The following is a 72,089-nucleotide window of genomic DNA, read 5'->3' as shown; positions in this document are numbered from 1 at the left end:
TGAAGGAACAAGATAAAACCCCAGAAAAACAACTAAATGAAGTGGAGATAGGAAACCTTCCAGAAAAAGAATTCAGAATAATGATAGTGAAGATGATGCAGGACCTTGGAAAAGAAATGGAGGCAAAGATCGAGAAGATGCAAGAAATGATTAACAAAGACCTAGAAGAATTAAAAAACAAACAAACAGAGATGAACAATACAATAACTGAAATGAAGAATACACTAGAAGGAAGCAATAGCAGAATAACTGAGGCAGAAGAACGGTAAGTGACCTGGAAGACAGAATGGTGGAATTCACTGCTGCAGAACAGAATAAAGAAAAAAGAATGAAAAGAAATGCAGACAGCCTAAGAGACCTCTGGGACAACATTAAACGCAATAACATTTGCATTATAGGGGTCCCAGAAGGAGAAGAGAGAGAGGAAGGACCAGAGAGAATATTTGAAGAGATTATAGTTGAAAACTTCCCTCACATGGGAAAGGAAATAGCCACCAAGTCCAGGAAGCGCAGCAAGTCCCATACAGGATAAACCCAAGGAGGAACACGCTGAGACACATAGTAATCAAACTGGCAAAAATTAAAGACAAAGAAAAATTATTGAAAGCACAAAGGGAAGAATGACAAATAACATACAAGGGAACTCCCATAAGGTTAACAGCTGATTTCTCAGCAGTAACTCTACAAGCCAGAAGGGAGTGGCATGATATACTTAAAGTGATGAAAGGGAAGAACCTACAATCAAGATTACTCTAGCTGGCAAGGATCTCATTCAGATTCGATGGAGAAATCAAAAGCTTTACAGACAAGCAAAAGCTAAGAGAATTCAGCACCACCAAACCAGCTCTACAACAAATGCTAAAGGAACTTCTCTAAGTGGGAAACAAACACAAGAGAAGAAAAGGACCTACAAAAACAAACCCAAAACAATTAAGAAAATGGTCATAGGAACATACATATCGATAATTACCTTAAACGTGAATGGATTAAATGCCCCAACCAAAAGACATAGACTGGCTGAATGGATACAAAAACAAGACCCATATATATGCTGTCTACAAGAGACCCACTTTAGACCTAGGGACACATCCAGACTGAAACTGAGGGGATGGAAAAAGATATTCCATGCAAATGGAAATCAAAAGAAAGCTGGAGTAGCTATACTCATATCAGATAAAATAGACTTTAAAATAAAGAATGTTACAAGAGACAAGGAAGGACACTACATAATGATCAAGGGATCAATCCAAAAAGAAGATATAACAATTATAAATATATATGCACCCAACATAGGAGCACCTCAATACATAAGGCAACTGCTAACAGCTCTAAAAGAGGAAATTGACAGTAACACAATAATAGTGGGGGACTTTAACACCTCACTTACACCAATGGACAGATCATCCAAAATGAAAATAAATAAGGAAACAGAAGCTTTAAATGACACAATAGACCAGATAGATTTACTTGATATTTATAGGACATTTCATCCAAAAAGAGCAGATTACACTGAAATTGAAACTGTGATTAAAAATCTTCCAACAAACAAAAGTCCAGGACCAGATGGCTTCACAGGAGAATTCTATCAAACATTTAGAGAAGTGCTAACACCCATCCTTCTAAAACTCTTCCAAAAAATTGCAAAGGAAGAAACACTCCCAAACTCATTCTATGAGGCCACCATCACCCTGATACCAAAACCAGACAAAGATATTACAAAAAAAGAAAATTACGGACCAATATCACTGATGAATATAGATGCAAAAATCCTCAACAAAATACTAGCAAACAGAATCCAACAACACATTAAAAGGATCGTACACCATGATCAAGTGGGATTTATCACAGGGATGCAAGGGTTCTTCAATATACGCAAATCAATCAAAGTGATACACCGTATTAACAAATTGAAGAATAAAAACCATATGATCATCTCAATAGATGCAGAAAAAGCTTTTGACAAAATTCAACACCCATTTATGATAAAAACTCTCCAGAAATTGGGCATAGAGGCAACCTACCTCAACATAATAAAGGCCATATATGACAAACCCACAGCAAACATCATTCTCAATGGTGAAAAACTGAAAGCATTTCCTCTAAGATCAGGAACAAGACAAGGATGTCCACTTTCACCACTATGATTCAACATAGTTTTGGAAGTCCTAGCCACGGCATTCAGAGAAGAAAAAGAAATAAAAGGAATACAAATTGGAAAAGAAGAAGTGAAACTGTCACTGTTTGCAGATGACATGATACTATACATAGAGAATCCTGAAGATGCCACCAGAAAACTACTAGAGCTAATCAATGAATTTGGTAACGTTGCAGGGTACAAAATTAATGCACAGAAATCTCTTGCATTCCTGTACACTAATGATGAAAAATCTGAAAGAGAAATTAAGGAAACACTCCCATTTACCATTGCAACAAAAAGAAAAAAATACCTAGGAATAAACCTACCTAGGGAGACAAAAGACCTGCTTGCAGAAAACTATAAGACACTGATGAAATAAATTAAAGATGATGCTAACAGATAGAGAGCTATACCATGTTCTTGGATTGGAAGACTCAACATTGTGAAAATGACTATACTACCCAAAGCAATCTACAGATTCAATGCAATCCCTATCAAATTACCAATGGCAGTTTTCATAGAACTAGAACAAAATATCTTAAATTTGTATGGAGACACAAAAGATCCCGAATAGCCAAACCAGTCTTGAGGGAAAAACACGGAGCTGGAGGAATCAGACTCCCTGACTTCAGACTATACTACAAAGCTACAGTAATCAAGACAATATGGTACTGGCACAAAAACAGAAACATAGGGGCTTCCCTGGTGGCGCAGTGGTTGAGAATCTGCCTGCCAATGCAGGGGACACGGGTTCGAGCCCTGGTCTGGGAGGATCCCACATGCCGTGGAGCAACTGGGCCCGTGGGCCACAACTGCTGAGCCTGCACGTCTGGAGCCTGTGCTCCGCAACAGGAGGGGCCGCGTTAGTGAGAGGCCCGCGCACCACAATGAAGAGTGGCTCCCACACCACGATGAAGAGTGGCCCCCACTTGCCGCAACTAGAGAAAGCCCTCGCACGAAACGAAGACCTAACACAGCTAAAAATAAATAAATAAATAAATAAAAAGAGTAGCTATTAAAAAAATAAATAAATAAAATAAAACAGAAACATAGATCAATGGAACAACATAGAAAGCCCAGAGATAAACCCATGTACCTATGATCAACTAATGTATGACAAAGTAGGAAAGGATATACAATGGAGAAAAGACAGTCTCTTCAATAAGTGGTGCTGGGAAAACTGGAGAGCTACATGTAAAAGAATGAAATTAGAACACTCCCTAACACCATACACAAAAATAAACTCAAAATGGATTAGAGACCTAAATGTAAGGCTGGATACTATAAAACTCTTAGAGGAAAACATAGGGAACATTCTTTGACATAAATCACAGCAAGATCTTTTTTGACCCACCTCTTACAGTAATGGAAATAAAAACAAAAATAAACAAATGGGACCTAATGAAACGTCAAAGCTTTTGCACAGCAAAGGAAACCATAAACAAGAGGAAAAGACAACCCTCAGAGTGGGAGAAAATATTTGCAAATGAATCAACAGACAAAGATTTAATCTCCAAAATATATAAACAGCTCATGCAGCTCAATATTAAAAAAACAAACAACCCAATGCAAAAATGGGCAGAAGAGCTAAATAGACATTTCTCCCAAGAAGACATACAGATGGCCAAGAAGCACATGAAAAGCTGCTCAACATCACTAATTATTAGAGAAATGCAGATCAAAACTACAATGAGGTATCACCTCACACCAGTTAGAATGGGCATCATCAGAAAATCTACAAACAACAAATAGTGGAGAGGGTGTGGAGAAAAGGGAACCCTCTTGCACTGTTGGTGGGAATGTAAATTGATACAGCCACTATGGAGAACAGTATGGAGGTTCCTTAAAAAACTAAAAGTAGAATTACCATATGACCCAGCAATCCCACTACTGGGCATATACCCAGAGAGAACCATAATTCAAAAAGACACATGCACCCCAATGTTCATTGCAGCCCTATTTACAATAGCCAGGTCATGGAAGCAACCTAAATGCCCATCGACAGACGAATGGATAAAGAAGATGTGGTACATATATACAATGGAATATTACTCAGCCATAAAAAGGGACGAAATTGGGTCATTTGTTGAGACGTGGATGGATCTAGAGACTGTCATACAGGTGAAGTAAGTCAGAAAGAGAAAAACAAATATCGTATATTAACGCATATATTTGGACTTAGAAAAATGGTGCAGATGAACCGGTTTGCAGGGCAGAATTTGAGACACAGATGTAGAGAAGAAACGTATGGACATAAATCGGGGAAAGCGGCTGGGGGTGGTGGTGGTGGTGGGATGAATTGGGAGATTGGGATTGACATGTATACACTGATGTGTATAAAATTGATGACTAATAAGAACCTGCTGTATAAAAAAATAAATAAAATAAAATTCAAAAAAAATACATATGATTAAGTAAAAAGAAATTAAACATATGATTAAATTAATAATACACAAAACAGAAATATTACAATTAAACAAATAATAATAATTTGAAAAAAGCAAATGAAGTGAATAGACATCCAGAAATTTACTCAAATAAAAAAGTAAGAAAAAATATGGAAACTCTCAAGAGAAAAAAAAATCACCACAGATGTGAATAGGTTTGAAAGTGTAAGAGAATATTATCTCAATTGATTTTAAAGTGGAAAAGTGTAGGCTATTTATTAAATATGGCCTAAAGTTGATTTTCTGTGTACTTGTTTTTGTTATTCTTGCTGTTGTTATCGAAAAATATATTAATTAAAATGTCCATTAACATTTTGAAAATAAATGTTACATTGGGACACATTTTACAGATAACAGAATTATACAAATATCATTAACAAAATGGAATGATATTCACATGAGGGAAGAAAATTATTAAGCAGAAATAAAAGCCTTCAGAACATATATAAATTTAGATTAAAAGTTGAAATATGGCAAATATGTCTTTGTATAGAGGCCACTTGTGTAAATAATTGTGAAAGTATGGTGTATTTAAAAATAATTTACACTTATTATTTACAGTGTGTACGTAATTTGTAGAAAATAATTTTATTTACTTCTTGTAACCACCCAAGAGGTAGGTGGCATTATAATCCCAGTTTTAAAATGATGGACACAGGTTCAGACCAGTTAAATGGATGATAAAAGATCACAACCAAGTGGCCTGCCTCTAAGCCTGGTTTTACTTAAGGTGCTACATTGGTTGGTGGAAATACGGTTGGTTATCAGTGATAGAAAACAATGTTAGAGCTCTATTTTGTGTCAATCATTTTTTTTCCAGACAGAATAAAATGTTTAATTGAAGGAAAAAATTCGAAAAGTTGTACAAAGTAAAAAAACAATTTTTAAAAATTTGGGCTCTGGTAAGCTTTCTTAAGTAAGACAAGACACCCAGATCCATGAAGTAAAAGAAAATAGTATATGACAAAACAATAATTTGATATTTTGAATGTCAAAGGCTGTACTGAATACTATCAAAAGTAAAAGACTCGGAAAACTATTTTCAAGTAAAAAGTAAAATGGCAAATACCCTCCTTATATATAGATTTTCTATATATTTAAAAGAAACCTTTCAGTAGAAACATTAATAAAAAGTGTGAACAAGTAAGTCAAAAAAGTGTGAATGTAACTTAGCACTAAACACTTTAAAATTTGCTCAGCCTTATTACTACTCAGAGAAATGAAAATAAGTCCAGTTGGATACCATCTTTCTCATCAATTTAAACAAATTTCAAAAGAAAAATTAAAACCACTACTGTGAGCACATAAGCACTTTCATACATTGCTGATGGGAACAAGCACCTTAGGGAAAGGGAAGTAGCAGTAGCCGGTGATTTTCAAAATACACACATCCTTTGCCATACACTCCTATTTTTTTTTATTCTATCATATATTTAGAAGCATTCAGATATAAGTACCTGCACAGGAATGATTATTGCACCATTACATATATTGGCAAAAATCTGAAACAAATACTTCCATTAATATGAAAATAGCTATATAATTAATGGTATATTACAGAATTTTGTGCAACTATTAAAATGAGTATTTATGCATTTTGCCTAGGTGATGCCCATGGCAAACTGTTAAATGAAAAGTGAAGTTAGACTGTACTTAAAAAAGTACAAACGTATCTAATGTACAAATGTACATATATACACATACTTTCCACATCCTCAAAGGTTTTCTATATCTAATTTCTGGCTTATCTTAATCATATAGGCAATTAAGCTTCCAATTAACTGGTCAAATATATGAAGGTAGATATGGGGCTGTGGAAGAGGAATGCAAAGCAGAAGAGGTAGGAAAGCAATCTAGGATAAATAATGTTAACTGATTCAATGTCAGGTCATTCTAACAGAGAAAAAGATCAGATAACTCAGTCAGAGCATAAGAATTCTGATAATCTGAATTTTCTGGTTAATTAAGGCTAGTGTGAGATTCCTTTTTGGCTGTGACTGAGAGTTAAAAGTCACTGAGGAATGTATGCATTTCTCTTATTGTCTTATAAAGTATAATGGAAAGCCATCAGTATTTGGTTGGTTCCTTAAGATCTTATAGTGCTACTGCTTATGTTTATAAACATCATTTTCCTACAAGATGTTACCTCTATAGATATGAGTGTGAAAAAATTTGGATTAAATACAATTTAACCCAATGGTATAACTAAGGATATCTTGGGTCTTGAATTTTTAGTAGAGTCCAGACAGTTAAAATCTCAGAGTTGGGTGGTTGTCAATGTAGTTACATATCACAAGAGTAGAGCTTTAAAGAAATTAAAATATTTAGGCCTTGATCTCCTTCTTCTGAACCAGATAAAACTTAGATGTGTATAATTCTGGTAATGTATATTTATAATGTATGTTTTTCAAAAGTCTTCAGTGAGTCAGATATACTTCCTTTGTGAAGTAAAGCTCATCTCTTCAAGAACTTCCAATTTATAGGAAATTAGGTCCCAGAGGTGCTGAAAGTGAGGCAAGGACTGTTTTCTGACTCTCAATCCATTTAGTCATTTCAATAATTTATTCTTGGTATTTTGCTTTCATTGAAGGTTTGGGTACCTAGGCTTTGAGATTTATGAATGAGTACATTGGTGCTATTTTCTAAATCAGTGGTGCTTTCATTATGTGGCATCTACACTTCCAGGCAAACATAAACATTCCCCTTCTGCTTCAACTCTAACCATTACACTCACTGTTAGCTGTTTTTTCTCTATCTTTCTCTGCCCCTCCCATCTGAGACCTCACACAAAATAATGCATAATCGCTTCCTCAATTCTCACCTTCACATACCCCACTTTCTCTGGCTAGCTCCTGCTTCAGATCTCCAATTAAGTGTTACTTCCTGGAGGAGGCCTTCCCAGTTTCCTGGGTTAACTTAGGTCTCATGCCTTCCCATAGTAATTTCACCATCCCCTTATCATATTATACGTCAATGATGTAGAAGCTTATAAATCTGGATGCCTATTCACAGTGACTTATGGGTTATTTTGTTGTTTACTAGTTGTCTCTGCTCCTATATCAATCAACCAAGTAATAAAAATCAGTAAAATATTTCCAAGTACATTTCAGTATTATGCGGATATTCTAGCAAGTTTTCTCACATTAACAGAATAAGTAAATTGATGTGTATTAACTGACGACTAGGTATATTAGTATTAATTGATGACTAGGTATATTAGATGACTAACTGTGGTTCCTAGGGATAGAGCACAGTCAAAAACCAAGGCAGAAAATTTACCTCTATTATGTGCCCCCTGATCAGCACAGCACAGACCTAATCTAACTTGCTAGGCTTCTGCAGAAATACTGCCCCATACATTCTTTGGGTCCCTACTCATTTGGACTATTTTAAATTTTTGGTACCTAAGCACACCTTTCACTTTTCTCCTACCTAACTTGTACTCATCCAGATCTGGTCTGGGATGACTGGGGTGTCTGTCTTCCTCACTCACACCCTTTCCACGTCCCACTCCCCGTTCCCTACCTCTGTCTATCAGTACCTTTGTTTGTTAATGTCAAGGACAGCACCTGGCCCTTATTCATCTGTATATATCTCAGTGCCCAATAGGATTATTGAAATGTAGGAAATTAACCCCTTTAAGTTATATTTCATATAGGTAGCATTCATTTTTTTTTCCTGATTGCTTGCAATTTGCTAAATCAACAAAGTATTTTGTGGCTCTCTTTTCCTTCCTATGTTTTAAATTTGAATTTTCCTGAGGGCAGGAGAAATATCTTACTTATTTCTCCATTCTCCTGCATAACCTAGCCCAGTGCCTTGCAGGTAGCAGCACTTCACTTGGTACTTAAATGCAACTATTTGGATAAGGAAAGATCATATTCCTTGGCAAATAATCCTCTCTTGAATATGTAAGAAATTAGTTCAGTTCATTAAAAGTGTGAGAAAAATAGGAATTCTATTTTGAAAACCATTGCATTCTCCCAGAGTACTAATGCCTACTGGGGCCTGTGGAGTTAATGCTTCCAAAAAGGAATCCATTTCCTGGTTACTCAGCAGAGATGCAAGGAAAAAATATGTGTGCAATGACAGACAAGCGAAAAAATCCAAAGTAAGTAAGTATAATTCAATTTGAACAGTTATTTGTTTCACACGCACATACACACACGAAGAATTGCCATGAGGTTCTTTAAAAGTATAGATAATTTATTTGCATCTTGGCAAATACATTTTAGCTGCTGAGAAAAAAAATACCCCTACTATAGACAATATATGTTTTTGAAAAAGAGGTAAGAATTGTAATGATAACCGAGTGATGTTGAGAAAATGAATACATAATGCACCCAGAAATATTAAAGATGAAGCAAACAAAGCTCCCAGTTGAAGAAGTATGACTTGTTGGCTGTGTCTACATGAAACCAGAAATACCTGTTTGTATATGAAAAAAAAATCAACTAATTAAGTACATTGTTCTCAGGATGCTATAAAACTGGTTTAGTTTTGGTTGAAATGACCTTACTGACATCACGTAAACACAGACTAAATGTCATAAAAACGAATATGAACTAAATTTCTTTCAAGTTAGAAAATACGTGTGAAGGCATACAGTGTCAGATGATAATGATTAGGCTTCACCAATCAACAAAGTTACATCATAATCATTAGGCAATCAGGGATACATTTAAAATGAACAGATTATGGCAAATGCAAAGCACACTAACTGATAGTAAGGATGAACCATTTCACAGAAAGACTGTTACTTAAGGAAAATTTTTAAAAATTATCATGAAGTATTGATTTAAATAAAAATATATGAACAAAATAGTTATTTGATTGCTCTATAAGACTTGAAATTTTTAAAGTTATAACCCATGTACTATTCCTCTGCATAATGGTCAATTATTTAGGGCCTGACAGTGACCCAAATGGATTTTCCAATATTCTACTTCCATATCTTCTCTGGTAGTAGTGCTCTAAATTGTCTATCTCTGATGGTCTGAAATCATGTTTACTACTTAATTTTGTAAAGATTAGCAAATAATACCTACAAAATAGTTAGGACTGATTATGTCCTAGTGGATGACCAAAAATTGACAAGTAGAACTCCGAAGTAAATATTACGTATAGATGTTTCTAAATTCTCTCAATTTATAATTTCATAAAAGCAGCCACAGAGTCTACTGTCATTGCCTCTTCTACTGTATAAGTTGGTTGGTAAAAAAAAAAAAAAAAAAAAAAATCCTGGTTACTGACTTTTCAAAAATACTTTTTCTAAGATATAATAAACTATTTTTCTGTTGCTCACCAAAGTGCTAGAGAGTAGGTATAAAATAAAGTCAATGCTCAGATGCAATAACCTGAGGTCAAGATTTAGATCTGTCTTTTATCAGCTTCATTGACTTTGGGAAAATTAGTAACTTCTTTACATTCAATTTGGGTTTTTTTTAATGTGACTAATAATTATTACTTGCAGTGATATTGTAATTAAGATAAGTATAATTATCTAGAATTATACATTATCTAGAGTTGTTCCTGACACATGACAGGTGATTAAAAATGGATTTTTTCAATAGTATTAATAGATATTTTTTCAAGAAGTGTTGAATGAGTTTTGTCCCATATGACAACCACTGGTAGAGCTACCTGGGACCTTGCATTTGAAACAATGCTGATACAACATCTGACTCAGAGATTTGTATGGATTCATGAAGGGGTGTGCAACATGCATGCAACATATATTTTATTTTTCTTGAAAAAGTTGTTTGACTTGCTCAAGGTGCTACAGCACCACCTTCTCTTGGCTTTGGTTTTTGTAGACATTCTAGATGGAATAATATTTTTGTTGAGACAGACACTATATTAATATAACTAGAAATGATGGACATATAAGAGACAATTGATATTGTACATTTGAAGACAGGTGAGTATATGTGACCATCAGTCAGACCTAAAATAAAACAATGCATCTGCTATAGATGGAGTTATTTAGAGCAAGTGATATTGCTATAAATCTTGGTAAAAGAAAGGTATTTTTATAATTATTTATTTCTACAGTTATCTATTTCAAGAAATATTTGAAGCAATATTTTGATTTAAGTCAAGGAAATTGGCCAGACCCTGAAATGAGTTTACTTACTGGTAGTTGTACTCAGATGTGGATAAAAGTAAAATAAATAACATGTTTTTCTTTTACCTTTAGTTTTACAATTGGACTAGTTCATTCTTAATATGTAACTTCCTTAGCAGCTGTATGCTAATTTAGAATTTTTTCAACCAAGCATACATTTGATTCATAAAGATGAACTATGTAGTTATATCTTGAATATTCCCTGGAATGTCACATCTCTAGAGGCCTCCAGGATCATACACATAAGCTAAAGCCTCAATAGATTGACTTTTAGGATTTAGAAAAGAGATCTTCTCATTATTCTTGAGGAATCTTTAGTTGTTCCTATACTTGAGAAATAAACCAAAATATTTAAAAAGCTATTCCTGTTTTTCTTACCAGGGTATCACTCTCTCACATATTGTGCTTAATTGTAAATATGTGACACACATAAACTTAACCAGAATATGTAGTATTGTGCACCTAAGCTCCAATATTAGGTATCCAAACTTACTACCACTGTTTATAAATAAGTGTAAACTTCCAGCTCTCACTCTGGGGCAACAACTTGCAACAGTATGGACAGGTTTCTCTAACTCTAAAGGATTAGCATGGCCTCTATTAAATTGGAAGTGATAGAATTGTGACTATCATGATGGTTTAGAATCTCAGAGATCTCCATTAACAAAACAAATTTACTTTCATACACCAGCTTTTTAATGTGGGACTTTCACCAGGTGCACAGTGGTGGCAAGGACATTGATGCAAGCTGTGAGAGGACTGGAAAATGGAGAGATGTCTCAAAACAGATAGGGCTTTCACCAAGGACAAAGCATAATCCTGCTGATTGCTGGGAGGAGGAAAGAAGGGCAGAGATAAAATTGTAATATGTGTCAGGTCTTCACAGAGTGCACTGCAGAAGACTATTATAGAATGTACTTTCTGAGAAACAGAAAGATGAGGATAGGCTGGAAAGCAAAGGAAATTCCCCAGAAAGTCAAATTGGCTGTGAGGTAAAGGTGGGAGAGAGAGACAGAGAGACAGAGAGAGACAGACAGAGAGAAAGGGACAGAGAGAGAGAGACATAGAAATATCTTTGAGGTTTCAGAAAACTGCTAATTAGGTTGGAAAGCATAAATATTTCTGAAAATATCACCAGTGCTCACAACCCAAGACCTGATAAAGGAAAAGTCCTAATACCACCTTTAAAGTATTTGAACCAGAGATTCAAACTGAATCTACTGAATGGCACAATAAATCCAAGACTGAGCTCAACCACAGATAAAAGTGACTCAATTGCTATTATTAGCAGCCTGACAGAGCAAGAGGCATGCTTTTTTCTAGGGGAAAATTTCACCCACTTTACTTTATACTCCTTTTTAAATGTAAAGATGAATTTTGGCAAATATGTATCTTTTGAGATACACAAAGAAGTAGGAAAAAACGACCCATAATCAAAAGCAAAAATAGCCAATAAAGTCTGATCCATAGATGGCCCACATGTTAGAATTATCAGGAAAAAAAGAGTATAAAATAACTATGATAAGTATATTGAAATATCTAGTTAACTAATAAATGAACAGATGGATAATTTCAACAGAGAAGAATAAACAATAGAAAAGACTTCAATAGAAATATCAGAATAAAAAAATATAATCTCAGAAATTGAGTTCACTTGATGAACTAAACTTCATACTGGACCCAGAAGAAGAAAAGATGTGAACTTTGAAGACAGATTAATACAAATAATCTAAACTAAAACATACATACATACAAAAAAATCATCTAAATCACATGTTCTTATATATGTGTAATGAGGATCCAAGAAAAGGAGAGTAATGCAGAAGAAATATTTAAAGATATAATGGCGGAAAAGTTTCCATAATTAAAAAAAAAAAATTAATCCAAAAACTTGAATAACGCAATGCAAGATAAATACAAAGAAGGTCTCACAGGCACATCATAGTCAAAATACTGAAAATCAGAAAAGAACGAAAAAAATTTAAAAGCAGTTAGAGAAGAAAGGGACATTAGACACCCTATCATCATTGTCATCATCATGATGATGATCATCAGCATAAGGAGAAGAAGAGAAAAAGAAGAGGAAGGAGGGGGAGGAGGAGGGAGGAGGAGAATTAGAAGAAAATAAAAGGAAGAATTAAAACTGATTTTTCATCAGAAATAATGAAGACCAGAAGACAATGGAATGATTATCTTTAAAGTCATGAAAGAAAAAATAATTCAATCCAGAAGTGTGTATCCAGCAAAAATACTTCTCAAAATTAAGACAAAATACAATTATATTTTAAAAGACAAAGGCAGGACTTCCCTTGTGGAGCAGTGGTTAAGACTCCATGCTCTCAATGCAGGGGGCCCAGGTTCGATTCCTGGTCAGGGAACTAGATCCCACATGCATGCTGAAACTAAGAGTTTGCATGCCACAACTAAGGAGACCATGTGCCAAAACTAAGAAGCTGGAGAGCTGCAAGTAAGGAGCCCGCCTGCTGCAACTAAGACCCAGTGCAACCAAATAAATAAATAAATATTTAAAAAAAAAAGACAAAGGTTAAATGTTTTTCTCTCTAGGAAACCTTCATTATAAGAAATGCTAAAGAGATAAAGAGAGTCCCTTTGGAGGAATGAAGAGTACCAAAGAAGATAAATATGTGTGGCAGTATAAAATAACTTGAAAAATCTGCTTTATTTCTTTAAAGACTACTGGCAATTTAAAGTGGATATAATAACATTTTATAAGGTTATTTGCAGAAGTAAAATATATGACAATAAATGGAATAGTATGATTGAATATTTCTTACATTATGAAGTAATAAAATACTATTTGAAGTTAGACTGTGATAAGCTAAAGATGTATATGGTAATCTTAAGGACAACAATAAAATAACACAAAGAGACATATTTAAAAGGTCAATACATGAGATAAGAAAAAAACACCTTGATTAATCCAAAAGAAGGCAGGAAATGAGAAAATGAACAACCAAAAACTATGAACAAATAGGAAACAAATAGCAAGATGCAATACTTAAACTCAATAATACCAATAATTACATTAAATAGAGAGATCAAGAATGTTAACCAGGTAAAAAAGCAACACCCACTATATACTATTTATAGGAAACGTTCTTTAAATATAAAGATACATGCTGGATTAAGTACAAGCATGGAAAATATCTACCATAAAAATGGTAAGAATAAGAAGCAGGTGAGGCTATGTTTATATCAGAGAAAGTAGTCTTCAAGAAAAGGAGTATTGTTGGAGAATGAGAAGGAATATTTCATTAAAAAAGGTCAATTTCTCAGGTGGCATTATAATCCTAAATGTGTATGCACCTAATAAGAGACTGTAAAAATACATGTTGGAAAATTTAACAGAATAAAGGGAGGAACAGATAAATTGACAATCCTAGTGGCAGATTATAACACACCTCTTGATTAAGTAGACAAAATCAAGTACATACATAAAAGATTTGAACCACAATATCAAACAACTTGCTCTAAAAAAAATTCATAGAACCCTACAACCTGACAACTATAGAATATACATTCATTTCAAGTACACATGGAACATTTACCAAGATGAACAAGCTGGACCATTAAAGAAGTCTTAGCAAATTTCAAAGGCTTGAAATCAGGCAGAGTATGTTTTCTAATAACCCCATAATAATTAGGAATTACTAAGAATGTTATCTAGAAAATACCAAAATATTTGAAAATTAATAAACATACTTCATTTGTCATGAACTAAGAAAAAATCACAAGGAAAATTAGACAATGTTTTGCACTGAATGAAGATTAAAATACAAAGTATGAAAATATGTTGGATGATGTTAAAGTAGATGTCAGTCAGGTTGAGCTAGTATAACAAAGTACCATAGACTAGACTGCTTACAAACAGCAAACATTTGTTCCTCACAGTTCTGGAAGTGGACAAACCCAAGATCAAGGCTTTGTCTTTTTGCTGTGTCTTGCAGGATCTCTCTGGGGTCTTTTCTGTAAGAATATTAACCCATTTATGAGGGCTCCACGCTCATGACCTAATCACTTCCCCAAAGCCCTGCCTCTTATTACCATCACACTGAGGATATTTAGGGTTTCAACAGGTGAATTTTGAAACATTCAGTCTGTAACAGTAGTTTTACAGGGAGAACTATAATTTTAAAAGTCTATGTAAGAAAAGAAGAAATCTTTTAAATAAAAAATTCTAAGCTGCTACCTTAAGAAGCTACAGGGAAAAAAATTACATTAATTCCAAAGTAAATAGAAGGAAAAAATAAGTATAAATGTAGAAATCAGTAAAATGGAAAATAGATAAAAAATAGATTAAAAGGTCAAAAAAGTAAAATAAAATGGAAAATATTAAGATTGTTATAGTCTTGTGAGATAAATCAAATAATAAAAAGAAAAAGCACAAATAGCAATATCAAGAATAAAAAAGATGACATTATTACAGATTTCACAGATGTTAGAAGAAAAAAGATATAAAGGACAACCTATTGCAATATATTGAATACCAAGGAGAAATAGAAAAGTTTCTTGTTAAAGAAACTGGATTTTTAATAAAATTTTACTACTGAAAAAAATAACCCCTCTGGTCCCAGGTGGTGTGGGCAGTCAATTAATCCTATCAAAGATTAAAGAGAGGAAATAACATAGATTTTACACAAATTCTTTCAAGATCTGAAGGAGAAAGAAAAAACATTTTCTGATTCATTTTAAGAGCCACAATGATGCTAATACCAAAACCAGATAATGACATTATAAGAACAAAACAGCAGCAAATAGATCAATATCCCTCATGAACACTGCTACAAAAATTCTGCATAAAACTTAGTAAATTAAGTCCATCAATATATAAGAAGGATGATACAAGTATACTTTCCCAGGATAGAAAGGTTGGTTTAACATTCAGAAACCAATCATGTAAATCATCTCTTTATAGAATAAAGAGGGAAAATATATGATTAATCAATAAATGCAGAAAAAGGGATAAAATTCAGCACCCATTCATTTCAATGGTCTTTTAACAAACTATGAATAGACAGTATCTTCTTATATTTTATAAAAAAGCACCTATGAAAAAATATCTATAGATAATATCATACTTAATGTTGAACCATTGTATGCATTCCCTCTAAGATCACAAATAGGGCAAGAACAGACTCCAGAAATAAAAATCACATATATACAGTCAATTGATTTTTGACAAAGTGGTCAATACAATTCAATGAGAAAAGCAGTCTTTTCAACAAATGCTATGGGAACAATTGGATATCCATGTGGAGTAAAGTGAACTTTGACTTCTATTTCACTTGATATGCAAAATTTAATATGAGATGAATAATAGATGAATCATAGCTAAAGTCATAATATTTCTATAAGAAAATGTAGCACAGAGAATTTTTACAACTGTAGCTTAAATGAAGATTTCTTATATAGGGCAAGAAAACCCACTATCCTTAATAGAAGACACAAATAACTTAAAATTCATCAAAATTGAATATATCTCTTCATAAGAAAGCACAATGACAAAAATAAACAGGCAGCCCACAGACTGGGAGAAAATCCTCTATTCTCAGTACATATATCTGACAAAGGCTTTGCATCCAGAATATATAAAAACCTGTACAAATTAAAAATAGAAAAGCAAATAATCCAACTACAATAGGAAAAATATTTGAGCAGATACTTCCCAAATAAATATATAAAAATGACCAATAAACACATGAAAAGACACTGCACATCATTATTCACCAGACAGATGTCAATTCACTAGGAGATAACTGTTCACACCCACACAAATGCTTAAAATAAAGGATCCATATAGTACCAAGTATTGATGAGGATGTGGAGCAACTGGAACTTTCATACTTTGAAGGGAGTGTAAAACGGTGCAGTTGCTCTGGATAAACATATGGTAGTATGTTATGAAGTTAAGGATAAACCAACTCTATAATCTAGCATTTCACTCCTTTATATTTACTCTTCAAAATGAAATGTCCATAAAAAAGCTTGTAAATGTATGCTCATATAAACCTTATTCACAATAATCTCAAACTGGAAACATACCAAATGGCCATCAGTGAGAGTATGGTTTAACAAATTGTAGCAAGGAGTGTATGTATTTTCTAATTGAAAATCTGAAGATTTTAGTCTTTACTTCTATACAAATGAATGCTAAAATGTGCCTTCAGCATCAGGCCTTAAAATACATGATTTACTTTTTTTCAGTCATTCAACAATATATTTATTTGTTATTTACTACAGGATAGACATTAGTCTTATTACTATATTTGGAAACATATAAATAAGATTCTTACTCACATGGAGATAATATTAACTGAGGAAGTAGCATTCATAAAAACCACAGTAATTTTACATTAATTAAAGGTGTTGTAAATAAAACAAAAAAGAAGAAATATGAGGAAGTATGATGATGAGAATGGATATGTGGCAAGAGCAGGAATTAATTACCTACATAGGATAGAGGAGGTGAACTCTATAAAGACTGAAATATTTGCCCTGATACCTGGTACAAAGATCTCCTAAAAAACAGGAAGTGAAAATATTCTATTAATTTAAGAGATAATTTGATCATCAGGGATATCATTGGGGATTACAGTTGACTTTTTTTTCCCAAAATAAACCTTAATATTGTCATTATATAATCTTTTCAATAATAAGGTACTAATTAAATCCAGTCTAAAGAGCACGCAGCAAATACATTTTGCCCAGTTTCAATTCTGTATTTTGAGATTATTAGGTAATAAACTTGTAATCAAGTAGGTATCCTAAAAGAATTTGAAAGAATTGGAGATGTATCTATATAGATGTATATTTGATAAATAGCAAATTTTACATATTTAAATAGACAAACTAAAATACTTTCCAAGAGAATCTGAAATAATTTAGTCTTAAGCAGGCTAGGTAGTGTCATGTAAACTTGTTTATAGTATTCATTTTCCCAGAAAAAGAAGTTTCTAGAATTCTAACAACATGATAAAGAAGAAAACCTGTCACAACCCTCCAAAAGAGCAAAGATTTAAATTACTATACATTTTATCTATGACAAGATCGTTCTAGAGAAAAACACCAACCCATAGACACAGAACTACTAGTTAAGATTGAAATGACTTCTAAGACTTCCAGATTTTAAAAATCTAGACTAAATAACTCTAATGCCTCCATAAGTGTAAATATTTAGTCCTGAACATCTATCTCTCTGGGATCATTTTGGCATACCCTTTGGTTAATTAATTCAGATGGTTCATACTTATACATGGAATTGGGCTACAGAAGACACAGTTCCTTCTGGTCACACTTCGTTTAATTTCACCAGTGAGCAGCAACTGTACACCTCATTGTTAGCTCAGACACAAAACATTTTCTTTCCATTCTCTCCTTGTTATTTCCTCACATATTCTGAATTTAGAAACTTCAGTATACCAAGTCCATTTCTGAGGCTTTAGGCAGCAGGCTATTACTGAAAAGCCTGTAGAAATCAAAGAATAGCCAATTGCCTTTTTATGCCCGTTTGATTCTGATGCATGTCTTTATTCCTATTCTTAAAAGCCAACCTAAAGATCTCCATGCAAAGTTCCTCTGTAAACATGAGCGACTCCTGAGGCTTTTTTGTTGGTGCTTTGCAAATCAATGTAGTGCTTCTGAGTCAAGGAAATCCCTGAATGTAACTATTTTATAAACTTGTAAATTGTAGAAGGAGGGCTTAGAATCCCTTTCTCCTGCTCTGAAATCATGTTGTGGGTTGTATGTGTTATGAAGCATTGAAGTTATGAGATATCAAACCTCCAGTGACTTTTTCATCTTTTAATCAGATTGCTTAGTAATTATAGGTGTTATTTTCAGATTTACTTATCTTTTTATTGCAATCTTGCACTTCAGGAATAACATCATTTTTATCCTATTTTAGTAAAATTTTATAAAACTAAATTAAATACTGCCATTTACACTAGTGGAGTCATTCAGAATTACACTTGTTTATTCACTTTTATCAGAAAACCTCTAATAAATTTACTGTCTCAAAGATCAATATGCTTCCAGTAGGGCTCCAACCAAATTATTTATCCATTCTGTTGGTGAGTTAATAAAGAATATGAATGAAAAAAAGAGCTTTGTGGTCTCAGGCAGACTAGAAAAAACTAAATTAAATTCCCAAAGGATCTGTGGAGAGCAAAGAATATTTTCCCAAGGTGTATTGCGAATGTGACATGATCTGATCCTCCATCCCACATTCCATTCCCTTGACTCTTGTGAAGAAAAACCACATATAGCACTATGCTTTCTGAAGATCAGAATAAAAACGATAAAAACAACAAAAAAAGTCAGCCAAAGCATGCAGAAAAAAATAAGTCATCTAAATTTAAATTTTAAAAGAATGACAGGTAGCATGAACACATAGTCCAATGCAAAACACAGAAAAAAGTACTAATAAAGATGCTAATCATGTAAATACATCCATTTCCCGTTATTTTTCATGTAATTTGTTCAAAGTAGTGTTTTTGGTCTCATTTCTTAATGTGCCTTTTCTAAATTTCCAGTTTTCTTAACTTCAAGTTATATATGCTTCCCTTGACTTATTTTCCATGGTCCCTCAACATGCACACATGCATGCAGAAACACGCACATGGAGTCTTCTCTGGATAGGCCGTTGTCTTCACCCTCTCCAAAAGGTTTGTACTCTAGCTACATTCTTTTGCACTGTCTTCTAATTCTCCAAATACTATTGTTCCTTGGAGACTTCACTAAGGTTCTCATACAGTATAAAACTCTCCAACTCTCTAATTTTTTAAGAATCTTTTGTTAGTATTTTCTAAAGTTGTCAGGCTGCTTGAAACCTACTGTCAAGAAGAGGTGACTGAGAAGATGAAATTGGGTGAGTAGTCCCAGGAACACTGGTGAAGCCAGAACTGGGAGTCAGAAAGCCAAAATAGATTAAAGACAAACAAGTGTCTAAACCAGCCACAGAAGTATGGGAAAAAACCCCACAAAGGACCCCAGCAAAGTGCAGCTGCACTGCTTGTTGCTGGTGCTTCTTGCTGTTGTTTTCAGTTTCCATGTTCAGATGTTTCAGCCCCCCAGAACGTGAAAAGGTGCTGAAAAACTCATGTTATATTACTCTGACCTTCATTAGTCTTTTTCCCCTTAACACTCTTAGAAATCATTGCATGGTTAGAATAGAAAATTGTGTATGTCTTAGATAATATAATTACCTATTAAAAATATTATATCTGTATAAGACCTTAGAGATAATATAGTGCAAGACTTTTCAACTTTTTCTTTTCTTTTGTTTTGGACTCCTTTGGAAGTCTGGTGAACCCTGTGGACCATTTTTGAAAATATTTTTTTTACATGCATAAAGCATAATACATGGGATTACAAAGAAAACAACAGTATTGAAATACAACTGTTAAAGTATTTTGAATACACCTAATTTGTGATATAGTAATATATGTTTTATGCATTAACATACCATATAAAGAAAATGGAATAACATTATCTCAAAATATTTTCAGGTATCTGCAATATCTATAATATGATATGAAAATATCTGTGACTGATTCTGAAGCAGGAGATAGATGGGCCCCAGGCTGAGCAGGCAGAGTTTGTCCTCTGTGGACAGATACTCCAAAATAGCAGGAGGGAGGAGGAACTAAGCCCTGCCTAGATAAGAGACCACATATTTCTCATTCTCGAGGTCAAGAAGACCTTCCCAACTACACATGTGCAGAAAGGTTCCTTGGAGGTCAAAGGGAGGGGACATCACCTCATAGTAAGTGATGTCAACCTACCCACAGGCCTCTTCGATGGAATCCATCTTGGCTAAGAGATGAGCACACACACGTGAGATAAACCTGAGATAAACCAAATACGGACTCAAAACCAGGCAAAGCAAGATGACTGGCCAAAGGAAACCTGGAAGAAATGCCCCAATAAGTGATTCAAACTACCACAAGGGAGTGACTCTCCCTCTGAGTCCACCGTGTGTCTATCCACACGTACTCTTCTTCCTCCTAATAAACACTTTACTTGTTTCACTACTTTCCATCTCTGTGTGGAAATGCCACTGGTCCTTGGTGGTCTAGTGGCTAGGATTCAGCACTCTCACTACCAAGGCCTGACTTCAGTCTCTGGCTGGGAACCGAAATCCTGCTTTAAGCCACTGCAGGGTGAGGCCATCCGAGATCAATTCCTCATCGTGTCAGATTCAGAGGTGCCACTAATAATTCTATGATTATCTGTCTACACTGGTAATGGAAGGACATACAAGATTTCTATTAGGAGCTGGTGAATAAGAAGATTTTTTTTCTCCCATTCAAACTCACAGGCCCTCTGAATTCTATTCACAGACCCCCCTGAGAGTTGGTGGATCCCAGATTTAGCAACCCAATCTAGAGAAAGTTTTCTTTTATGTGTGAAGAAATGAAGGAGGGGGAACAGCAGCTTGCCCAACATCATATATATTAGTGCAAAGCATTGGAATTAACAGAAATCACATCTACTCCCACCAACGCCAGGGTTCTTAATACCACACTCTGCTAATTCATAAGCTTTCATTTTAAGATCGTCACAAATGTTAGTGTGTGAACTGGAGGCAAATCTTCATAAATCCTCAGAAAGTATCCTGTAAATGGAAGATTTATTACATTGTGCTCACCTCTGTCTTGTAAATAACTACCTTACATCAGAATGATCTGTATATCAATCTATCACCTCCAATAGCCAGTAAAGTCTTGTAGAAAAGTCACCGTGAGATATTTATCTCATTATCCCTGGATGTTTGTATAAGACTTTGTGTGTTTATTAGAGCTGAATATAATTTACTAACTTGTTTATTTATTAAGCCACTGTCCTTCATAGTTTGCTTTTGTTTGCTGGGGCATTTTCTTGTTTCCTCACTGAACTGAAAGCTCCTGGTGACGGACAACAGTGCTTAGCACAATGCCATGTATACTTAATAAAGATTTCTACAGAGAAAAATATTTTTGAGAAGGGCTGATAATATAATTGTTCAGATAAATGAAAATCTATATTTTAAATGTTTCTCAAAATACTATAGAAAAATAAATTAATATGAAAATTTCTATTAATGATCAGCTTTACATATTTTATATGTTTAATGCATAATTAAAATATAATATTTTAAAACTCTTATATTGAATGTATTGGTTTGGAAAAGTCAATACTTTTAATTATTCTCCAAACAGATAACCTAGACAAAGAGCATTTGCCAGTCTCACCCTTGCCAGAGAATCTACGACTGTGTTTCAAAGGATGGTATTCCAGAAATAAAAGTACATTGCATCTTGGGATATTTAAGAAATAAATTTAATTTGAATTTTCCACCAACCATATTTTCTCACTTCTGCTATATTTGGATGTCATCTAATTTCACAGAAGTTTATTTTCATTACAATCTTAGGGGAATTAGCTTCTTCGCAAGTATGATTACCTATTCTGTTGTGGTGAGTGGTTTTATATGTTACTATCCTGTTGTTAGCCATGTGAGCTGATTCCCTCAGATCCTGCTCTTATTATCTCAAGCCAGGTTGAGATCCAAAAATAATGCACAAAGATAACAATACCTGCACCATTAACATGGATAACATGTTCTAATCCTACTAAAAACTTTGCTTAACAATTTTTAATACATTTTCTAAGTAATTTTTTTAAATTTAATTTCCATTTGAGACATGACAGTAATTGGAGTTTATAAATGATCAGATAGTCTTCGCCTGTTTTTCTGTCTTGCTGGTTGTCTTTTAAAAAGAAGATTTCATTATCTCATTATACTAATTAATTTATTTAACATCCAAGTCCATGGATTTTACTATATTTGATGGTGGAAGTCATATTTTATTAAAATTCTTATTTATATTATTTTTAGTTGAATTTAAAATTGGCAAATTTCAAATGTAATACCAACTTTTGAAAGCAAAGGGTCATGAGATACTGATATGAGGGTATTTGATGTAATTTTGAATTGTTCTAATGACTTAACAGTTAGGATGATACTTTTAAATTTTCACTGTGTTACAGAATTTTTTTAGTTGGTGGAGAATAGGAACTATTACTATTCCACTATTAGTTTTATCTCCTTCCTCCCTTTTCTTTTTCTTTCTTTCTCTCGCTCTCTTTCATTCTTTCATTATTTCCTTCTCCTTCTATCAAACATTCACAACATAGTAATAATAATAATGATAATAAATTCACATAATTATTTTCAAATGTTACCTCATTACATTCATATAGTAATTTTGTATAGTAAGTATTCTTTTTATCTTTTTTTAAAAGAAATATTCCAGAGGATAATTACCTTTCCTTATTCACTCATCACCGATTCTTTTACATTAATGAAAAGCTTGGTCACTTAAAACTAAATTGCTTGAGTTTCAAATGTTATTTGATCTTTAAATAAAGCAACTAGTCATTAGGATAATAAATATTTTAAATGTATACTATGACAATAATCTCATCATAATTCACATCCTGATATTTTGTTAATTACTGTAGAAGGCAGAGTGACACCATTATGCTATTATGATACCCATACGTTGCAGGAGAAGTGAAACTGGGGTAATTCAATGAACAGTGATTGGATTTGCCTACATAATTTCCCTATACACATTAGGCAAGAAACATGCCGTCAAGTTAAAATTGAATTGCATAATGTCACAAACTCTTATATGCTAGAACCACCCCTTTCCCTATCTTATTATCCTGCGGTTAGCCATCTGAGTTGACTCCCTCAAATCCTTTTTTTTTTTTTAATCTTTCCCTCAATAGTTTTAAAAGGAAAATGATCTCTCAGTCAGACTCAGAAGTGGAGGGGAATTACTAATCTACTGCAAATTAAAAAGCTGAAAAAAATCTAATTTGTTTGTTACATAAATATTATTTTCAACCTTTTACCCCAACCTCGCTTTTGAACAAAAGTTCACACCTTCCTTTAATGCTCTTTAAAATTCAAAATGTGCTACTTATTGGTAAAGAGAAATCAAGGCATTGATGATTTTAGAATATTTGTTTTCAAAATACATGTATATCTAATGCAATACTAAATCAGAAGGTCAAGCGGCGCATCTTACTACAAGACTAAAAATTACTATCATAGGTAGATACCTAAATTGACTTCAAACAAACTTACTTTACATTGAATTTGAACATTACATTTCATTACAATATTTATTTATTCAACAAGTGTTTACGGATAATTGACTATGTGCTCTACAATTTCCTAGGTGCTAGGGGTACAACAATCAACAACACAGACAACTCTATCCAGGTTACTCAGAGCTTATATTCGAATGAGTAAAATACATATCAGAAAATGAAAAGTGCTGAAGAAAAATTAAGCAGAGTACTGAGTAAAGTGATGTTAATTAGCAGGGTACAATTTTAAATAAGGTGGTCAAGGATTATTGTGAAAGTGACTTTTGAGCAGAAACTTAGCAAGGTGAGTGAGCACTTGAGGAACTGCCTACTAAGCACAGGAAACAGCAAGGGAAATGGCCTTGAGGCAAAAGCACGCTCACTTAGGACGGCGTGGCTGGAGCAGAGTGTGCATGGTGGAAATAGTAAAAAAATGAGTCCAAACAACTGTAAGGTGAGAAAGTGACCTTGTGGAGTATCATAAGGACTGATTTTTCTCTAAGATGATGTCAACTACAAATTGGCACTTGCCATTGGCACTTGCCATCTACCTCTACAAGGACTAAATCATGAGCTACTGCAGCTGCTGACTTTCAACACCCCCTGAAAGGAGTTCAGGGTGGAGAGCAGAAAAGAGGCACTCCGTGCTCTGGGAAAAACTGGCAGAACAGGTCTTCAGATAGTTAGATATTTTCAGGAGACTATTTTATGAGACCAATTCTTATATCTTCTCATATTTACAAAAGCACTAAAATCCTTCATGGTGACATTTGTGCCTCATGACTAGCAGTAACCTTCACGAGACTAGCAGAAACCTGCAAAAAATATGTGCTTGATTGCATGTACTCCCCCTTCACCAAAATCACATATGTACTGACCTTCCCCCCTACCTCTTTGGAGCGGTTTCTCAGCGCTCTCTGAGATGCTGTCTCCTGGGTTATAGTCCTCATTTTGCTCCAAATAAAACTTAACTCACAACTCTCACACTGTGCATTTTTTTAAGTTGGAAGTGGGAAGCGTATGTGGTATGTATGGAGGAAAGAAAGTGAACAGACAGAAGCAGGGAGACTAGTTAAGCGGCTGTTCCAATAATACACAAGAAATATAAAAGTGGTTTTTCCTAAGGTGGTAGTAGTTGAGGTGCTGTGAAGCAGATTTTGGGTAGACTTTGAACATGAACAGGATTTACCTATAGATTGCCTATTGACTATGAATTGGATGTGGGGTACGCAAAAAAGGGTATGGAACAACTGGAGAAATGAAGTTGCCATTTGTTAGGAAGACTATGGGAGTAGCAGGATTTCGGGGGAGTATTAAGAATTTGGTCTAGGGCAAGCGAAGTTTGAGATGACAATTAGGTATCAAATAGAGATGTCAGTTAGAAAGGTGGATAACTGTGTCTGGAATTCAAATAACAGGTCCATGCTGGACATATAAGTTTGGAAGTCATCTGCATACAGTCATGAGACTAGATGAAATCACTATGCAAAGGAATGTAGACAGAGAAGAGAGGAGGATCATGAGCTGAACTTTGAAGACTCTAAGCCTTTAGAGTTTGAAGAAGTGAGGCAAAACAAGGAAAGGGGGTTAAAAAGGAGTGGTAAGGAAGGAACCAGGACTGCGGTGACCTGGAAGCTGAGAGAAGACATTTCAAGCAGAATGAACAGCTGTGTTTGTTAGGTCAGATAACAGGACCGGTTTGCCAAGTTATAGGACTACGGGTTTTACCGATGTGGAGATGAGCAGTTTGATAGAGTGTTAGGTATGAGTTTATCAGGAGGCGAGATTTTGGAGATAAAAATATAAATAACTATAAAGGAATATTGCTGTTAAAGGAAACAAGGAATGGAATGGTAGTGGAAAAAGGATGTGTAGTCAAGAGAATTTATTAAGATACCACAGCAAATTTATATGCTTACAGGAGTAGTCCAATAAAGAAGGTAACAATTATGATGAAGGACGGAGATAAGAGAATCACCTGAATGATGTCCTTGAGTAGGCAAGAAGGGGAAGGATGCTCAGGTGGAAGAATGACCTTAGATAGGAGAACATACAGTTCATGCAAAGTATATATTATATTATACTGGTGACTAATGCTTGTTTAAAACCAACTTCATGAACATTTAAGTTTTCATATTCCAAAGAACTAGGTCTCATAAAAATCATATAGAAATGTGTATTTTTATTTTCCCTATTTTATAGATATGAAAAACCATAGGTAAAATGAAGCCACTACAGTCACAAAATATGCTGCAAAAGTTGAATTCAAATCTTCTAACACTTCTTGGGGATTTTAATTAGAAATGGACTGAGATCAGCCCACAATCCAGATCATATAGAGCCCTCTGATCACTCTAGGGGTGATATTGTTTCCAAATTTAGGTGTACATCACAATCACTTCGAAGATTTCATCTTGCTTTATTTTAGAAAAGAATCTCTTTTCTAAACTTTTGGATATTCTCATTCAGTGGATTTGGGGAGGAAATGGATCATCTATGCTTTAAAGTAAAGCATCACAGTTGTTTCCAGTGTGGCTTCACTGCAGAGTCAGACCTATAGACTGTATCAAATGGTTTTCTACATATAGATGTCCTCTGCAAGCTGGATATATTTTCCACCATGAAGAAAGATGAAATTATGAAAAGTTAGAATGTAGTTTTTATGATAAAAGACCTCTGGCAGATTCTCTCTGCTGGATATATTTTCCACCATGAAGAAAGATAAATTATGAAAAGTTAGAATGTAGTTTTTATGATAAAAGACCTTAGGCAGATTCTCCCTGCTAATTAATAATGTTAGATACATGAATTTGCTTTTTATAAAGATTGGGGGAATTAATTTGGTGTTAAAGAGAGAGTAGTAAGACCTAATTCAAATGTTCGTTTTTAGTTCTGTCTGGTACTCCCTAAATGGTGAGGAAGTATATCAAGGGCTGAATCAGGGGTTGCAAGGAAGCCTGGTCCCAATTTTAACCATAATTATCTTGCTTTCAAGAGTCCTGTTTAATATTTCACTTTAAAGAATTTTTATATTTTATTAAAACATTTTAAAATGGGTGAAATTATATGGTATGTGAATTATATTTCATTAAAGCTATTTTTTTTTAAAAAATGATTTCTTAAAAAGACTGAATTAGACAGATGGTATTCATCCAGGATTCAAGACCCCAAATACTCAGATGCTCAGCTTTCTAATATCACTACTGTCTCCCTCCAGAACAGTTTTGTCAAACAACACTAATTAATAAAAAGATGCTCACCAATTAGTCTCATATTCATTGACACAATGCTCTAGACAAGTAGTACCAACCTATGGAGACTCCATCAAAATAAATCTATTTTGACACTTTTGTCCTAGGGTAACTGGAGGGACTTAACGTGTACAGAGATGAAACTAAGCAGAAGCAATCCTTATTACTAACTTGAGCCTAACCCCTAAAGTCTTCAGACTCTTCTGATAAGCTGGACTAGATACGAGTAACTTTAAGAATTATTTGCATAGAGTAGACAGATATAATTCTTAGAACAATATTAAACTTCTTTGGCCCTTTCTGCCACTAAAACCACACTTATTCTGGGTATTTCAATTTTACAACTCTGACTGATAAGTTAGTAACAGATTTAATTAAAAATTTAAAGAAACATTTTGTGTTAGCATAGGTTCTCTGATAAGCAGAAACCAAGATGGAATTAAATACCAATAAATTTATTATGGAAAATACCTTGTGAAGAATAAAAGGGGGAAGGAGCCAGGAGAGGCTGAGAGAGCCATCAGACCACCTTATAAGTCTGACCCAGAGTGAAAGAGAAAGAGAAGGAAGGAGAGAAGTTTTCATGCAAGCATCTTAGATTACAGTGCAGTTCTAAGAAAATTTTGGCAAGGCCACTTTGCCATATTTGAGCCAAAGTCTCCCAGTAAAGAAGACCAACTCCCCCAGGAGCAGACCTGCATTAGCATCTCTACCTGGCTCACTCTTTGTCTGAGAGCAGCCATGGGGAATGTGGCCTCTATACAAACATTGCAATAGGTTTGAGAGGTTCCTGATGGAGCCCTCGATCAATTACCCTTTTTGCAATTGGAGATCTGAGAGGCACACTCTCATGACCACCACACATTTATATTCTAAAGATGTATACTTGCATGTCTGAGTTCGTGTTATTTACTAATCCATTGTTGCTGACTTCAGGTTAAAACTTTGCTATCAATAACTGTAGAGGCTGGAGATTACCCCAAATTCAATTTCAAGAACTGGACCAGAGAACCCGATATTCCCTTTTTTTCATACTATCACTTAAACACATTTTAATGTCTAAGTTTTCTGTTTCTTCCTGTCATTTCTAGAGTCAAAACCATAGGGGAAATAGAATTTACTCCTGTTTCTATGTAAAAGGAAGGCACTTTTCCCAAAAGGCACCATTAAGAAAGACTGAGAAGGTGCCAGTCCTGAGGCTGTGTGACCTGAGCTGTTCTTCACACAGTACTGATTCCTCTCATTCCTCAACCTCACCAGCTAATGGAATATGCTCCTCCAAAGGGCAAGACTGATTCATGGAATGACTTCATAGACAAATGTACAAGGAGTAAAGCAGTTCTCTTAGGGTGATGAAATGAAATCTTTATGCTCTGTCTGTGAAGGGACTGGTGTTTACTCCCAGTTATCTCTGCGCTTTGACTTCAGTTTAAGATTACCAGCTGTCTGCCTTCCTATGGAAGAGATTTGATTATATTGAAAAGGGATGAGAAATATTCCTGAAGTTACATTCCTCTGCTCTAACCACAAACCTGGGCTGGTTCTGGAGACATAAAGATAAATATGCATGATCTCAATTGTCAGGCTCACAAACTCTTTAGTGATTTAGAGAATTTGTATTCTGGAAGGTAGATAAGTGTAATGTTAGAAATCTTGAGATTTTTGTTTTAGTCTTAGTTCTCTGTGACTGAGAAAATCATTCAGACACTTTGAATCAGAGGTTTCTTATCTGAGCTGGCTGTACTAGCAGACCAATGCAAATGATACTTCCAGGAATTGTACAATACAACAGCCCTACATCGTAGTTACTCTCCCACCTTTCAGATTCTATTATTTTAATCAGTAACATAGAAAAATCTCAGAGAGGAATTTCTATGACAGTGTTCAGCTGAGTATCGGTGTGCATGTGTGTGCTTATGTACACACACATATATATATACATATATATGTTATACATATATATTATAGTGGGATTATTTTAGGAGTGAAGAAATAACCTCAAATTATAGTGGAAGGACTTTTTGAAATGGTTTGTGGGAATGGAAATGAAGCAGGGAGTTTTAGAACCAGGAGACATCTTAGTTCAGATTTTTTTAAAAAAAATCTGTTTTGGGTCTACCTGCACCATAATTAGCTGTGATGTTTATTTTAAAGACAGATTCCTGAGCTTCAGTACAGACCTTCTAATAAAGACTCCTTTGATATGGAACCCAAGAATCTTAATTTTTAACAAAGCCTCTGGATGGCTTTTTTACACATGAACGTTTGAGGATGGTTCATCTAATCCAAATCTTCTTTTTTATAGATGAAGAAACTGAGGCTCAGAAGCAATAATATACATTTATGGAGTCAAATGGATCAAAATGATCCAAATAGCTAGTATTTGAATTCCAATTGAAATAGTCATATCATTCAGTCATTCATTTATTCATTCCTTTAACAAAAATTTATTATTTACTCAGGTACAATGCTAAGTATTTATATTATCTAATAGTTAAAACTCTCTGTATTATAATAGCTTAGAAGTTATAATTGTAGGCAGATTTAGCAGAGGATCCCTGGAAGAAGAGAACTAGGTAGGCACAGCTTTCTTGACATAAGAGAAGCCATTTTAGGCTTAAGTTATCTTGTGATTTAAGCCTGGCCACAGTGTTAGACCTTGCAGAAGAAGAGGCCTCAGTGGCTAATGATTTTAAAGAAACAAAAAAGTGAGAACAAAACAGATATTACCAGCCCAGGGAAATTGTTTAACCATATCAGAGACAAACTGCTGTAAAGACCCCCAATTCTGTTTCAAAGGTAAAGATTAGCCTGAAGCACATTCTTGAGCTGTTTAGAATCCAAACCTCCTTGAGCACTCAACCACCAGACTAACTAGAGCCTAAGGAATGATGCTGTTGACCTTTGCTGACCCTTGTGACTTCAATCAACTAGAGCCTGAACTCTGTCAACCTTTGCCCCAATTCCATGCTGCATTCTCCTTTGCTCAAGCCGTTTCATGAATATTCACACACCCTTAGCTTAAAATTTCCCCAATTTCAGAGAGACACTGCCTTGGGGAATATTCCTGGAGTGCTGTGATGGAGACTGCAACGGGGGTGGTAAAAGAATTTACAGGGCCAGAAGTGAGAGTAGAAAGCGAGATTTACTGAGTACACTGCAAGGGAGCAGTGGCCTAGACCAGGAGGGGGGGTCTGTGCTGGGGGAGAGAAACCGGGCTTCTTTTATGGTCCCTTCTGGTCACCCTTGGGTTAATCTTCCACCCATATGGTGGTTAGGTCTACGTGTGTCCTAGCTCTACCTTCTTGGAATGCCAACTGCTTGTGACTGCTGGTAATTTCCATTGGGGGCAGGATGTTATCGTTTTATCTTGAAAGGACCTCCCCAGCCTAAGATGGCTGTTCTATTGTTAAGCTCCACATTCCCTTTACTTGTTGCACTTAATAAAATCCTTCCTTCTCCCACTTGGTTGTGTCTTTTGGCTTGACATCCACCAAGAGGTGAACCCAGTTTTTGGGTAACATAATTACTTCTCAGGAGACTGAGGCTAAGTTCTTTAAATAGTTTGCCTATGTTCTGACCCCTAGAAAGCTGATGGTTTTAGGTTTAAATCTTATGTCCCGTCTGGAGGGTAAGCACCCTCATGAGAGCTCTCCAAGGGTTTATATGGTCTCAATATATCTTCTCTGGTGCTTTCTTCTAATGTGGACAACACTGAGCATATGGTCTTTGGGTATCTACCCTGTACCTTCTTCACCCTGTGAATATTTCTGCCTTTGATATAATTTACCTTCTCCTCTCTACACAGCTTCCCCAGTCTGATTTCTGGATGATTGAAATTGCTCCCCCCACAAAACAAAAAACAAACAAACAAAAAACTTATGCTCCTTAACCCCAACTTGTGTTTCCTCCAGAGGCAGAAATGGACTAAAATGTTGTGTGTGCCTGTGGTATAGCAAGAAGTTTTTCATATGTTATATCATTTAATCTTTTCCTCATTGAAGTAGATAGTATATATTTCTCACCTATACAAAATGAGAAACTGAGACTCAGAAGTTTAAAGGAACAGGACCAAGATCACAAAAGCCTAGGCATTAGACTTACAGCTTTCAACAAGTAATTTAATATGTTTTTAGACCCAAAGACTATGACTAGCTACTTGAAACTTCTGTAGGTTTAAGTATGAAGATCTAAACTTCTGAAAGAGTGTCAACTCAGACCCTCAGCTTCTGACTCCTGAATTGCATGTGTAACTAGCAATGCTGGAGTCCAACCCACTGTGCTGGAAGTTGCCTCCAGCCTGTCAGCAGAGTTATCAATGGCTATGTGTTTCAATCAAGCAGTGAAATGAAGAGTAAATGAATGTGGTTATTTTCCCATATTTCAGTCTGCTGCCTAGGAATACTGTCAGCTGGGACCATGCATTATGCTAATGTTATTACAGCATTGTCTTCTTTGCATTCCAACGGGGACTGCTTTTGTTCTCACAAACTGTACCTCACTGAAATCTGGAAGTACCTGGTCTACATATTCACTGTCACTCTTGGCTTCCTCAGGGACCATTTCAAAGTACTAGAGGATGGTAAGCAAATCAGTTATTTGATTTCAATGAACCAAGGTCAACATAACATGTTTTCTTCAACTTTGCTATCACTTTTATTTCTGCAGCGTTTGCTTGGGCCTGTGATTCATTCTGTCATCTAAGAGCATATTCAATGACCTGGAGCCACTTATCTTTCCTGGCAGGGTTCTTTCAAGTTGTTTTCTTGCCACAGCCTGGCCAGCAAACTATGACGGAGTAACCAATGAAAATTCCTCAAATTCTGCTGTTTGCAAACTATACAAATGTCCTTTCCTTCCAGCAAATTGAGCAGTAGCATTTGACAAAGTGGATGTAAACATTTTTGCGGTTAGTATGGGAAAAGGAGGAAAAAAGTTCTTGGTCACCCACTTCCATATCAAGTAACCCTAAGGCAATGCATTCATTAGTCAAATATCTTATAGAACAAAGAATTTACTAAACAAATATTTTAGGTATCTTTTTACTTATTTTTGAAATCTGTTCTTTAAGAACTAGGAAACTTAGAAGAATCTTTCAAGATCTGCAATCACCATTGTCCCCCAAAGTCATCTGCTTTCAAATGCAAATTTCTTTTGGCCAAAATGGCAGATCACATGGGTTCACATGGTGGGTAGATAAGACTGGATTGAATCAGGTTGATGTTGTAAAGTGTTAGAAGCAATCTCAATCTAAAGAGTAAGTACAAGTATGATCCTGAAGGAGAACCAAAGTCAAATGAAAGGATAGGTATCAGGTTCAAGAGGTGAATGTGGGGGTGGAGTCACAATGGCAGAGTACAAAATGTGGAGTTTGTGTCTCTTCATAATTAGGGCAACTGCTAGGCTCTGGTGGGGGTCCTCGGACTCCTAAGGGGAGAGGAGTCCCCATGTGACCAGGTGGAACATGGGAGGGAAGAAAAGTGGAGGAGGAACGGAATCAGTGCCCCTGATGGGGGGGCTGGGGAAGGGGAGAGGTTCCCATGCTCAGAGGGGCCCACCCATGGCGAGGAAATCAGCAGGTATGGAGAGGGACTTTCAGGGGATTGGGGGATCAGAGGGGACCGCAGACAGCAACTCCCCTGCCTGCTCAGGCCCTGGTAGGCCTACTGGGGTCCTGGGCCTTAACCGCCACCCCCTAGGGACCCCTCACAGTGAAGGGATCAGCAGGAACAGAGAGGGGCCTTAGGGGATCAGGGAATTGGAGAGGAATGCAGCCAGCGTCTCCCCTACCTGCTCAGGCCCCAGGGAGCCTGCTGAGTTGCTGGGCCTGAACCCCAAACTGTAGGGTCCCCTCACAATCAGGTGGGTCTTAGGCCTGAGCCCCGCCCCAGCCAGGACCTCCTCCAGCTGCATAGGTCCTGGAAGACCTGAGTACTGCCCCCCACAAGGCCTCTGCGGGCCATGCAGGTCCTGGCCATGAATCTCACCTCCACCAAAGCCTCCTCTGGCTGCACAGGTCCAGGCGGGCCAAGCGCTGCCCCCCTCCAAGGCCTCCTCTGGCCATGCCGGCCCCTGTGGGTGTGGCTGTAGAGGCCTGTGCCCCAGCTGGCCTGTCCGGGCATGTGTGAGAGGAACAGACACTGGTGAGAGGAAAAGAGGGGCTGACACAGAGGGTCCAGAGACCTACCAAGAGGTCTTGGAGGCCTACTGGGGAAGTGGGGGTAAGCTATAGCTCACTGTGGGGGCAAGGACACAGACAGAGGTGGCACCAGGGAATTTTTAATTTTATTTTTATTCTTATTTTTTTATTATTTTTTTCTTTATTTAATTTTAATTTTAATTTAATTTTTTTTTTTGCTGTTGTGGTTCTGTTTTTGTTTTGTTGTTGTTGTTTCATTTTTATAGTTATTGTCTCTAATATATTTTTTTATTGTCACATTGTGTGGCTTGCAGGGTCTTGGTTCCCAGGCCAGGGATCAGACGTGAGCTCCTGTGGTGGGAACACTGAGTCCAGGCCGCTGGACTAACAGAGAACTTCAGGTGCCAGGGAATATTAATCTGTGTGAGGTCTCCTGGAGGTCCTCATTTTGGCACCAACACCTGGATCCATCGATCTGCCTGCAAACTCCAGTGCTGGATGCCTCAGGCCAAGCAACCAGCAAGACAGGAACACAGCCCCAAACATCAAAAAAAAAAAAAAAAAAAAAAATGAGCTAGAAAAAAATATGTTACAGATGAAGGAGCAAGGTAAAAACCTGCAAGATGAAATGAATGAAGAGGACATACACAACCTACCTGAAAAAGAATTCAGAGTAATGATAGTAAAGATGATCCAAAATCTCGAAAATAGAATGGACACAAGGACATAGAAGAACTTAAGAACAAACAAAACAGTGATGAACAACACAATAACTGAAATTAAAAATACACTACAAGGAATCAATAGCAGAATAAATGAGACAGAAGAATGAATAAGTGAGCTGGAAGACAGAATGGTGGAAGTAATTGCCACAGAGCAGAATAAACAAAAAAGAATGAAAAGAAATGAGGACAGTCTCAGAGACCTCTGGGACAACATTAAATGCACCAACATTCAAATTATAGGTGTCCAAGAAGAAGAAGAGAAAGAGAAAGTGTCTGAGAAAATATTTGAAGAGAATATAGTCGAAAACTTCCCTAACATGGGAAAGGAAATAGCCACCCAAGTCCAGGAAGTGCAGAGAGCCCCATACAGGATAAACCCAAGGAGAAACACGCCAAGACATATATTAATCACACTAACAAAAATTAAATTCAAAGAAAAAATACTAAAAGCATCGAGGGAAAAGCAAAAAATACCATACAAGGGAATCCTCATAAGGTTATCAGCTGATTATTCAGCAGAACCTCTGCAGGCCAGAAGGGAGTGGCAAGATATATTTAAAATAATGAAAGGGAAAAACCTACAACCAAGATTACTCTACCCAGCAAGGATCTCATTCAGATTCAAGGGAGAAAACAAAAGCTTTACAGACAAGTGAAAGCTAAGAGAATTCAGTACCACCAAACCAGCTTTACAACAAATGCTAAAGGAACTACTCTAGGCAGGAAACACAAGAGAAGAAAAAGACCTACAAAAACAAACCCAAAACAATAAAGAAAATGGTATTAGGGACATACGTATCGATAATTATCTTAAATGTAAACAAATTAAATGCTCCAACCAAAAGACATAGACTGGTTGAATGGATACAAAAACAAGACCTGTATATATGCTGTCTACAAGAGACCCACTTCAGACCTAGGGACACATACAGACTGAAAGTGAGGGGATGGAAAAAGATACTCCATGCAAATGGAAATCAAAAGAAAGCTGGAGTAGCAGTACTCATATCAGATAAAATAGACTTTAAAATAAACACTGTTACAAGAGACAAGGAAGGACACTACATAATCATCAAGGGATCAATCCAAGAAGAAGACATAAAAATTGTAAATATTTTTGCACCCAACATTGGGGCACCTCAATACATAAGGCAAATGCTAAGAACCATAAAAAGGGAAATTGACAGTAACACCATAATAGTGGGGGACTTAACACCCCACTTACTCCAATGGACAGATCACCCAGATAGAAATAAATAAGGAAACACTAGCTTTAAATGACACAATAGACCAGATAGACTTAATTGATATTTATAGGACATTCCATCTGAAAGCAGCAGAATACAGTTTCTTCTCAAGTGCACATGGAACATCCTCCAGGATAGATCACATCTTGGGTCACAAATCACACCTCGATAAATTTAAGAAAATTGAAATCGTATCGAGCATCTTTTCTGACCAAAACACTATGAGATTAGAAGTCAATTACAGGAAAAAAACTATAAAAAACACATACACACGGAGGCTAAACAATACACTGTTAAATAAGCAAGAGATCACTGAAGAAATCAAAGAGGAAATCAAAAAATATATAGAAACAAATAACAAAGAAAACACGATAAGCCAGAACTTATGGGATGCAGCAAAAGAAGTCCTAAGAGGTAGGTTTATAGCAATTCAATCCCACTTCAAGAAACAAGAAAAATCTCAAATAAACAACCTAAACCTACACCTAAAGAAACTAGAGAAAGAAGAACAAACAAAACCCAAAGTTAGTAGAAGAAAAGAAATCATAGAAATCAGAGCAGAAATAAATGAAATAGAAATGAAGAAAAAAATAGCAAAAATCAATGAAAATAAAAGGTGGTTTTTTGAGAAGATAAACAAAATTAATAAACCTTTAGCCAGAGTCATCAAGAAAAAAAGGGAGAAGATTCAAATCAATAAAATTAAAAATCAGAAAGGAGAAATTACAACTGACACTGCAGAAATACAGAGGATCATAAGAGACTACTAGAAGCAGCTATATGACAATAAAATGGACAACCTGAAAGAAATGGACAAATTCTTAGAAAGGTACAATCTCCCAAGACTGAACCAGGAAGAAATAGAGAATATAAACAGACCAATCACAAGCAATGAAATTGAAACTGCAATTAAAAATCTTCCAACAAACAAAAGTCCAGGACCAGATGGCTTCACAGGCGAATTCTATCAAACATTTAGAGAAGAGCTAACACCCATCCTTCTCAAACTCTTCCAAAACCTTGCAGAGGCAGGAACACTCCCAAGCTCATTCTACGAGGCCACCATCACCCTGATACCAAAACCAAACAAATATATCACAAAAATAGAAAATTACAGGCTAATATCACTGATGAACATACATGCAAAAATCCTCAACAAAATGCTGGCAAACAGAATCTAACAACACATTAACAGGATCATACATATGATCAAGTGAGATTTATCACAGGGATGAAAGGCTTCTTCAATATACAAAAATCAATGTGATATACCATATTAACAAATTAAAGAATAAAAACCATGTGATCATCTCAATAGATGCAGAGAAAGCTTCTGACAAAATTCAACACCAACTTATGATAAAAACTCTCCAGAAAAGTGGGCATAGAGGGAACCTACCTCAACATAATAAAGGTCATATACGACAAACCCACAGCAAACATCATTCTCAATGGTGAAAAACTGAAAGCATTTCCTCTAAGATCAGGAATAAGACAAGGATGTCCACTCTCACCACTATTATTCAACATAGTTTTGGAAGTCCTAGCTGCAGCAATCAGAGAAGAAAAAGAAATAAAAGGAATCCAAATTGGAAAAGAGGAAGTAAAACTGTCACTGTTTGCAAATGACATGATACTACATATAGAAAATCCTAACGATGCCACCAGAAAACTACTAGAGCTAATCAATGAATTTGGTAAAGTTGCAGGATACAAAATTAATGCACAGAAATCTCTTGCATTCCTATACACTAACAACGAAAGATCAGAAAGAGAAATTAAGGAATCAATTCCATTCACCACTGCAACAAAAATAATAAAATACCTAGGAATAAACCTACCTAAAGAGTTAAAAGACCTGTACTCAGGAAAGTATAAGACACTGATGAAAGAAATCAAAGATGACACAAACCCATGGAGAGATATACCACGTTTTTGGATTGGAAGACTCAATATTGTGGAAATGACTGTACTATCAATCTAGTATAGCCTACAGATTCAATATAATCCCTATCAAATTACCACTGACATTTTTCACAGAACTAGAACAAAAAATTTTACAATTTGTATGGAAACACAAAAGATCCGAATAGCCAAAGCAATCTTGAGAAAGAAAAACGGAGCTGGAGGAATCAGGCTCCCTGACTTCAGACTATACTACAACGCTACAGTAATCAAGACAGTATGGTACTGGCACAAAAACAGAAATAAAGATCGATGGAACAGGATAGAAAGCCCAGAGATAAATGCACACACATATGGTCACCTTATCTTTGATAAAGGAGGCAAGAACATACAATGGAGAAAAGACAGCCTTTTCAATAAGTGGTGCTGGGAAAACTGGACAGCTACATATGAAAGACTGAAATTAGAACACTCCCTAACACCATACACCATAGAACACTCCCTAACACCATACACCATACACAAAAACAAACTCAAAATAGATTAAAGACCTAAATGTGAGACCGGACACTGTAAAACTCTTAGAGGAAAACATAGGAAGAACACTGTTTGACATAAATCATAGGAAGTTCTCTTTTGACCCACCTCCTAGAGTAATGAAAATAAAAATAAAAAAAAAACAGATGGGACCTAATTAAACTTAAATGCTTTTGCATGGCAAAAAATACCATAAGCAAGACGAAAACACAACCATCCGAATGGGAAAAAATATTTGCAAATGAAGCAACTGACAAGGGATTAATCTCCAAAATATACAAACAGCTCATGCAGCCTAATATCAAAACAAACAACCCAATGAAAAAATGAGCAGAAGACCTAAATAGACATTTCTCCAAAGAACACATACAGATGGCCATTAGGCATATGAAAAGAGGCTCAACATCACTAATTATTAGAGAAATACAAATCAAAACTACAATGAGGTATCACCTCACAGCAGTCAGAATGGCCGTCATCAAAAAATCTACAAACAATTAATGCTAGAGAGGTTATGGAGAAAAGGGAACCCTCTTGCACTGTTGGTGGGAATGTAAATTGATACAGCCACTATGGAGAACAGTATGGAGACTCCTTAAAAAACTAAAAATAGAACTACCATACGACCCAGGAATCCCACTACTGGGCATATACCCAGAGAAAACCATAATTCAAAAAGGCACATGCACTCCAATGTTCATTGCAGCACTATTTACAATACCCAGGATATGGAAGCAACCTAAATGTCCACTGACAGATGAATGGATAAAGAAGATGTTGTACATATATACAATGGAATATTACTCAGCCATAAAAAGGAATGAAATTGGGTCATTTGTAGAGACGTGGATGGACCTATAGTCTGTCATACAGAGTGAAGTAAGTCAGAAAGAGAAAAACAAATATCGTATATTAATGCATATATGTGGAATCTAGAAAAATGGTACAGATGAACATATTTGTAGGGCACAAATATTCAGACGTAGAGAACGGGTGTGTGGACACGTGGTGGGGGGCGTGGGATGAATTGGGAGGTTGAGACTGACATATATACACTACCATGTGTAAAACAGATAGCTAGTGGGAACCTGCTGTACAGTGCAGGGAGCTCACCTTGGTGCTCTGTGGTGACCTAGATGGGTGGGATGGGGGAGGGGAGGGAGGTCCAAGAGGGAGGGGGTATATGTATACATATAGCTGATTCACTTCGTTGTACAGAAGAAACTAGCACAACATTGTAAAGCAACTATACCTGAATTAAAAAGAAAAAAAAAAAGAGGTGAATGTAGAAAAATAAAGCCAAATGATCAAGAGCAACAATGTGGAACAGACTGGAAAGTGGAGTTTATTTTTGCAGCCATTCTTTGATCCTCTATTTTCAATATCTTTGCCTCCCGCACAGAATATCTCATCATTTTCTGTCAGTTCCACTCTGTGCCATGGCTCAAATAACACTGTTTTCCTCCAGCTGACCTGCAATACCTGTCAGTCTAAGCCATAGAAGACGACCACTTAAGACCTTAACTTGTTTTTCAGCTTCTTATATTAAATCATTTGATAAGTCTATACAGAACTTATACTCAGCTGTATATTTAAAAAGTAAATCAGATCATTTTTCTATTCTGCTTGAAACTTTCCAGTAGTTGTTAATTGCCCTTTTATGGCTTGTAAGGTCTTACTTCTATCTGTATGATTTTACTTCTGTCTTCCCCTCTTCATTTTTTTTATATTTCATTCCTCACTCTCCGACTTCATTGTATGTGAGCCACACCTGACATTTTCTCTTCCTCAAATATGCCCTTCCCAACACAATATCTTTGCATTTGTTCATTACTTTGCAGTTCTTTTATCAGCTCTTCAAATGACTGACATTAGCACCTTTCTTCAGCTTTCTAATCAAATATTAGCTTTTCAAAAAGCCCTCTCTGGCCAGCCTTTCACAATAAGCTCCTAACACTCACATTTTATTCTCTACCACTTAAGTTACTTCCTTATATCATTCATCTCAACCTGCAATGTGATGGATTCTATAGATTGGTCCACTCATCCACCATTATACCCTCCCTCTAGGTTGCCTTCCTATACCACAGAGACTGGTAAGCTAAAAATCTATACTTCCTGGACTCCTTTACACTAGAATTCTAGATGAAACTAAGGGTTATGTGACATTTGGAAAGTAGAAGTAAGGCACAGGCTATACCTTCTTGCTGCTTTTGTTGACAAGCAAGGTTGTAGAGTTGAGAATGCCAAGACACTACTGAAAAGACTGAACTTTTGTTTCAGTGTATATACTCTTTAGTATCATGAATGTTAGAAGCAATAGTAGTGCAAAACTAGCTTCTTGAGTTTAGCTGAGCAACACTGGAGTGCTCTTGAACATAAGAGTACCAGTGGCTGGCCTCTGACTTTCATTTATTCGGCCTTTCAACCTTTTTTGTTTTGCATTTCTCTATGAAATCTCTGTCTCAAACCTCTTCTGACTAAAGCACCTAGAGTGTTTTCCTTAACTGCACTGAACTCTAATCAATTATTTATTTGTTTGTTTGCTATTTACTTTTTCTCTGCCCTTACTAGAATGTAAGCTCAAAGAGGACAAGGACATGTTATTCAGCACTGTACCACTATTTAACACTGAAGCAATTCTTGGCACAGAGTAAGGGCTAATGAATATTGATGGAACCCTTGAGTGAATAAGTTAATATAAAACCAAATTTAACTTGTTCAACAAATAGGTTAAAGGTATTTAGACTATAATATTTTTGGTGCTGATCTTCTTTGTGTATTTATTTTGGACTTACGTGGCTTTAGGGAAAGAAACTACGTTAGAAACCAGGATTATGACACCCATGTTTTTGCTTTTCAGGGTACATAAATGTTAACAGTTTCTATTGAATAGGTCTTCATTTAAGTGTCAACGAATCCCAGTGAAAAAATATGAGAGCTGGATTAGAAGCTTTCATCCATAGCAATAGCTTTCAATAAATTTATTGCTTTTCTGACAATCTGCGTATTCATCCTGGTGAAAAAAATCCTATTTTCATAACTTGTATTTTGCATGAGGAATCTGGAAATAGCATACATATTGGCTGTGCTTCAAGCTTCTCAGTTGCTCTGGCTCAGGCATATAGCCCTTCTTCACTTCCAAATCTGCTTTCCTCTCCTCTCCTCTCCTCTTCTCTTTTCTCCTTTTTTTTTGAATATGCATTAATATCACACAACAGGCTGATGAACGCAGCTTACAATATCATCATTCACAGAAATGAGTCAGCAACTTTATGCCATAAGGGAGCTTTAGATGTTTTGAAATACTTGACTTCAGATGGAAAGAGCCCTTCCAATCAAATTGGAATTGCTGTTTATGTTACTCTTCTCTCTGATCTGCAATACTTAATCAGGTCACAAAGTCCTCTTATCCTCTTTCTTCTTCTGCGTATTTAAAACTGCTGCAGTGCCTATCACTAATGGGTAGACTCTATGGGGTTCGGAGCTCCTGCTGTTAATGGATGCACTTAAAAAGGTTCTGTTTTCTTAACTGTTTCTTTCCTTTTTTAAAAGTAATATGTAACTTTCTAATTTCTACAGAGATAATACACATTTTTCACTAGTTCCCCTCCAAAAAATTATAGATAAAGAAAAACCTACCATGTTAGACTATTCCAAAAGCTGCTTAAAAAGGGAAAACAAACCACTTTTCTTTTTCCTAAGGCAATTTTGGGAGCTCTGAAGCAAAGAGCAACTTCAGCCAATAAAAACTGATTCTCTCAAGTGCAGCAGGAAAATGTGACTCATTGCAGCAGAGGAGGGAGCTAGAAGCCGGAGGACTGATGTTGCCTGCTTCCATTGGGTTTCATGAGTTCATGCAGTGCTCTTGTGATGAGCCACATTCAGTGTGCAAACAGCTGAAGAGGCACGTGAGTGTGCATGTTGATGAGTGTAACCACTCACCGTTCACCAACCACAACCTGCTCCTTCAGATCTTCTTTTATGTTGAGAGAAGAGAGAACACAAGAATATGTGTTTAGGAGTTCTCTTTTTATTTATGTGGGAAGAAATAGAGAAGGGAAATTGGCTGGGGGATTGAAATAAACCAACAAACCAAAGAAGAGCTAAAGGAGAGCAAAAGAGAAATGGGCAGAACTTGAGGAAGAACATTTTTCAAACACTGATGAAATTTTCTCCCTATGTTCTTTGTTCAAAGAAACAAAGCAAGCGGGCTAATTTGGCATTGCAGGCAAGGAAGGAGAAGTAGAAGAAACAAGAAGTGGGTTCTGCTGGTATATCTAACTCTTAATACAGAGTACCATAAAGAATGATTTTTATCAATTCTGTTCATTTCCTTCCTCCCTTCCTTTCCTCTCTCCCTTCTTTCCTTCCTTTCTTTTTTTCAATTACTGGACTGCGTTCTAGAAAGTATATGGCCTAGCCCTCTGCCTCTGCATATAAAGATTCAAACACCTCTTAAAAAATTAAATGACCTCCTAAAGATAGCATTACCATTTCCTATAAAAGTTGGAAATATAACTCAGACTCCCTAACTTCCATTCCAGTGCTCATTTCTCTATACCATCCAATATTATTATTATTATCATTATGAATAGTAGTTATCTTTATGGAACTCAAGCATCCTTGAGCATTAACTGTAACAATATTTTCCTAAAATTTAACATTGTGTAAAAGGCATGATTGATTTTGATAAAACATGTTGTAAAGAAACTTTTAAATTTAAAGTATTTAAAGTTTTTAAATTTAAATTAAACTTAAATTTTGAATTAAAGTATTTAAAGTATAAATTTAAATTAAGTATTAAATTGCAATGAAATATTACAAAGTTATATTTTCTGTTGTCAGGAACTCAGAGTTAGCCCATATGTAACCAAGATCAAACAACAAGTTCTTAATCACTTGAATTAAAATCCATTCCATGTCTGATATTTCTGAAGTGCAAAAGGAAGGAGAGAACTACTGTGACCTTTTAAATTTCCTGCTAAGAGGCCATGACTAGTTCCAATAACTGAGGTTTTTGGTAACATTGAAGGATATGGTAGATTTCAGACATAAAGAATGAAGAATGTGGCAATAAAAGGAAGTGCCTTGTATCATGCTACTGGAGATCTTTATGTAGTTACAAAAATTTTGCTAGAAAATAATGACTAATCTCTAAAAAAATTAGGTGATTAAAGTGGCATATGAAAGCAATGATCTTGGTATCTCAGGTCAAAAAATATTTCCACTTGAAATATACAAATAACTGAAAATGAATTTTGTTAAGGAAAAATTCAATCCAAAAATGTGAGTTAATATCCAATACTTCAATTTATATGGTATTTATATGGTATCAATAAAAATTGATAAATGTATCAAAAAGAAATGCCAGGAAAGATATTCAAAAATCATGTAATCCAGACCCTTAATTTGATAAGATAGAGAGTAAAATATATCACAAAGGTGTTAATTGACTTAATTTCTGAAAATAATTGTTTTCAAAAGTCAAGCTAGAAACCAAGGCACCTGTTTTCTCAACAATATTAGTTACCAAACAGTAGGAAGAATAATTCTGGAGAGTCACAGATTTATTGCAGATTTATTTAGTCACAGATTTATTGCAAGTGGTCTGTTGATCCATACATACAATAAGCTTTGTCTATAGGCCTGGATAATTAGCTTTATTTAAATATATACTATATTTCATAGATAGATAATTAGTGTAATTAACACCAAAGCATTTTGATTTAACAGTAGTTTTTCTCATACTTTTAAAGTCCATTAAGAATCAGTACATTTCCCAATCCAATTATTATTGGATGTCTATTATTATTATTATTATTATTATTATTATTATTATTATTTGGATGTCTATTATTATTTGGATGTCTCTCAATATTTTTGATATTTAAAAGGGCCCTCATATTTGTGAATACTGAGAAATATGTTCTACCCCATGAATGATTTATCCCTAACAAGTCAGAATTTAATGTTAAAATTTATTGCTGAATAATATTCCATTCTATATATATATCACATTTTATTTATCCATTTATCCATTTCCATCAGTTGATGACGATTTGGGTTGCTTCCACTTTTTCCCTGTTATGAACATGTTGCTTTGAAAATTTGTGTACCGGTCTATGTGTGGACATATGTTTTCATTTCTCTTGGGTATGTATCTAGGAGTGGAATTGCTGCGTCACATTGGACTTATGTTTAATCTTTTGAGGAACTGCAAAATTATTTTCCAAAACAGCTGTACTACATTGCATTTCTACCACCATTATATTAGGTTTTCAATTTCTCTACATCTTTGCCAGTACTTATCATTACCTGTCTTTTTGATTATAACCATCCTAGTGGGTATGAAGTGGTGTCTTATTGCAATTTTGATTCACATTACCCTAATGGCTAATGATGTTGAGGATCTTTTTGTGTTCTTATTGGCTGTTTGTATATATTCTTTGGATATATATTCTTTGATCTTTAAAGTCCATTCCATCTCAAATATTACATTCTACATGAAGTCTTTCTAATTCTGCTGGCCAGTTGTGATTTCATTTTCCTCTGACTCAGAATTCCTGTATGAAACTTAGTTAATTTAATTAATGATCACTTCTGATGTGTAAGATACTATGCTAAGAGTAATTAGAAATATGAATGTGATCAGATATTGATATATGGTCCCAGTAAAGAGTACAGCCACATCAAGGAGATAAAATATTTGCATTCTGGTCAACTTGCATGCTTTTGTTTTTCCTTTCTGATTTGTGAAACCAACAGCACTAAATTGCTATTTTATGGCCTAGTGACATAAACAAAGTCAACAAATATTGGCAGACCTAACTCCAGTCCCAGCCTAAATTATGTCTAACTTTGCAATGATCTTAAACTCAAGTAACAAATCTCATCAATCGAAAATATTGCGGGTTTATTTTTTGTCTTAAATCTTTAAATTTGCAAGTGAAATTTAAAAATTTTCTTAAAACAAGTTAACTCAAACCACCTGACCTCTTCCTTTCTAATGTACAAAATCATACATAAAACTCTAGAAGAGGCTTACCTCAAAGTTGCCTCATCCATTTCTTACGAAAAATGCAAATCCCTGGAAATTGAATTTCATTTGAGTATTATATTCATCCTTCATATTCAAGCTTTATATAAAAATGCCACTTTTCTATATGGACTTTCTCTGCATTTGTAAGGCAGTTGATTGATCCCTCTTTCTGCTCTTACTGTACCATGCTTTAGCTCCATAACGGCAATCATCATTTTGAAATGTGGTTAGCTATTTAAGCCTAACTCCCTCCATAAACCGTAAACTTGTTAATGCTGTAGACTATGCTGGATTTCTCTGTGTATTCAGATTCTAGCTCATATCGTTTCTGTTGTAAAATCAATTTGATCAGATGTTATGAATTTTAGATAATTCAGTGAGCATTATTGAATGTCTATTACTGATAGAAAGCAGGTGTTTTCTGATATTTGTAAAATATTTTTATAGAATCTAGAAAAGCAACTATTGCAAGCATTTTAAGGTTAATTTTGCTTTATCTTATGCTTTCTCACAAAAAGGAATGTTATTTTGATTATTTAATATGCAGTATCTTAGTTCTTTTACATTGGTTAAATTAAAATAATACCTTTTTTACCATTAACAATTATATGTGAGGTTTTATTAAATAAATTATTTTCATTGCTCACTTTTAAAGAATTATTTAAAATTAACTATTATCTCATTTATAAATTGTCACTGCAGAAAAAAATATTAAGGAGCCAAACTTAGAACAAATGTGAGTGTGTGTGTATATATATGTATATACACATACATATATATATATTTATAATGTTTAGTGCAGATCAACATAACCTTGTAGAGATAGATACAGTTTCTGAGAAAACGTATATTTTAATAGAGTGTACAGAATTTTCTCTATAATAGAGAAAAATCTGTGGAATAATATTTTTTGTAATTTCTAGTCATTTATTTTTTGCCAGAGTTTGATAGCTTCCTAAAATAATCTTTTTAGAAAATAAAGTGTCCAATTTAAAATGATATTTGTAGTGGATAAGAATTGAAAAGTCCAAAGGACAGCATTTAAATCTCTTTATCACTGCTACAGCTTGAACCAAAATGAATGCCCAGTTCTATAGGAAATTTGTTTCAAGCCTATGATAGATAGATAAGTCATTTAACCACTGAAAGACTCTTTCCTTGACCAAACTTTAGTCAGACTCCTCTGAATTCTCTTCCCAACTTGACCCTGACTTTTGACCCTGTGATTATCTTTATTTGTCCAGTTTTAGCAAGAATTCTTCTAAGTTGGTTTATACAGAATCCCCCATCCTTGATATCTGATCATTTTCTATATCTAATGGGGTTCCTCATGTTCCACTATCCCCAGGCAATGTTTGATCATTACCTGGCCTGCCTTCAGCTAGAATCCAGTTAGGTCAGTTTAGCCAGAATTCCCCATTACCTCTGATGTTTCCTCTTAGTAATTTTCATCCACTGACCCCCTACCCTATTCCTGGGCTATAAATTCCCAATTTTACTTGTTGTATTCAGAGTTGAACCTGATCTGTCTCCCCTGCTACAAAATCCTTTGTAGTAGTCCCCCGGAATAAAGCCTGCCTTACCAACTTTAACAAGTGTCATAAGTTTTTTATTTAACATCACTCTAGGCTTCAGTTTTTGGGGTTTTTTTTTAATCTTTAAAAGTAAGGAGCAAATGATTTTTTAAATGCCCTTCCAGATATAACATGTGTAATTTTTGTGTTAACTTTTAAATCACTTTATAGGGAAGACCTTGGTAGGTATTTTCCCCTGTTAGATTTAAAAAGAGGAAATAATATCTAGTCTGCTCTATTTTTACATATTGTTCTTTATGCTTTCAACAATGCTATTAAACAGTGATAATATTGTATTACAGATGAAAATGGAGAAATCATCAAATTAAAAAAGAAAAACCCTATGTTCCAAACCACACAGCTAGTAAATAATTCAATCAAGATTTAACCCCAAGGCTCTTTCAGTTTCCATAACTCACTATGTATACCTGTGGCAAGTTATCTTTAAGTTCTATTAAAAACCTGCAGTGCTTAAGTTTAATATAAATGTTTAATATATGATATATTTGGCTCTAGATTATCTAGGGCATCTTCCTCATCCCCCTTTCCCCTAACCATAATCTCAAACCTAAGTTTACTTTTAGCAAAATATATGTAAGGTTTACCCCAGAGTCATATTCTAAATTGCTCCCCTATTGTCATATCAGGAATGCTCTTTTGTACCTACATTAGGTGAAAATATATTGATATATTGAGAAAATAAAGTTGTTTTGACACAATTAGAGGTGCCAAGATGGAAGAAGCAATTGTTAGGGAACCTTAAAGTGTTACATTCCATTGGCTCTTTTTACATGTAATTTCATAAAGCAGCATTTCATTCAACCAGTGATAAAAAAATTACATTATGAATGCCAAAGTAATGACTGCATTCCACCACCCTGTGTTATTTAAGTCTGTTAATTGCTTTATTTTGAATCCCTGTGGTTTGGTTAATTGAGGTAATCAAAGTTCTTTGAAAATCTTCTTATTCTTGCCAAACTTGGCTTTTGATGAGTGACTTTGAAGCGGCTTGGGTGCCACTGTGAAACCTCAAGAAATAGAGTCCTAGCTCACCACTTGTCTCTGTATTGGAAGGCTCTGGAACTTCTAAGATCCAGGGGCTAAATCTTATTTGGATGTTTCCCAGGAGAATCCTGGAATCAGAGTACAATGATGTGGTTTAACATTATGCAAAACTAAACTCTTCAAAACTACCTCTCAAGACATTCTGAATATCATTGTGCAATACTGATAGCCAATTCTAGCATGCTTATATTCCAGGCTATCTGGGAATTCAGGCAACAAAAGACATACACTTCACAAAAAGATTGTCTTGAAAAAAACAGTTATTTCACCAAACATGAATCTAAGGGTTGCTGTAAAGGGATTTTGCCGATGTAATTATTGTCCCTAATTAGTTGACTTTAAGTTAATCAAAATGAAGATTATCCTGGGTACAACTGATGTAATCCGGTCAGTCCTTAAAAGAAATCAGGGAGATTCTAAGCAGCAGTAATTTTCCTTCTTCTTACCTTGAATCAAACAACTGTATTGTATACTGCCAATGGAGGCAGCCCATGTTGCAAGTAACCTCTAGGAGCAGAGTGCAGTCCCAGACTGACAACCAGCAAGTAAATGGGGATGTCAGTCCTAGGTTTGCAAAGACCTGAATTCTGACAACAACCAGTGATCTTGGAAGAGAACTTCAGATGACATCAGACCTTAGCTATCATCTTGATTTAGCCTGGTGAGATGTTAAGCAGCGAAACCATAAGGATTGTACCCAGACTTACGGAAGCAATGAGATAATAAATTTGTGTTGTTTTAAGCCATTAAGTTTGTAATCATTTGTTTGATAGCAATAGAAAACAAATATACGTGTATAGTGAAAAAAAATAGAAGACAAGTCTAGAATATAGAATATAGAATACAAATAGAGTATAAAATGTAAAGATAGATTCACTCCTACCTAGAATCTTCAGTGATTGTTTGTAATTAATTCCTTTCCTTTCAAATTTGTTAGTATGAAAATGATGGTGTTACCTAATTTTATATTTGCCTTTCAAATTGTATTTAGAATGTATGCACACATTTCATTAATATCAACTTTTTATTTGGCTCAAGCTATGAAGCTATTTTTACCACCTCTTTTCTTATGATATGTACATGTGTTTTATTTTTTTCTAATTAGATACAAATATGTTGGACATTTCTGATAATGTGCTGAAATATGTTGTTCACATTTCTGTCTTGGAGAATTTAGAAACATTAATTTTCGCATATCAATCATTGATTTTAAAAGGTAATTGGGGGACTTCCCTGGTGGCGCAGTGGTTAAGAATCCGCCTGCCAATGCAGGGGACATAGGTTCGAGCTCTGGTCCGGGAAGATCCCACATGCCGCGGAGCAACTAAGCCCGTGCGCCACAACTACTGAGCCTGTGCTCTAGAGCCCGCGAGCCACAACTACTGATCCCACGTGCCACAACTACTGAAGCCCACATGCCTAGAGCCTGTGCTCTGCAACAAGAAAAGCCACCACAATGAGAAGTCCTCACACCGCAATGAAGAGTAGCCCCTGCTTGCTGCAACTAGAGAAAAGCCCGCGCGCAGCAACAAAGACCCAATGAGCCAAAAAAAAAAAAAAAAAAGGTAATTGGTTTATTAATGTCTCTTGCTCACCTTCTATGAGTAGTTTATGAAATCCAAGCTATATTTAAAAGTAAAATAATGTTTATTACTTTTTCTAAACATCTTACATGTATCACAGGTATACTGTAGAGATTTTGAAAACTTTAGAAAATAAAAGTTATTTGGGACTGGAAAATATAATTTATCTGAAAATATGACTAATAACATGGCTGATTATTATATGCCTTTAAACTCTTCTACCTGTGTGTGTATCGCTCTACGTTTAAATATTGCAATCAATTCTGTATGCTTTTGTGTCTGCTCTTCTACCTAAATTCATAAATATTTTACATGTTATTTTTATTCTCCAACATCATACTACATAGAGATATAGTTGTAGTTGTGGTAATTACAAATATTCTTTAAAGAAAAGTGAAAAAACACAAATGAACCTAAAGAAAATAGAATTTTTAAATTGTGTATAATATTATCACCCTGGAATGCTTTTAAATATAAAAATGGAATCATATCTCTCATACTTGGTATATTTGTTTCTTATTAACACTGTTACAAACTTGGTGGCTTGAAACAACAGCAAATTTATCTTTACAATTACAGGTCTAAAGTCCAAAATGGGTTTCACTGGGCCCAAGTGTTGATGAGACTGCATTCTTCTGGGGGACTTTTGGTGAAAATTAGTTTTCTTTCCTTTCTCAGCTTCTATAGGCTTCTGGTATTCCTTGGTTTGTGGCTCCCTTCCATCCTCAAAGTCAGCCATGTAGCATTTTCAGATGTTTCTCTGACTCAGACACTGACACTTCTGCCAAGCTCGTTCATTTATAAGAGCCCTTGTGAATACTTTGAGTACAGCTGGATAATCCAGGACAATCTCCTCATATCAAAGTCAGCTGATTGGCAACTTAATTCTATCTGCAACCTTAATTCCACATTGTCATGTAACATAACACATGCATAGGTTATGAAGGTTAGGACATGGACATTTTGAAGGGCCATTATTCTATATATTACTCTTGATATTTGCTTTTCACATAGTACCATGTATTCCCATACCTATATACATTCATATTTATCAATCTTCTTAGTGATTTCATAGATTCTTTTACATGGATGCACCAATTTTTTTTTCACCAGGTAATCTCTTGGCACTTGGTGTATTTAATTTGTTTCCTAGTTTTCACTTATATAAATGAATAATAGTCATTTAATAATTTATTTAGATATCTTTTTATCATCCATGTGCAACAGTCAAAAATAATTTGTTGTAGAAAAATTGTTCAATTTCTACATATGAAAAGCATTAGAAGTCAATGCTCAATAGACGTTCTTGAATCAGAACGTCTGGATTCAAATCCCTGTCTCATCAATTACTGTCTGTTTGATCTTAGACAAGTCACAGAATCATTATGTCACAGTCTCCCCATTTGCAATAACATCTACCATTAAGATTGTTATGAGATTTGAACATACTGATTCTGTATAATGCTTAGAAGACTGTCTGGCCTGCACTACATAATAATCATTGGAACGGTGGTCTAAGTGCTTGGCTAGGTGTTAGATATGCAACCATGAACAAAACATCACAATCCTTGCCTTTCAGAAGCATAAAATCTACTGGCCCGTGCATATTTGGTAACAAGTATTTATATTCAAATGATAAATTCCTAAGCACAGAATTGCTAAATAAAATGGTACTATAAATTTAGTGCTTTTTGGTAAATATTATAAAGCATTTAATTATATGGTTTCTCTAGTATAAATCATTTGGTTTTCCCTTATGATTTCATCAGCTAGAACTTATATCATAATGTTACATGGTTGTACATGCAGGCATTGCAGTGTTGGCTCAGATTTTAATTAGAATGATATAGTGTGGCCTGGTTTTGAAATTGTGTTGGCAGTTGATTTGGAAACAAACAATTTTCTCCATTTATGGAAATAAAACCCTTGACAGGATTTTAAATTATGTAATTTATTATTCAAAATGTACATCAAATTTTACTGAATTTGTATTTGGCATCTACTGAGAGATTTTTATAGATTTTTTCCTCCCTAACGGTCTATGAATATAGCAGACATTAAAATACATCCTAATATGTAATCATTTAGAAAAACACTTACTTGTGTCATAGTCTTACCTCTGTGTTTTCCTAGAAAACAATGCACACTTTGCAATATTTTGTTGGATGATGCAATGCCAATGTAGACTCAAAGAAAACACAAAACGAGGCAGGGAAGGAGGGGAAGCAAATACAAGGAGGTATGTTTCTGAGTGGCTTCACCTTAGTAATAAGTGAGGCTACTTTTTAGTTTTGCAAGGCATCTTCAGAAGCCTAATGGATTATGGCATCCATGAGAAATAAAAGGGAAATAATATATCCCCCACTCCTTCCTGTCATCCCTATCTCATTTCTAAAGTCCACTCTAAAGGGACTTAGGTCACATGCACATTCATGTTTCCAGGTCTGTCCTCTTCAGGTAGCCACTGACGTAAGATAGGTTCTCCGGGTGGCAATGTTCCCAGTGCACAGATGCAGTATGTACCCTCTTTATTGGATAGCACCACACAGCCTGTGAGGCTCCCTCACCTATAATTGTGGCCTGAGAAGCCATGGAGTGATCTGTGTTTAGGAAACAAGCTTGGCGAGTGTGTGTGTGTGTGTGTGTGTATGTGTGTGTGTGTGTGTGTGTGTGTGCGCGCGCACACGCGTGTTCATGGTGGTGGGGGGTGGTGGGGAGAGTGATCACATGATTTCATTAAAGATTGACCAGTACAATTATGTGGTGTTAGTCCTTAAATATATGTTAGATGCTTTATAGAAAATTTTGCTTTAATGTACTTTCCAAGCTCTATATTTTTATTTTATTTTAATTGGTATGCATGAATATTTTAAACATCATATACTTCCTCTGTATTGTTTGTTTTCACCAAATATGAGAGTTTTGAAGGGTTTATAATATTTTAAAATCTATCCACTGTGGTATCTGACATACTGTTTTTTTAAGCAATGCTATTTTTCATAATTCTTTGGTCATTTAAAAGAAATTTTAGGAAGCAGTTGCTAAGTTAGTAGGCTGAATTTAATATATGGAAATAAAAGTACCTCTTAAAATCAGTGCAAAGTTTATGCTCAAAATTGTATTTTTTTTAGTTTGTATTCTAAGTAATATTTCATTTTCTATTATAGTATATCATGAATTTTAGTGGAAGCAGGGAATACAAAGATGGTTTAATGTAATTTTCCACATTAATGAATCAGGGAAGGAAAATCATATGATGTAGGAAGGTTATCTCATCAAATTCTACACCATTTATTATGTTTAAAAAAGGCACTTAGTCAACTAGGGAATTTAATTAACATGCTTAAGGATATCTCCCCAAAAAGAGACAAAACAATATTCATAATGAGGAAAATTTGGAGTTATTTACTTTTAAATACGAAATTAATAAGAACCCTAATGCCACTGCTGAGGTGGGACGTAGACACACATCAATATAGCGTGGCCATAAAGTAAGGTTTCTTAAAGGAAAGGCACAGCAGAAGGGGTGGTAAGGTGGACTAATAAATATTCTCTGGCCATTCTGAGGATAGGAGTGTCAGGCAGGGTGTATTTCTGTAATAAACCTAATTTATGTTTCACTTTATGGATGTTTGGGAAGCTAGGTGACTCAATTTGGGGATGTTATATCTAGAGCGGGTTTACATTTCCTTCTGTTAGATATCGGAGGTTCCCCCCAACTAAGGCTGGGACCACTTCCTTTGAAGAACTCAGTTAAAATGCCAGAGTCTCAGGTTAACCTTGCCCCCCTTTGCTGCTAAACCTAACTACGGTAAGTGCTCTTATTGGTGTATGCAGTTTTCATATAATTTTTTTGAGGGGGGCTAGGACAAATTCTTGAATATTTTCCTTATTTTTCATTGAAGCCCACCTATGCATTTTGTAGTGAGATGTTCCCTCATAGTAACTGGCTCTTTTTTTTTTAACATTTTAATACGGGAAATTTTGGATATATACATAAGAAAACAGAATAATATAATAAATCTCATGCAGTTATCACCCAGCTTCTGTAATTAACTCAGAGCCAATCTTGTTTTATCTATATACAATCCATTTTCCCCACCCTGAATTATTTCAAATAATGCCAGATATCTATCTCATTGGCTATCTCATTGGGTCAGGGGTTTTCAGCCTATGTTCTAGCATGATATTTACAGTGGATGATTTTCAAATGCATAATACAGTCTACATACGTGACCACTTATAGACCCTACTATGGGTCCTGTCACATAAATATTTTTAAATGAATAGTTGATGCATACAGTTACGCACAATTCTAAGATGATTAGCCCAAAATCTATGCTCATCTCTCCCACTCGGGAAAAATATTGAAAGGCAAGTAAATGACAGCAGTGTTACAGGCATAATCTTTAATCAGATCCAATATACATCAAAAAAATCACATCATTTTTTACGATACACATGTTATGTATAAAAGTATACATAACATTGCATAAAGTATAATATGGTGGGTATATTTAATAGGCTGAATTAAAATAATAAAGCAGTAAGATCAGAAAGCAGCTTTCTTATTCTATTCTCTGCCCTCAAACCTGTTCTTTTGTATCTCCCTTACCAATCATTTTGAAACATTTCTGGCAGACCTCGCAGCTTCCCAAGCACTTAAAACTTATAACAACTATTATTTTTAGGTAATAAAAAGACCAGGCTAGTGATCATCCCTCTCCCACTTACTTGAGAACCGTAGGGAAGGGACAAGTGGTCTTTGGCCTTTTCTTTCCATCTTTATGCTCAATCTCTTCTCTTTCTGTCTTTCCCCAACCATTCACAACTACCCAGGGTCCGGGGTTCAGGGAAGGGAGAAAGGATGAGACTTAGCTAATATTTGTACTTTTCACCTTTGGTCAAATGTCCTGCTTCATGACAACATCCCAATGCTGACTCATTTTGGGGGAACATTATGGTTTTGTTTTTCGGAGATCTCAGGAGGTACCTCCACACTGTATAATTATTTGACATAGGTAAAAAACCGAAGTGGAATTGAACTTGATTCTACAGCTACTCCCTCTCTCCCTTGCCCTGCTATTGTGCCTGGATTGTCTCCTGTCTCTAGACTTTTCCAGTTGAGAGGCTAATATCGACCTCAAACTTCTCAAACTCCAAAAGATTGCAGTCAAGGTTTTAAAGGATTGTATCACCCACTATCTGGGTATCAGCACAGTGTGGTTGAGAATTTTCTGAGTGCCATCGAATGCAGCTGGAGAAGAGGAAGGAGGCTCCCCTAATCTCTTTCAGTGGATGTCTTGGGCACCCCTCTCATATGGCATAGGTGAGAGTCCCTTTTTTTCTTACTCAAAAGGGGATGGGAGAGGAAACTAACAGTGCTCTCCAGGCCTGCACATTTCTTCTAAACGTCCACCTTCTCTAATAAAGTGTCAGTTCTCTATTAAATAGTGTGGAACAGAGATAAGGGGATAGATCAGCTTAGCTATCTAATAATGTGAAGCAGTTGTCTTTTGAATATGAAATTTCATATCCATCATTGCTACTAACTTTGGGGTTGAGAGACAATAGGAATAATCCCTTCCACTTAACGTTGTAATTATTACACAGTTTGCAATTTTCCTCACAAACGATCTTGGTCTGACTGTGACACAGCACCTTAGACTGTCATTTCTTTAATACAGAGAACAAATAATTACCAGAAACTAAGTACTTCCTAGGTGTTGGTACTATGTTAACCACTTTTACAGATCATCTCATATAATCTTCAAAATAATATTAAGAAGTAGATATAATAGTTATTGTATTTATCACCCTTTACTAAAGTCCTTTTAGAGCACATAAATTGCTTACTACTGCAGTTAGCCAGTAGCTGAGCTAAGATGTGGACTCAAGAATGTTTGAATAGTGCATCTGTCATCTTAAAAACCATAGTACACTGTGAATGGCTTTTGGCTATATGACATGTCTTGGAATGAGGTCTTGTGTGTTTGTTGTGCTTTAGGAGTTCTTAATCTATTCATCTATTCACTCTTGTGGGAATAAAATTATTTTCCAATCTCTTGGATTTTTAAAGTTTTAAAAGTATATTTTTCTTTTCAGGAGGAAGCTAACAGATTTTATAACATTCTTAGGGATGTATGTGGTGAAAAATTACTTATATACTTTTCATTTCTAGCATTGTTTCTTTCTCTAAGTTTAGACTCCTATTCCAAAAGAGTGGAAGAGTTGGGATGCTTGTATGATTCTTATCATATCTTCAAAAATAAACATCTATTTGGCAATGCTTGTGTGTAAGACAGTATACTAATTATTAGAACTACCAGAACATAAATAAATTTATGACATGATCTCTGGCCTCATGGAGTTTACAGTCTAGTTTAAAATGACATGAAACTTATATAAAAAGAAAAGGTAAAAAATATAAGGTAGCCTACAATAAGTTTCTACAATTAAGGCAATAAATGCTTTAAAAATTCAAGAGCTGAATTTAATTTGTATGGGCTGTTCAATCAGGAAAATTTCTTAATCAGCATTCTTATTATTGGTTACTATATAAACAAATAATGCTCATGAGAGGAGAAAGGCATTTCAGACAAAGAAGAGACTGAAGTACTAAATACAGGGCCAGGCTTGCACAGATAATGTTTGAAGAAAGTCTTGCGTAGTCCCTGTTGTAAAGCAGTGGAGAAGAATTTGGAGAATTGGGTTAGCGCCTATGTTTTAAAGGTCTTAAATAACTTCTTAACATGTGGAATAACTCAAGGATCATTAGTATGAGAAGAATATATTGTAATAACATTAGACTAGGAGTGGGGTGGGAGGAAAGAAACTGAAGGAGAAAAATAACAGGAAGCTATTTATGGAAAAGAAAATTGTAGGAATCTAAACTTCCTGTTTGTATCATTGACAAGCTTATCGTTATTTATATTCATGTTACTGTTTTTCTCCTAAGGCAGAATATGCTGGTGATTCCGAACACACAAGAGAGCCAGACTGCCTGGTTTGAATTTTAGTTTTCTCATCTGCAACCTAGTCATAAAAACAGTACTATCTCATTAGGTTATTTTGAGGATTAAATGAGTTAATATGTGTTATTAACTAATAATAATTATGTGTTAAGCATCTAGAAGAGTGATTAACTCCAAGTAAATATCATTCAGCATTAGCTATCATTATTATCATTCCTCAAGTAATCTTTCAAAGGTTTGAAAGCATATAGCAGATAGTGAAAGACTTGAGATTTTCCTGCTATCGTCCCACTTCAGGGACTTCCAATTTTGACTAGAGCAAGTTACTCAAGGTCTGTAATCCTGAAATTTCTTCTCCATTAAAAGGGAATAGTAGTTACTTATCTTACGTAACTGTCACCATATACGCTTTGGACAACTTCCCATTTCCCTTTCCCTCAGCCTCTGGCAACCACCATTCTATTCTCTGCTTCTATGGGTTTGATTACTTTAGAGTAATGGCAGGATTTACTTCTTTTTTAAGGTTGAATAATATTCCATTGCATGTATATAACATCTGCTATTCAACATAGTGCCCATAGTTATGATACTTTCTTGTGCACTTAAAAATTTGTTGAGGGTAGATCTAACGTTAAGTATTCTTAACACAACATATACACATACACATAAAACAATACAGAACAGAACAAAACAGAAAAAAGCAAAATGGAACTCCAAAAGGGCCAAGGAAACTTTTGGAGTGATGGATATGCCTATTACCTTGCTGGTGGTACTGCTTTCATGGGTGTGTATATGCGTATATATGTGTGTGTGTGTGTGTGTGTGTGTGTGTGTGTGTGCGCAAACTCATCAAATTGTATACTTTACATATGTGCAATTTTTTGTATATCAATTATACCTCAATAAAGCTGTTAGTGGAGGAATAGTAAAATTACTGTGTATACCGGAGAAAATCTGTAAGGTAAGTAATATATCAGTGAGACCTGATGCATGATAGGTCCTCAATCACTGTCAAGTTTTTATTTCTGTATCTGTTGAGGTTCAGTCAGGAAAACAGAAAGCACAGCAGTTACTGTAGCAGAGAAAATGTTAATATAAATATATATTTAGTCAGGTATTGAAAACTACAAATGAAAAAAAAAAGAAACTGAATTTTTACAGAAATTGTAAGTTCTGTACAGAAAGCAGCTACTCATCCCTAAGGTGGGGGAAACAAAGGAAAGCAGCTAAGATTGGCCTAGCCCTCTGAGGAGGGGGTGTTTCCCTGCTGGTGCATGAGGAACTAGGAGAATGACTCAAACAGAGCTGGGACTCAGACCTCAGAGGAAAGAGTTGTAGGTTTTTGGATGCTTCTGCCTCTAAAGGCATGTGATGCACTGGTAGTAGAAATGACAGAGAAACTGAACGCTAACTGCAGCAACTGGAACCAACTGTGTTTGCCAGGAGGAAGAACCATGGAAGGGGTGGTGGAAACAAGAGGAAACTAACAAAAATGAGCAAACCCCATATCTTTAACCCTTCTCCAGTAATCCAGTCTCTCTCTAGCACCCTCTATTGGCAGAATTTAAAATGGAGCCAGTTGGTAAAGGAGACATTTGGTTTGCTGTCCCTACACTAGTATCAAAGGGGACTATAGATGGGTGGGTTTGAAGTTGAGAAAGAGTAATTTAATAATTCCCACATACTTTTTTTCTCTTGATCTGCTAGTTCATCATGTGATAGCTGTATAAGTAAAAAACCAAATATATATGTCAGTGTGTGTGTACATATGTGTGTGTTATGAAAATGTTTGGAGTCATAGGGTTTACAATGTAGTAAATACATTTTTTTTTATGTGAAATGTAATAAATACTTTTGAGGGAGTACAACATTCTGGTATTTATATATTTTTACAATTTGACAAGGATTTCATCAGTTTGAAAAATGATCGAAGCAAACTCAATTTCTCTTGTACGCTCATACAAAGCGATTCAATTATTTTCATTTTTTTTTAGGAACAAAATACTTTTTGTTTAACAACGTTATTGTTAAAATTAATATGAAAATCTAATGATTACCATATAGTCAAAAGGTCACTGGACAGAGACAAAGGTAAAAGGGAGAGATTAAAAGTTAAAAGAACTGGGTTTTGGGGACTTCCCTGGTGGCACAGTGGTTAAGAATCCGCCTGCCTTACCCTTCCCCCTCCCCGTGTCCTCCAGTCCATTCTCTACGTCTGTGTCTTTATTCCTGTCCTGCCCCTAGGTTCATCAGAACCATTTTTTTTTTTTTAGATTCCATATATATGTTAGCATACGGTATTTGTTTTTCTCTTTCTGACTTACTTCACTCTGTATGACAGACTCTAGGTCCATCCACCTCATTACAAATAACTCAATTTTGTTTCTTTTTATGGCTGAGTAATATTCCATTGTATATATGTGCCACATCTTATATGTATACATATAGCTGATTCATTTTGTTATACAGCAGAAACTAACACAACATTGTAAAGCAATTATACTCCAATAAAGATGTTAAAAAAAAAGAGTCCGCCTGCCAATGGAGGGGACATGGGTTTGATCCCTGGTCTGGGAAGATCCCATATGTCGCAGAGCAACTAAGCCTGTGCACCGCAACTACTGATCCTGTGCTCTAGAGCCCACGAGCCACAACTACTGAAGCCCGTGTGCCTAGAGCCCGTGCTCCGCAACAAGGGAAGCCACCAATGAGAAGCCCTCGCACCACAATGAAGAGTAGCCTCAGCTTGCCACAACTAGAGAAAGTCAGCGCACAGAAATGGAGACCCAATGGAGCCAAAAATAAATTAATATATAGAACTGGGTTTTGATCAAATTTTTGCTAAATGTAGTGAATATGGAATGTGTATTAATCACTTTTTCAGGTCCTGTTTTTTCAGCTGTTATATGACTTAGCTAGAGAAGATGATCCTTAAAGCCTTCTTTGGTCCTAATATTCTATGTACATCTCCCATAAAACAAAGAAGAAGGGTTTATTTGTTAATTAATTAATTAATTAATTATAATTTGAAATAAGGATTTCAGGCAGTCATTTCTGGGTCTTGGAAAGTTGGTGAATAACATAGCTATATTGTTCTGAAAAGTTCACTTTTGATATTTTTAGCTTCTTATTCATACCTATATTCATCTTTCAAGCTACTTGATGGTGTCATGGCATATTTTCATTTTCCCTTCTGAATTGGCCACAAATGAGTAACTAGAATGGCTACAAGATGAATAGCTAGAATGACTACAGGTGAATCACTGGAGTGACTACTGTAGCCATTCTCTGGCTTTAATGAAGGTATTTAAAATTATTCCTAAAGGTCAGACACATGTCAAGACCAAAATTAAGTAATATCTGCTGCTAACCTGTTATTTTATGGTCTATTCTTTTTACATATTTCTTTAAATATCACCTTAAAGAATAAACAGAAAAGTTTTCTTATCAAGGACTAAATAAAACACTCAAAAATTAATGTTAAAAGTTGTTTTGGGTAGAAATAGACACAGGCAGCAATTCCAACTGAAATAATTTCACAGTTTTTCTAAATCTGTTGTTAAGCTACAGGAGCAGATCCACATTTCTCCTCAATTTTATTTATTTATTTTTATTGAATTATAACTGGCATGCAATATTATATTAGTTTTAAGTATACAAAATAGTGATTTGATAATTTTATACATTACAATATGATCACCATGATGTCAATTACCATCTGTCATATACAGTTATTACAATATTATTGATTATATTCCCTGTGCTGTACAATACATTCCCATGAGTTACTTATTTTATAGGTGGAAGCTTGTACCTCTTAATTGCCATCACCTATTTTCCCATCCACCCACCCTCACCCCCCGTCAACCACCAGTTTGTTCTCTGTATCTATGAGTCTGTTTCTGTTTTGTTTTGTTTGTTCATTTGTTTTGTTTTTTTAGATTCCACATATAAGTGAGATCATATAGTATTTGTCTTTCTCTGACTTATTTCACTTAGCATAATAACTTCTAGATCTACTCATGTTGTCACAAATGGCAAAATTTCATTTTTTTATGGGTGAGTAATATTCCATTGTATATAAATACCACATCTTTATCCATTCATCTGTCAGTGGACACTTAGGTTGCTCTCATATCTTGACTATTGTGATAGTGCTGCAATGACTCTTAGTTTTATCTTGTTGGTAATAAGACAATCAATCCCACTGATAAGAAGACATTTAATCCCATACACTGTGATTAAATCCAAAACGTTTATGTGAATTTATATTAAACTTATACATTTATAAGTCACCTGCACTGCAGTGTCTTATTTATAACATATTTTGTGTTGTCTTCTTTGCCTGTATATCTAGAATTATTCAAGAAGTACACAAGACACATTTAATACCTAAAACAGTTGAAACTAAATATCCTTTACTTTTAACATTAATGCAATTACCTATCCTTTTGTTTAGAGGAAATGAGCTGTGGTCATTTATGATCTGTAAGTCACTTATCATTTGCATTTTCCACTTCTTCCTGGATGATTATCTGCTTTTAAATGATATCTACTGCTTTGAAATCCTCTGTGTATTCTAGTTTTCTTTTCTTCTAGTCTTTTAGTACATATTCAGTTGTTTTAGTAAGAGAGAGAAAAAGTAATCACAAGCTATGACTGATGAAAATGTCACCTACTGAACCACTTACACAAACAGTATTTATATACTTTCTACATATACAATAGATGGAGTTTAGGAGAAACACAATGATGGAACAAGGAAATGGTGACAGGGTAAAAGATGTACTCTGTGAAAGGTTTGTGAACAAATGGGTTTTCAAACTCATCTACATGTCAATAAAATATATAAAAAAAAGAATGTTTTGGACAAATGAAAAGCTCTAAGCAATAAAAAAGCATACATAACAATCAGCAAGAAAATTAAATATGCTTCCTCAAGACCACAAGTTCCTGCTTTCTAATTTTAATTTTATTTAAATTTGTTTTACCACTCTCAGTAAACATTTCATCCAAAAGCTATTGCAATTTTTTAAGAAGTTCAAAATATCTCCTTATGGCCAAAAATACTGAGAAAATGCTCCTAGTTTTGTTAACCATCTTTTTATACTTGCCATATTGGTAAAGAGGGAGAGGAGGAAAAAAATAAATAAATACATAATGTTGCTGCTAAGTACCTGTGTTAGTCAAGGTAAACTAATTTTTATAACAATTTGAAACCTCTTAAATGTTTTATGGCTAGTCTACTTAGGAGAGGATTCAGCAACTAAGGCTGTTTCTTCTAATGACTCTGTTGTTCTGTACGGCCACTGGACTTTTGACCTCTATTAAAGAAACATGTGAAGAAAGAACGAGGAAAGTCTTATTGGGAAATATTATGGTCCAGGTCTGGAGATGATGTTTATCACTCTGCCCATATTCCATTGGCCAGACAGTTGGGATATAAATTTTAACCGTCTGTCCAGTTCCTATGTTGATTCCACTAAATCTCAGTATTGGTAGGTAAATATTTCCAGAAATTTTTCTTAATGAGAAAACTAAATCTTGAGAACATGTTTATGGTAACCAGTTCTTCCTGTTTTGCCTGAGACTTTACTGGTTTTAAAACTGAAAGTTCTGCATCCCAGGTACACCATCCTGTCCTGGGTAAATCAGGAGGGCTGGTCACTCTGCACACCAGGAAATTCTAGTGCCTGGATGTCAAGAGATTGAGCTTGTTTCTGGGTCCACTACAAAAATGCTATGTCTGTCCTTGTGAAATTCACTTAACCCTTCTGGGTGTTAGTTTCGAATTTAGGATAAAACATTTCTTCCATTTCTAACATCATGATTCTACAGGTGGTTGGGCATTCACAGGGGAAGGAAAGTAGCTAAATGCCCCGACCCTAAATAGCCACAAATTAAAACAGAAACAAGTCTTGCCTTATTCACAACAGGGAATGTTGTAAATCAACTGTAACTGCTTTACACTTGGGCAGTACAAGCCTGCTATTCCTCCCCACTGGACTACATGAGTATGTCTACAAATTCATCCTCAAGGAATAGTGTGTGGTCTAGTCAACTGACAAGAAAACTGATCAAAGTTCCAAAACACTTGGAAAAAAGACAGAAAACCATCATATTTGAAAAGGATACAGAAATTTACTTAGAATCGTCTCTGAGATACCTTTTGAATTAGAGTGTTTAAGTTTGCTATTGTGTAAGAGGACAAGGTATTTTTGTAATTTCTCTGACCTTCTCTGCATCATTATACCTCCAAATAAGATTCTTTAATAATGGCCTCAATGATACTTCAAGCTTCTGATTTCTCCCACAGTGAAGTATAGGAGCTTGAAAATATTCAACCACTTTTGACCTAAAGAATCCTGCAGTTTCTTACAGTTTTGCCTATAACATGGCCCTGTCACCACATGAGCAAAGCACGAATGTAGAATCTAAAGAATGTGTGAAACAAGATCATTTCTGATTTCTACTCCCAGCAGAAAATTTGTAGATGCTGCCTCCTGTGTGAAGTAATGAGTTCCTGTGTGAAGCATAATTTGCATCATGTTTTTCCAGTGTGACTGAAACAAAAGAAACCTGTAAGGGCCAAAACGCATAAAATAAATAAAACTGTGTGATCTGAAACTATAATGAAAATACACTAACAGGAAGAGTTATGCTGAGGACAGGTGATGTTATTGGTGCAAAGTAGGGTAAACAAAATTTAGAATAAACTGATAACCTGGAAGGGTGTTAGAGTGGTCAAAACTCCAACTTGTTCCTAGAAGAATCAAACTAAAATTTTCTTTGAGGACAGCATACCTCAATTTAGACACCCAGGTTTTCAACAGATTAAGAAATAAGATAAAGAAAAAGAAATTCAAAATCAAAAATCACTAAAACAAAAGGGGCAAATCAATGTTAGTGAGAATTATTAGTAATAAAAACAAAGGAGTTAGATATGCAAGCACGTCAGATAATAGAAATATGAGCCACAGAGTTAATTTAGACTATCTATGCAATAACTGCTAATACTTGGCACTCTTCTAAGTACATCACATATATTGACTAAGCCCGTTTTACAGGAGAAACTGATTAATCTGCCACCTTTTGAGAGACTTCAAGTCACATACCTCCATTACTTATAGGAAATACAGTAGACACTTTTGGATCTCCACACAATTACAATGTACCCTCAACAACCTTTGATTTCAACCGGAGTGGCCTGATGCCATGCACGCTGAAAGTGTCTGCCTTCAAGATCCAAACAGCTGTGTCTTCTTGTCTGCTTTAGGATTTTCTCTAAATCAATGAGATTATTTGTTGTAATTCAACTTGACTGTAGGTGCAACCCAAAAGTTCAACAGAGGTAACACGCCCGGAGCTAAGTCTCAAACATTGGGGAATATAAGGCAGTGGATAAATTATTCAGCTTCCCATACTGGGGAGGGCGAGCATTCGGAGATAGATTCTACACAGTTCCCCAGGGGGTCCCCAGTGTGACTGAACTTCAGTTATCCTCTGTGGGCAACAGCTTAATAAAGGATCCATACTGAATTTGAGATATTTATTATTCATTCAAGTGGAAATGTCAAATAGACTAATGACTATACAAATATAGAGAGAGGCTTTGGCTGAAACTTTCTATAAATTTGAGAATTTGTTACTCTTTATTTCTCTATTTTGCTATTGAGGAATTTATGTTGTGCTCAGACTCTTGCTACTCAAAATGTGGTCCAGCAGCATCAGCATTACCTAGAAAGTCATTAGAAAGGTATAATCTCCACCCCAACCCATCTACTGAATAAGAATTTGGATTTTTACAATATCCTCAGGTGTGTATTTTATACATTTAAGTTTGCAAAATGCTGCTCTATACCTTCACTGTCCAATATGGCAGACAATAGTCACATGTGCTTTTTGAGATGTGCTATGAGTGTAAAATACACACCAGATTTCAAAGACTTAGTATGAAAAAAAGTATATATTATAATGTCTCATTAGTGATTTTTATATTGACTTTATATTGATTACATGATAATATTTTGTATGTATGGGGCTAATAAATATATTACTAAAATTAATTTCCTCTCTTCTTACTTAGTAAATGTGGCTACTATAAAATTTGAAATAATATATGTAGCTCACACAATATTTATATTGGAAACTATCTTTCTAAACCATGAAAGGCCGTGGAAATTAACATTAAGGAACTTATATTCTTTCTTCCCCTGTTTGTATGTGATTTGAACATGTTTTCTTGGGGAAAATATATACTACAAATTGTCTTTGAATTTCATTTATCAGACTTTTGTTCAACTAACATTGTGATGCACCAAATATCTGATAAGCATCTAACATGATCCAGGCACTGTGCTCTCAGAGAGTTAGTGAAGAAAGTAAACAAGGCCCCTTTTTTGAAGTAATTTGTAGTCTACTATGTTAAGACAACAACAAATCATGGTAAAGTGTAATGAGGAAAGAAAGGGTTTGGGTTTGGAAACAGTTGACAGTAACATTTCTCAGGGTAATGTTACCATTGTAGATGGGTTCATAGCAGAGGAAATAGTTGCTTACAATGAACTTTTAGGTAGCAAGAATGAGAATGGGAGGAGGCAGAGGTATTCTCTCTGTGTTAACTGAAATCTTAATATAAAAATATCTCCTGCTCTCTCTGCTAGTAGAAACAGCAGTCTTGCTACACACCACATAGGTATTAAACGTGATAATTTTTGTGTATAAAGAGAATAGAAATGATTTCTTGAGTTTTACTCCTTTGATCTTGGTGGATTCTTTCAAACTAGCATTTTCTCAGGAAATACAAGTTCTATAGTTCATCTGCTTTGGAAGTCTAATGCCTTCAATCATTCACCTACTGGTCTTCAACTCATTAGTGGCTCCAGTGTTGTGCACTAACCTAACTCACAGTGTGAATCATTTTTGGTGCATTAGACAGAAGCATTTACAGAACTTTCTGAGGTTAGTATATTCCTTACACACAATTTGATAGTTTCTAGAGTATGATATTTTAAAAATATTTTAAAGGTAAGCCTCAATTTGGGATGAGGAGCTGATTTATTTCTGTTGTGATTAGATCACACATATCAGACTTTAGTGAGGAAATCCACATTGTCTGTCATTTAGACCCTATTTCGCAAAAAGACTTAGACAAAAAATACAAACCCTCCTAGAACAGATCCTCTGTGCCTTTAACCATCATACTGGTGAAGCTATACCTCTTTCTATTGGGTAAGGGAACACCTTTGTAAGGAAACTTGAAACTTGAAAACAATTGGTTTATGGAACATATGCATTTAACTGTTTCATTCATTCAGTTCCTTAAACTGTGGTAGGTTATTAGAGAACAATTCTTATGTTATTTTCCTCCTACTAGACAATAAATTGCTAAGAGTTCATTAACAAATGGTAGGGAAAAAGCAAGGGATTCAGAAAATATGTAGAAAATCTTAAAACAAATGTTTTTCATTCTGGAATAAATAACAGTCATGTCTCAGATCAGTAATTGGACAAAAGGAGCCTAGAATCAAGTTACTAAAAGCATTTAGAATCTTCAGGAAGAAAAAAAAACCAAAACTGGTGGTTACCATCCAGGATTAAATGCTAAGGAAATTTAGAAAATCTCTAGGAAAACATGTCCCTGCAAATGAATTTATGTAAGTGTATGAAATAAAGCTGGTTTTGCCACTTTGATTAGCTTATAGAAAATATAGAGTCAAAATCTGTGCTTAGACATATTTATCTGCTCCTCTTAAGTCTGGGAGAATTTTTTTCTCTCTGTTCCTGTTCAAAAAGGTCCATTTGTTTTTAATCCTAATTGTCCTGTTTTTCAGATTTAACTTTCAAGCTGCCTCAGTGGAAGTGTGGGACATTTTATTTAAAACAAACAAAAAAAGAACTCAGGAAATAAAGTGTCTCTGACTCCTGGCTCCTGATAAGAAGGAAAAGAAAGGAGCACAGGAATCTGGCTCCTTTCCCAGAGCTTAATCCTGGAGGTGCCACAAAAGCAAGAGGGAAGTTGACAGATCTCAGAACATTAAAACCCAGAGACGCAGAAGGTGGAAGTTTCCTGGTCCTGGGTTAGAAGAGAGCCAGAGGCACCAATGGGGAACTAAGAAAAGAAGAGCATAATTGCTGTTCCTTTTTTTCTCTTCCCCAAATTGCCTCAGGGTATCTCTGTTTACTTGTTCCATCTCAGACAAGATCAAAAAACAAAATAATCAGTGAAGGAAATAGGAGGATGAACTGGAGGATTACACAACTGACTGTGCTGGAGGGCAAATAAGAAAAGATAGGGGTAGAGGGACCAGCCTCAGATTTCAAAACTTTCTGTCCATTACCTCCTCTGCTCTCAGTCATCTAGTTCATCAGAACGCAGAGAAGAAATCCTTGGGTGTGAGCAGTGTCTGGAGCAGAAGTACAGAAACTCTCCTGATTGAGTATGGGTTGAGGGCAGGAAAATGAGTTTATTGGTAACTCAGGTTGTAAGGAAAGAGCATTTCCATCTTGAGGCACATTCCCCAGACTCACTTCCTAAATTCACCTTGGAAGCTATAATTAAGAGTCTGGATGATAACATATTTCCTGGGTCAATGCATTCCCAGCTAATGCAGCTGCTGTTTCCCAAAAAGCTATGTACTCACAGGATAAAATTAGAAATTTGAAGAATATGAAATGTAAAAATAAATAATTAATAATAAGGAAAGAAAGAAAAGGAAAGGAAAGAAAAGAAAAATTAATTGAACAGACCTCCCCTGCCAAATCAAAATAAAGCACTATAATTAACCCCAGGCAGATAGGTAAGAATGATGGAACAGTGAAGCAGAAGCAGTCATAAGAATGAACCAAATGAAGATTACCTGAAAATTTAAATAGACTAAGAGCCAAGAGATCAAATGAATAATGAAACACTAACTTATGCTTACAAAAGATATCAGTAAAATAATTCTAGGCCCAGGTGTTTTTACAGGTGAGTCTTTCCAAAGTTTCTAAAAATAGGTAATTCCTTTCTCTTACACATTGTTACAGAAAAGAGATATAGTTATTTAGGGTTCTCCAGAGAAGCAGAGCCAAAAGGATGTGTGTATATACAAAAAGAGATTTATTAAAAAGAAATAGTTCACATGATTATGAAGGCTGGCAAGTCCAAAATCTGCCTTATGGGCTGGCCAGATGGAGATCCAGGAGAACTGATGGTGCAGATGAAGTTCAAAGGCAGTTTTCTGGAGAATTTCATTTTGCTCCTCAGAATTGGAAGGGGGTGTCTTTTTTGTTATATTCAGACCTTCAAATGATTGGCTGAGGCCCACCTACATTATGGAGGGCAATAATAATCCAAGGTTCACCAATTTAAATGTTAATCTCATCCAAAAGCACCCTCCAAGTTGACACATAAATTTAACCATCACAACAGAAAAAAGTTCAAAATACATGCATCTAATTTAAAAAGCATGTTTGAAATTCAGATTTCTAACTAGATGAGGATAGCAGGGGAACAGAAAAGCAGAGGCTCTTTTCATTTATGATAATAGATGTGAAATTTCAAGTAAACTATTAGCTTTGAGTGGTATTAAGAATGTTTAATGTGAGTTTAAATTAGAAAAATACCAGAGTTACATCTTTATTCTAAAACAAATAATTACCATCAGAGGCAAAAATATTTCACATGCTGAAGATAAATTTTGCACACATAAAAGCAGGTGCCAAGAATGTAAGTCATCCTATCGAACATAAAGATTACATTGTTGGTGTTTTTTTGACATCTACACATTGAAAGAATTTTGACAAATTGAATAGAAGGAATTCACACACCTAATAAATAGTTTTTATTTTTGTTTTACATTGATATAGAGCAAGGAATCTCCCTTTGGGTGATTAATCAGCTACTCTAAGATCTTTCTTCAGGTTTTAGTTTATTTTTAATCAAATCTGGGTAAAAGGAGACAAACAGATTTCTTATTGAACATAATTTTTTTTTACAAAAGTATATGTTTACTTCTATGCTATCTGACTCCAAAAGTGTATTAAAATTTATCACATCCCCATATGTTTATCCCTAGAATGCAAGCACGACTTAATGTCTTGTTGAACAATAATCAGTATGGAGGCTACAGAAAACAAAGAATATTAGGGAACTTAGGACTGCAAATTGGGAGACACAGATTTGGGTAAAACTGAGAATGTTCTGGGAAAGAGAAAGAGTCAGGAGCTTATATAGGCAAAAGCCACAAGGTTGTTCATGAATTGTTTGATCCTGATGCAAGAAAGGAAATATTTGTCCTTAAGGGATAGGTTGTCATGAGTTATTCTAGGGCAAGGGTCCAATAAGTATCTTGAGTTTCTGGAATATTGTGCAGATGTTCTGGATGTCTATGTTAAGACAAAAAGTGGTCAAAGTTAAGATTCCATCTGAGTTGAGACATGCATAAGTCACACTTCCTCAGTGGCCTTCTGGCTCCATTTTAGAGAGCTCTTTTAGCAATACCAACTTCATTTTGATTTTCCTTTCACAGTCTTAAAATATAGTGAAATAATTTGCCACAAAAGTTGTATAAAGGAGGAAAATCATATATTTTTTTCAACTAAAAAAGAAAAAAATTCAATAAATCTCAAACATCAACTCATGATGGAGAAAAATCATTTAAAAGTAAGCAACTTGCTTATTTATTAAATTTATCTACCAGAAATGAGTGTTTGTGTTTGTGTGTGTGTGTGTGTGTACATCATATGAACTACAAGCCTTATACTTAAGAGGAAAAAAAAATTAATGCAGGTATATAACCTCTAAGGAAAAAAAGATGTACATTATTATCACTATTTCTCATCATATACTGAAAATCCTAGCCTAAGTAATAAGTCAGAGCGAAAAAGAAATAGTAGAAGTATAGGATCCAAATGATAGAGTCAAGACTGTCTTCACTTACAAAGATATAAATCACTACATACACAGGCCTATAAATTCAACAGCTACCAAGATTAAATTTCAAAAATCAACAGTGTTCTAAGAGTTTTACTTCTCATATGGCTGATTACCTCCTATCAATCCAACTTTCCCTGACAACTGAAAACAGCTGACAAAAAAATAAAAGATATAAAAGCTACTAGGAAGCACAAGGGAATTACCAATAACAGGCAGATATTGACTGGGAGGAGGAAAGTTGACACTTTGAAGAAGGAAAGCCACTGTGTGAATTTCCTATGTTTACAGCTTTTAGTCTAAGGACAGGCTGTCTAATTCCATTAGAAAATGTGCTGGTTTGAAGACTCAAAGTCCTGGGATGTGGAAACTACAGCAACTAGAAACTGAGGCAAAGAAATTCAAGGAAAGGGAGAGCCAGAAAGGAAAATATCAATTGTTGCTGTAAATTCTGCCCAAACTATTGACTAAGACATGAACTGCAAATACATGGAGAAGCATCTAAACAGCCCAAGTAAGCTAAAAAAAACTAAACTGTTTTGAGCTGTTCCTCACCATGGGTCTGTACAGTTCATCCAAGTTATGTGCCTGTTAAAAAAGCAAAACAAAAGAAAAATAAAATACTCTTTAGAAGAACATAATAGAATTCAGAGTTTCTAAAACATATTATTTCATAATGTACAGATTGCAGTCCAAAATTTCCCAACATATGTAAAACAGGAAAACTGAGTATTCACAAGAGAAAGGCAATCAATGAAGACCAACTCCAAGATGACTCCGATACTGGAATTAATGGACTAAGATTTTAAAGCAACTAGTATAACTATACTCAATGAGGTAAGAAAAAATACAGTCATAATAAATGAAAAATAGCAAAACCTCAACAGAGGAATACAAAATATATGAAAGAACCAAATGGAAATTCTAGAACTAAAATATGCCATATCTAAATTAAATATTCACTCTATGGATCTAACAATAAAATGGAGACACCAGAAGAAAGAGTCAGTGAACCTGATGATTAACCAATAGTAAGTATGCAATCTAAAAAACAAAGGAGGGGACTGATTTCTGGTTTCAGCTCCAACATGTAAAGAGGTTGGAAGTCATCAGTTCTGTCCTCCCAAAAAGAAAAAAAAAAAAAAAGCAGAGAAACCTGAAAATCAATGATATAAGTGAAATGGACCAATTGCTGAAAATACTTACACAAGGAGTAATAAATAATCTGAATAGGTATATACCTATTAAAGAAATTGAGTGAATAATTAATAAACTTCTCAAAAAGGAAGCATTATGATCAAATGGCCTCAGTGGTGAATACCAACAAACGTTTAAGGAAGACATTGAAATGAATTATAATTTTCTATAATCTCTTCCAGAAAACAGAAGCAGAGGGAGGGCTTACTAACTCAACTGAATGAGGCAAGCATTATACTAATATCAAAACCAGATAAAGACAAGACAATACAAGAAGGGTATACATTACAGAACCAATATCTTCCATGAACAGAGATGCAAAAATCCTCAACAGAAATTAGCAAATCAAATTCCCAAATTTATAAAAATAATAATACAACATAACCAAGTGAATTTATTCCAATAATGCAAAGTAGGTTCAACATTAAAAAAAAATCACATAATGTAATCTATCACATCAATAGGCTAAAAAGGAATAATCATACCAATATGTGAAAAAATGCACTTCACAACATCCAATGACTCTTCATGATAATCTCTCAGCACATTAGGAATGGTGGGGACCTTTCTCAACTTAATAAATAATGTCTACAAAAACCTACAATTTATACCATACATAATGATGAGAAACTGGATGTTTTTCTAAGATCTAGAACATGGCAGGATATGCCCTCTTATCACTCATATTCAGTATCACACTGGAAGTCCTAGCTAGTGCAATAAAACAATAAAAGGAAATAAAGATATACATATGGAGAAAGTAAATAAAGCTGTCTTTGTTCATACGTGACATGATTCTCTATGTAAAAAATCACAAATAATCAACAAAAATTTTCCTGGAACTAGTAAGTGGTGGTAGCAAGTTTGCAGCATACAAGGTTAATATAGAGAATTCAATTGCTTCCTACATATCAGCAATTAAAAATCAGAAATTGAAATAAAAAACACATCTGCAACCAAAAATGAAATACTAAGATATAAATATGTCACAAAACATGTACAGGATCTATATGAGGAAATTTATAAAACTCTAGTTAAATAAATCAAAGAAGATCTAAATAAATGGAGAAGTAGACCATGTAAATGGATAGGAAAACTCAATATTGTTCAGGCTCAATTTTTCCCAAGCGACCTATGGATTCAATGCAATCCCAGCCAAAATCCCTGAAAGTTATTTTGTGAAAATCAATAAACTGATTCTGAAGTTTATATGGAAAGGCATAAGACCCAGATTAGACAAAATAAAATTGAAGAGAAACAATGAGGTGGAGAAATGACGCTATCTGACTTTAAGATTACTGTAAAGATTCAGTAATTAAGATAACATGGTATTTGCAAAATAACAGACAAATAGATTAATGGAACAGGAGAAATAGCTATTTGTGTAATAGGCTCACATAAATATTGCCAACTGATTTTTGACAAAGGAGCAAGGGTGATACAGCAGAGAAATGACAGACATTTCAACAAAAGGTGCTGGAACAACTGGGCATTCGTATGCAAAAAAGTTGTTTTAGACACAGATCTGACACCTTCCACAAAGATTAACTGAAAATGAATGACAGACCTAAATGTAAAACTCAAAATTATATAACATCTAGAAGGTATGAGATGGAAGATATGAAGATATTCTCTGTTAAGAGAATGGAAAGACAAGCCACAGACTGGAAGAAAATGTTTGCAAGATAAAGGACTTGTATCCAAAATATAAAAATAATTCTTAAAACTCAACAATAAGGAAACAAACAACTCAATCAAAAAATGGGCAAGTGATTGAACAGAGACCTCACAAAGAAGATATGCAAATGGAAAATAAGCACATGAATAAATTCTCAACATTTACCATATCATATTTTTATTATAACCATATATCATTAGGGAATTACAAATTCAAACAATGTGATAGCACTACATACTTATTAAAATGGCTAAAATCCAAAAAATTCACAATACTAAATGCTGGTGAGGGTAGAGGGTACAGAGCAACAGGGATTCTTGTTCTTTGCTGGTGGGAATGCAAAATCATGCAGCCACTTTAAAAGAGAGCTTCATAATTTCT

Source organism: Eschrichtius robustus, chromosome 15, assembly GCF_028021215.1.
Source record: "Eschrichtius robustus isolate mEscRob2 chromosome 15, mEscRob2.pri, whole genome shotgun sequence".
NCBI classification, from domain to species: domain Eukaryota; kingdom Metazoa; phylum Chordata; class Mammalia; order Artiodactyla; family Eschrichtiidae; genus Eschrichtius; species Eschrichtius robustus.
This window is presented reverse-complemented; position numbering follows the sequence as displayed.